The sequence below is a fragment of the Sorex fumeus genome, unplaced genomic scaffold (assembly GCF_029834395.1).
Source record: "Sorex fumeus unplaced genomic scaffold, SorFum_2.1 ptg000101l, whole genome shotgun sequence".
NCBI lineage: Eukaryota > Metazoa > Chordata > Mammalia > Eulipotyphla > Soricidae > Sorex > Sorex fumeus.
Genome location: NW_026606158.1, coordinates 1,304,267 through 1,371,062, shown reverse-complemented (window position 1 = coordinate 1,371,062; position 66,796 = coordinate 1,304,267). Strand labels below are relative to the sequence as shown.

Here is a 66,796-nt window from a genome sequence, read left to right as displayed (position 1 = left end):
TTAATCTCAGGTATGCAGACAAATGTTGTATTAGCAGATGATCATTAAAACAGAAAGTTTCAGAAATTTAAGAATATGAAAGTGCAACAACCAAAATAAACGCCAAACTCTTTCACTAAATTTTAGCCAGGGAACAGCACATTCTTACTCTTAAAAAACATTTTTTTAAAAAACAAAAGGAAAGAATAATACACACACGCACACACACACACACACACCACAAAAAAAACTTCCCCTGTGAAAAATAGTACAGGGATTAAGGTCCTTGCCTTGCATTTACTTAGCTCCATTTGGGTCCCCTGAACACACCTGGGTGCAGTGATGGTGTCCACACAGCTGGCTGTGTCCCTCATTCACTAGCTCAAAGGCATCACTGACTGGAAAGCAGGGAGGTGGGAAAGAGAAGCTTGATACAGTGGAAAGTTACTGGGTGGGAGGAACTCTCAGGTTAGGATGCAATAGGCCGAGACCCAAGCAACCTGCCAAATGGATAACCAATGCTGAATTCCTCCTAGCTCTATTATCGCACCTGTTACCCATAAACAAGCCTCATCAAGCCCTAGTAGTTATATTAATATTTTACACGAAAGGAACACAGGCATGGGCATCCCATGCCATAGAAAAGAAAAGTTAGGAGCCAAAGCGATAGTACAGGGAGTAGGGCACTTGCCTTGCACAAGGCTAACTTGGGTAAGATTCTGGCATCCCATATGGAGCCCCAGCCCACCAGGAATGATTCCTGAGAGCAGAGCCAAGAGTAAGCCCTGAGCACCACTGGGTATGGCCCCAAACCAAAAGAATGTTACTATAAAACACCCTGATGAGCCAGAGCAATAGTACAACTGGTAGGGCACTAGTCTTGCATGTGGCTGATCCAGTTTCAATCCCTAGCATCTCATATGGTCCCAGAGCACTTCCAGAATTCCTGAGTTGCAGAGCCAGGAGTAAGCCCTGACCTCAAGGAGTGTGGCCCAAATAACAAAGAATCAAAAAAAGCTGTGTTCAAAGAACAAACCAACTTTCAAGTCAAGTATTTCTCAAACTAAAGTCCTTGAAACATATTGGGGGGAGGGGTCAACATTTTCCCTTTATAGTTATTACTCAATCTTGGAAAGTTTAAGGACCTATTTCTTCACTAAAATTCATCTTAATCTTAGTACTGAAACTTATCTTAATCTTACTGCTGAAAGGCATTTCATGTTGTCTACAAGAGAAAAACTGGTATATGGAGAAAAGGATTAATTAAAAAGGATGAAAGGAAAAAACAATCTCTGTGGCAGAAAGTGGATTTCCTTTGTAAATATTACTTTCATTTTGGGAAGGTACAGAAAAACAACCAACAAGTATCTTAATCCAGTTTCCTCATAACTTCTTATAGGTAGGTATAAACAGCAGTAAACAATACTAAAGAATGTTCCCTTGAAAAAGGTAAAAAAAGTTACTATACAATTGCACACTTTAACTATGAGGTCACTTGCAACAATTACTTGGGCTACGGAAGTGGTGGTAAACTAGGAGTTTACTATCCTTGAGAAGACTAAGCCCGGAACATAGCTCGGTGCAATCCCTATTTCAAATGTAAATGTCATAGTCCTTGTAATATTAACATAGAGGTATGCTAGAACACTATGTATGGAAGTTGGTAGTATTAAGGCTAGTATTAAACTTGACTTTAGCAAAGCCAGAAAATACGTAAGGGGTGGAGAAGAAAGTAAAGCAAGTAGAGTTCTTGCCCTACATACAGTTGACCCAGGACCAATCCATGACACCCCAGATGGCTCTCCGAGTGCCATCAGGAGTGATGTGTGAGTGCAGTCAGGAGTGAGTTCTTAGCACTGCAGGTGTAGCCCAACACACACACACACACACACACACACACACACACACACACACACACACCATTTAATTTCCCAAAGTTTACAACACACTTTCTGTAGACTCTCTCCTTAGAGCTCTTTACCTTTGACACAGGTTTTTTTTTTTTTGGTAGGAGTACTGCTATTTATTCAGCCACTGATTAGCTGATTGAATTGGGCATGAACTCCACCTTAATTTTTTTAATTTTTTTCTTTTTATATTTATTTATTGAATCACTGTGGGAAAAGTCACTAAGCTTTCAGGTTCAAGTCTCAGTCATACAATGATCAAACACCTTTCCCTTCACCAGTACTCATCTTTCACCACCAAGAAGCCCAGTATACCCCACCTCCCACCCCTCCAAATGCCTTTGAGGCAGATGATTTCCACTTAACTCATTTCTACATTGATTACATTCATTATTTCGACAAAAGATGCACCATTATTGTTTAGAATTTCCCCCCAAACAATCAGAATTGCTGAAAAGGCATTGTGAAATATTTTCTTTTCTATAGCTGGTTATGAGAATCATATAATGTCACGCGGCCACGATTTTGGATTTCTGCAAAGAGCCAGATAATTACAAGATTGGTTTCTGTGTGTCTGGTGTTATGGCTGTGCTGGAGAGCCGCTCCTGGGGGGTAACTTGTGACCTCAGTAGGGCGTGAAGGACATGCCGGTACTGCCCCACTTCCCATGAGACTGCAGTTGCCCCGTCACCCCCAGCTTGTACCTGGCTTTCCAATAAGCTCTGAGGCGGCGGCTACCTTGCTGCCAGGGGGGAAAAAGGTGGAAGGGAGAAACACCCTTTCCCTCCCGGGGAGGCATGGTGCTGTAGTTTAACGCATGGTCCATTCACTTTTCTGCCGCAAGCTGCCGAGTTCTGGATTAAGTCCTTTCGCCTCTGGAGCCATGGCCATGCCAGAGAGCCGCTTGTGGGGGACAACTCGTGGCCTCGGTAGGGCGTGAAGGACGAGTGACACAGGTTTTTAAAATACACAGCTGGGCTGTGTAAAATAATGCTTTGCATACAGGAGCACCAGGTTAAAATTCCAGTGCCACAAAATCCCCTGCACACTAAAGGGCATCCCAACCCTCCAAAAAAAATACATAAATGAAGGGATAAATAAAAGCGAGTGAATAACAATCCACTCCTCAAGGTAAAATATGGTTCAAGATTAAAATATTTAGATATAGATATAGATATACAGAAAACAGAAACTGTAGCACTGTCCTCGCATTGTTCATCTATTTGCTCGAGCAGGCCCAGTAACATCTCCATCGTGAGACTTGCTGTTACTGTGTTTGGCATATCAAATACGTCACAGGTAGCCTCCCAGGCTTTGCTGTGCGGATGAAATACTCTTGGTAGCGTGCCGGGCTCTCCGAGAGGGGCGCAAGAATCAAACTCAGGTCAGCCTCATGCAAGGCCCTACCCACTGTGCTATTGCTCCAGCCCAAAACAGCAACAGTGCAGACAAAGTTGAGGAAATGTCAACAATTAGGAATAGACATGCAAGTGCCTATAAATTCCCTTTCTTCATACAAAGAGACACTAGCAGGACACAGGTAAAACAATACCAACAGATGGGATTACAAACGATCTCTACTTATAGTTTTCAAATCATTTCCCAGATATATTTTCTAATCCAATCTGTATACTATTATACGCAGAAAAACATACACAAATATATACACCCATCCAACTGGGGGTGAGGAAGGCAGTGAGCCATACCCAGCAGTCCTCTGGAATCGTTTCTGGTGATGTCCAGGGTGCCACAGTGGTGTTGGGGATTGTACCCCATAGACTGTGTGTAAAGCTCTCATGCCATAATACTAGCCTTTGTTTTATTTTGAGACCAGACCCAGTGGTGCTCATGGCTTGCTCCTGGAAGGCTCAGGGGGAACTGCATTGGGTGCCACAAACTGAACCCCAATAGGCCTTGTGCAAGGCAAGTATACCACCTGCTGTACTATCACTCCAGCCCAATTTTTAAGAAGATTTTGCAGAAGGTATCACAATGATAGAACTAGAACTAGAATTTCAAGTTTCTGGTTTCTCTACACTCTTTCTACTGTACCTAAGATACCATCATAGATAATCTGAATTAAGAAAATAAATCCACATTTTGAATGACATACAACCCAAAACTATGTGAGGCAGTTTCTTTGTATCTTCTCATCTTCCCACAACCATCTCTCTGTTTTCACTTGGCTGGTAAAGTTGCTCTGGCAGAGGTTACATAGTCAAAATTCACGCTAAGTGACAGATTCCAGTGTGACTTAAATTCTACATATTCCATGGCAAAGACTGTCACCAGTCTCTCAATAATCATTTTCCATTTTATTCATTCAGTAATTAGATATCTGATATTTACCTGAACACAATATCATATAACTAAAAGAGTGCACATGGGCTTTCTTGCAATTAGATTTCATGCCAAAGCTAAATTTTAGCTGCACTTCCCATAAAGTAGACTTAAAATGGAGTGCTCTTCCTTTGCACTTCTTCAATTGTGCAAAGTGAAATATAGAGAATAGCTACAGGTCTAACAACTGTCTGGATTATGAAAATAGCAGTTAATCCTACAAGCAGGGCTATGTGTGAGAAGACCTTATATATTGGTAATTGGGAAATACGCCCCATCTTCAGTTGCCTGTTACCTCTTTTTGATTTTTTTGTTTGTTTTTGGGTCACACCCAGTGATGCTCAGGGCTTACTCCTTGTGTTCAAGCACTTTAGTCTCTGTACTATCTGACCCCATCTCTTTTGTGTTCATGTTCAGATTACTTATCGGTTCTTCGTAATAATGTCAGAGATGTGCCTTAACATATGAAGATGGAGTGATGCAGTGGATGGGGCATTTGCCAAGCCAAGTCACAAGTCCTGAAAATTTTCATGTGGCCCAAAAACAGAGGAAAAGGGGGAAAAAACGTATAAACCCTTTCTTTGCTCAAAGGTTAAAGGCATTTATATCCTGGCAATCAAGATGTGCCTAACTCTGCAGGTAGAAATATCAGTGAGTGCTAGGGTTTACTCCTGGCTCTGTGCTTAGCAATCACTCCCAGCGGAGCAAGGAGACTTTATGAAGTGCTGGGGATCAAATTGGGTCAGTCGCATGAAGGCAAGCACCCCACCTGCTGTACTCTCTCTCTAGCCTCAGTGTGGCTTTCTTTTTAAATAAGATAACTTTATATTTGTAACATTTTACCTTTTTAATTTTGGGGCCACACCTGGCAATGGTCAGGGGTTATTCCTGGTGGTACTCAGGATACCACACCAGGGACAGCTGGGTCTGCTGTGTATAAGGCAAACACCCTAACCCGCTGTACTATCTCTCTAGCCCTGGATCATTTTACCTTTACATTTATTTTTGCTACATCCACGGGAAATTCATTTTATCTTCTCCACCTCCAAAAGAGCAAACTGCCCCCAAATCAAAATTAAGCCACACCCTTTTATATGACGTAAGTAATAAATTCAATATTATGCATTCTACCTAAAGATGCCATAGTAAACAAAACAGTCCCATGCCCTTGTAAAACTAATGTTAAAATATTAAAATGGGGGAGCAGCAAGAGTACAATAGTACAATAGGTAGGGGGCTTGCCTTGCATGCAGTCAAACTGGGTTTAATCCCCAACATCAGAGTCCCTCAAGCCCTGCCAGTAGTGATCCTTGAGTTACCACTAGGGGTGGCCCCAAAATGAAACATGAAAGTACACTTACTAGGATGGCTATCAATAAAATAAAAGTGGGTCGAGGTTAATAGTACAGTGGGTAGGTTGCTTGCCTTGCATGCACCTGACACGGGTTCAATCTTTGGCATTCTAAATAGTTTCCCAAGTCTACCAGGAGTAATTCCTGAGCACAGAACCAGGAGGTGGGACCCTGAGCACCTCCAGGTCCCACCCCACAACGAAAAAATAGTGGTAGAGTCAGAGAGATAGCTCAGTGGGCTAAGACTATGTTTTACATACAGGAGGCCTAGGTTTGATGTCTAAGCATCAAGGCAGAAGCAGTTCCTGAAAGCCAGGTTTGGCTCAAACAAAGCAGACAAAAAAGTTGGGCAGAGAAACCATAACACAAACAAATCAGTGAGAAGGCAAAAAGGCTCGGCTGCTGCTGAAAACAGTATGGTGGTACCTCAAAAAAAAATTAAAAACAGAAGCATCTTATGATTTAACAATTCCACTCAAAGTAGTATTGTACTGTAGTATGTACTATGTACTATGTTCATAATGGTATTATTAGTAATTGTAAGAAAGGTAAGAAAAAGAACAAAACACAGCATATGCACACAATGCCTTAGAAAGGCTTTTAAAACCTAATGCATATATTACTACACCAGAGTTACCTTCAGTACATTCTGTTCCAATATCAAAAGCATTGAATTCACAGACAGAAAAGTGGAATGGTGACTGCCAGGAAGTAAGAGACTGCAAAGAGAATTACTGTTTTCTTTGGGTAAAGATTTTCAGTTGTACATGAGCTCTAAAGATAGATATGGTGACAGACGCATGGCTGTCATATGTGATATGTCATATGTAATATGAAAGCAGTTAATGCCACTCAACTGTATACGAAAAGATGGTCAAGATGACAGCATTTATGTTGTTCATCTTTTTTTTCTATGGTTTTTTATAATTTTGAAGCATTTAATTTTTACTCGTGGGCAGTGCTTGGAGCTATGCCAGAACTGTGCTAAGGGGACCATGCCCTGCCACGGATCAGATCCAGGCCTCCTGCATGCAAAGCCTATAAAGCTTTGCCTGCCCCCCACCAATCACACTCTATGGCCCTATTTTATTGTCTTTGAACAATAAGAAAACTTGAAAAGATAAAATGTCTTGAGCAAATTAGCATGACAATTTCTACACATATTTCAAATAAAAGTCAGAAAGCTATTACTTTAAATAAACCATTATTAAATAAGAATAAGCATTTTATTGTATTGTAAAGGGGTCTTCTTTTCCTTACTGACAGTTTAAAAATCATACAGCAATTACAAGCTGACTCTTATTTTCTGATCATTTTTGCCAGTTCTTAAGATTTGTTGGAACAAGTAATATAAAGTAAATTTGTTATGTGCTTAAGGGGGCAGGTTGGGAATGGGAGGGAAAATGGGGATATAATTATAGTAGAGGGAAGGTCACACATGTGGTATTGGAACACTAAACGCCTGGAATGAGTACATAATGAACAACCCTGTAAATCATGGTGTTTTTAATAAAAACAAATATAAAAAATTAATTAAATACCCACAAACTGTTTTTCATTTATCATACTTTGAAAAAGGAGTTGGTAACTCACTGATATACTCAAGGACCTTGTAGATATGGCTATTGGCAAGTTAAAATGCTAATGAGAACTTGAGTGAAGTATTCCAAGGTTGCTATTTGGGTAAACGTCCATGATTTTTTAAGATGTAGCTTTCTGGAAAAATGTCTGAAATGCTGCCAAATATGGCACAACAGAGCAAAAAAGAGATCTGTTTTTATTTTTTTTGGGGGGGGGGGGTAGGAGGGCCACACTGGTGATATTCAGGGATCACTCCTGACTCTGAATTCATTGAGTTAGTCCTGGCAGTTTGAGGGACCAGAGCTTTTGGTGAGTTTGAATGAATGCAAGAGAAGTTCCCTAGCTTCTGTTTTGTTTGCTTTGGTTTTGTTTTGAAAAGAAGGAGTCCAGGGGCCACAGCACAGTGGGTAGGGGTTTGCCTTTCATGTGGGCAACCTGAGTTCAATCCCTGTCATCCATATGATCCCAAGCACCACCAGGAGTAATTCTTGAGTGCAGAGCCAGGAGTAATCCCTAAGCACTGCTAGAGGACCCAAAAAGGCAAAAATAATAAGATTCAATTGGTAAAAGGTAAAGGTAAAGGCCCTCCCGTTGATCGTCGATTTGCTCAAGCGGGCCCAGTAACGTCTCCATTGGAGACTTTGTTGTTACTGTGTCTGGCATATCGAATACGTCACGGTAGCTTGCCAGGCTCTGCCGTGCGGGCAAGATACTCTCGGTAGCTTGCCGGGCTCTCCGAGAGGGGCGGAGGAATCGAACTCGGGTCGGCCATGTTGGCCACTTGTAAGGCGAACGCCCTACCCGCTGTGCTATCGCTCCAGCCCGAGATTCAATTAAAATAAAAAATAAAAGAGGGATTCCAAAGAGATATCACAGGGGTTACGGTGCTTTCCTTGTATGCTACCATTCCCAGGTTGATCCCTAGCCTCTGAGCACCAACAGAAGTGACCCATGCCCTCCTCCACAAATGTATAGAAAGAAAAATAGAAAAGAAGTAGATTGTGGACTGAACAGATGGTTCAAAGGATTAGCGTGCATGCTTTGCACTGGGACCCAGGTTCAATCTGCAGGATCTGCATCAAAAAATTCTAAGGAGTTGAATGGAAAAAAAAAACCTTGGATTCATCTTTTGGGAGAGATATGCCCAGCAGTGCTCAGGGTTTACTTTTAGCTCTGAGCTCAGGGATCATTCCTGGAGAATTGGGGGACCACACGGGTGTCAAGGATCCTCGATATGCAAAAAACCCTACCAACTGCACCATCTCTACAGCCCCACTGTAAACTTTCTGAAGAATTAATTCACGGGCTGAGAATAATAGCTCAAAGAGTTGCAGAGCATAGAGAAGGATTGGGTAACTCCAAGCACCAACAGGAGTTACCTCTGAGCAACACTTAGGGAGTACCTGAGTACTGCTGGGTGTGACCCAACCCCCCCCCCCCACCATGCCCATTTTATTCTCTGCTGTGAATACTCACTGGCCAACAAAGTACCCCAAAGGACAGGAAGAAAAATTAAGTATTACTTTAAAAATATTTGCGGGGCTGGAGTGATAGCACAGCAGGTAGGGTGTTTGCCTTGCACGTGACTGACCCGGGTTCGATTCCCAGCATCCCATAGGGTCCCCTGAGCACCGCCAGGAATAATTCCTGAGTGCAGAGGCAGGAGTAACCCCTGAGCATTGCTGAGTGTGACCCAAAAAGCAAAAAAAAAAAAAAAAAAAAAAAAAGATTTGCTCTACTGAATCCTAAAGACACATAGCTATTTCAACATTAAAGACCTAGCAAATGTGTTACAAATAGATCTAAATGTGGCTAATTAACAAATTAACATAGTAAATTTTTCCAGTCTCTTTCCTTAAAAAGAAATGAAAAAAAAAACACCCAAGTCGAATGCTACTTTCTATCATTATTATGCAACTGATCTTGAAATAATCAATTTTGTTAACAAATACATTTAGAGGAAAAGAGATATAAGCAGATGGGTTTCATGCAGACCAGGCCCTAAGGAAGTAGGAACTGGCTAGCTCTGCGGCTTTTGTCCTCCAACCAATTTTGAAAGAAAAAAAATAAACTGGAAAGAAAAACATTGAAAATAACACTAACACTACTGCCATTAGTTACACGTACACCGGAAAGTTTACCTACTTTTCTGAAAACCTTAAGAGCTACACAGGAACCAAAAATACATTATACACAGGTATTTTTTGAAGATACTATTTTAATCCCCCCCCCCACACACACACACACAGAAATGAAAGATTATTTCCCCAACATCTGTATCTAATCTCCTGTACTCAAAAGCTCATGTCAGTTCAACCTTTAAAAACACTTCCTCAGGGTCAGCCTTCCGCACCGCTGACCCAGGCTGGAAACCTGGTGCCCCCTACAACCCCTTGGGCACTGCCAGTGCAGTGATTACTTGAGTGCAGGGCTCGGGTGAGCCCTGAGCACTGCCCCAGGGTGTGGCCCACACCTCCACTTTAAAAAAAAAGAAGAAGAAGAAGAAAACAGAATCAGAGGGAGCTGGAGACATAGCACAGCTGGTAGGGCGTTTGCCTTGCACGCGGGTTCGATTCCCAGCATCCCATCCGGTCCCCCGAGCACCGCCAGGAGTAATTCCTGAGTGCATGAACCAGGAGTAAACCCTGTGCATTGCCGGGTGTGACCCAGAAAAAGAAAAAAAAGAAAGCAGAATTCTAGACTGCCCCTCCCTGATAAAGAGACCCTATCCAGCATCTGGTTGGGGCGTGGGGGTGAAGGAAACACAGCCGTGAAAACGGGAGCGGCAGGAAGGCGAGACCATCCGTGGCCCCGCTACCAACCAACCTAGAGCTAGACCCGCGGCCAGGGAGAAGAAAATGGCACTTAACGGGGCGGAAGAAACAAAAGGCCCATCATCATCTGCAACCCAAGCAGACCTACTGTCCCTCGCACGGGACGGACGGGACGGGATGCACGCCCCAAACCCCAGGCAGGCAGGTGGCTGCCGGGAGCAACCGGAGTCCCAACTCCAGTCGGAGCCCCCCCTCCCCCCACGGCCCCCAAAGGTGCGAGAATAAACCCGCGGAGTGGCGGGTGTGTGCGAGTGCGACCCACGGCACGGGGGTGGGGAACGCCTTCCAAACGCTCTCCGCCTTCAAGGGTGTGTGCGAGACACCCGGGGTTCGGGTCTCAGCAACCCACCAGACAAAATCGACCTGCGCGCTGGAGACCGTCAGCGGGGGGGCGTTGGGACGTATAAACGACCAAGGTGAGCTTCGCGCCCCCCCGTACCCCTAACCTAATAAATGACCACGAGGCCCAGGGGTCCAGCCTTGGTGTCCCCCCGGGGGAATGGCCCCTGAGCTCCACCAGCCCTGAGCATCTCGGGCTGTGGACCCCCCTCAACCAAAAAAAAATCAACCCCCAATGAATATATGAATAAATGAATAAATGAATGCATAAATAGATGGATACATGAATATATGAATAAATTAACGGGGCTCGGTGAACTTTCCACGCCGCTTTCTTCCCCACCCAACTCCACAGAGTCCGGGACGGGGCGGTGACCCGGGGGGTGGGGGGAAGGTGGGAAGACGGGGGCGGGGGTCTGGGGGGGGTCGTCGGCGTGCCACTCGCGCCCCGCGCGTCGGGCGGCGTCGTCCACGCGCGGCGGCACCGCGGGCGTCGCCAGAGGAACGGGATTGGGGGGGAGGGGGCGCGACACAGCGCCCTGAGCCCCTCAGCCCCAGGGACTAGGGTGGTCGTCGGAGAGTCGCCGCCGCGGCCCCAGACGCCGGATGGTGGGGACCCTCCCCCCCTCGCCCCCGCCCAGGGGTCGATCCTTCTCCTCCCCCTCCCCCGGCCGAGGCTTTTGAGGGGGCGGCGCCTCGCTGAGAGAAACACGCCCCCCCAAATTAATAAATAAATAAATGAATAAATAAAAGATCAAACAGCGACGCGGCCGACCCGGGTTCGAGCCCCGGTTCCCCCCCCACCCCCCACCCCCAAACACACACAGTGCACGGGAGGGGGGAATTCCCTGAGTGAGGCGCCAGCACCGCCGGGTGTGACCCTCCTCCCCCCCACACCCACACACCCACACACCCACACACCCACACACACACACACACACCCCACATACACACACAAAATGAACCCGAGCCGCAGCCGCAGCTGTCCGGCCGCCCCCCGCCCCTCGCCGCGATCAAAGGAAACGCCTGTCACCTCGCCTCAGGCTCCGGGGGTGGGGGGGGGGGACCCACGGGGGGCGCAGCCCACCCCGCCTCCTCAGGAATGCGCCGGCCGGCAGGGCCACACCCCCTCCCCACACCGCGGGGTCCCCCCAACACCCCACGGCGGCCGCTCGCCCCGCCCCGCCCCGCCCCGCCCGGGGTCGGCCGCGACCCCCCCCCCTCACACACACACACACACACACACACACACACACCCACGGTCCGGTTTGCCCCTCGGCGGCGACCCCGGGGTGGGGCCCCCCTCACCTGGCTCGGGCGAGCGGCTCGTCCTTCCCGGGGGGTCGCCGGGGCGTCCGGGGGTCGCGCGGGCTGCCGGGGAGGGGGGCGGGGGCCGCCGCCTTTCTCCGCCGCCGCCGCTGCGGCTCCTCCGCCAAGGCCGGGCGCCCTCGCCCGCCGCCGCGCTCCCGCCCTCCCTCAGCCGGCTCCGCCTCGCGGGGCGCCCGCCGCCGCCCCCCGCGCACACACACACGCACACACACACACACACACACACACGCTCACACGCACTCACACACTCACACCCTCACTCACACCCGGCCGCTCCGCGCTCCCCCTCCCCGCTCGCTGCTGCTGCTGCTGCTACTGCTGCTGCTGCTGCGCGCGCGCGAGCGAGCCAGCGAGCGACCCCGCGCGCGCGCGCCCGACCGCGCCCCCCCTCTCCCGGCGCGCGCCCCCGCCGCCGCCGCCGCCGCCGCCGCCGCCTCGCGCTCGCCCGGCCCGAGGCGCCGCGCGCGCCCCCCGCCGCCGCGTGCTCAGGCGCGCGCCCGGCCGCGGCGGCGACACCTGCGCGGGGGAGCCGCCCCCGAGCCTTGGCGGGAGCGCGCGCGGGGGCGCGTGCGCGGCGCCGGGAGCCGCGAGGACGCGCCGCACCCACCCGCCCGCCCTCAAACCGTCCTCCCGGGGGCTCCGCGGCGCGAAACGGCCGCGCGGAGGGGTGCAGGCCCGCCGTTGTGCGGCCTCCCGCCCTCGGCGTCTCGCCGGGACGCCTGCCCGCGACCCCCCGCCACCACCCCCACCGTCCCCCACCCCTCGGGCCTGCACGCCCCCGCCTCCCCCCTGCCGCGGCGCCCACCCGGCCCACCCCGGGAGGGTTTGAGGACAAAGGTCAGGGATGTCCCCCGTGGAAGCGCCTTGTGCGCGCCGCCCCCCGAAAGACAAAGGCTCCGGGTGGTCGGGGTTCCGGGCCCCTCCCCCCACGCCCCCCAATTCGGGGAAGGAGACGGGGGCGTGGGGGGGGGCGCGGCCTGCGGGTTGGGGGCTAGGGGACTGGGAAGCGGGGGGGGGGGTCCACTGCCACCCGGGGCGCGCGCTCGGCCTCCCAGCCCTGGACCGCGCCCCCAGAGAGTTTGGGGGCGTCGCCGCTTTCTCCAAAGGGGACACGCGGGGCAGGGAATGTGCATCGCGACTCGGCGTGGCCGTGACCTCTGCTTCCCACTGTTTTGGGGGGAAGGGGCGGGAAGGTTGGGAGGCGGGGTCACACCTAGCGATGTTCAGGGGTTACTCCAGGCTCTGCACTCAGGACTCACTCCCAGCAGTGCTGGGGGGGGGGGGGGGCCCTATGGGATGCTGGGAATTGAACCCGGGTCCACCGCGCGCAAAGGAAACCTTATTTTACCCACCCCAAAGCCCACTTTTCCCCCCTCCCTTATCTCTCCAGCCCCAGTCCACCTTCCCCACCCCGCGCACCCCCCCCCCCAAATAAAACCCAAGCGCAACTCCCTGGTCGCTGTCCCCAAGCAGGCTGGCACCCAGGCCCACGTGGGTCAACTGCGCGTCCTGGGAAATGCACAATGGGCAGGACCTGACCCTCTCCTTAGCGTTGGCGCTTTGGCAGCTCGGACCCCGAGCCGTCTCCTTGGAGCCCCGGCCCCTTTCCTCCCTCTCCCCAAACGTGAGCAGTCTGCTATTCTTTTTTTTTTTTTTTGCTTTTTTTTTGGGGGGGGGTCACACCTGGCAATGCACAGGGGTTACTCCTGGCTCTGCGCTCAGGAATTACCCCTGGCGGTGCTCAGGGGACTATATGGGATGCTGGGAATTGAACCCGGGTCGGCCGCGTGCAAAGCAGATGCCCTACCAGTTGTCCTATTGCTCCAACCCCCAGTCTGCTATTCTTAAGCGGACACCCCCCACCACCATCCCCACCACCACCACCACCCCGAAAATCATTTTCCCTGCACCGTCGTGAGATGTAGCCCTAGGGTAAGCCGATGGTGTGCAGTTCCTCTGGACCCAGCTGAACCTCCCTCTCCCTTCTACTCCTCTCGAGGCCACTAGGAAAATGCCACCGAACAGGTGCCTGTTTTGGGGTGCACATGGAACGGCGGGCACGGGAGACGCTGCCAGAGACGTCTGCTCCGGTCCTGAGCTATGCCACCTCCCTTCACCCCACCTCTGCACAGGCACACAAACGACCCACAAAAATTTTCCAAGAACATTTGGTGCGGTGAGGGTGGTGACTGGAGAGAGAGGACAGCAGCTGGCCCGATTACCTTGCACCCTGGTTCGAATCCCAGCTGCCCCAGAAGGACCCCAGAGTCAGTCAGGACTAATCCCTGAGCCAGGAGAATAAACCCTGAGCCAGCCCTGAACCAGGTGGGGCTCCAAACCACACACACACACACACACACACACACACGTGGGGAGGAGGGGTGTGGGGGGCGGAGGGGGAGTAAGTGTACCGAACCAGAAATGTTGCTTTTCCCACGACTCTTACTTAATGTGTAGCCTCCAGGAACTTAATGGCAGAGAAGAATTTTATGATCAAAGGCAATTTGTCAGAGATCAGATTCTAACACAAAAGCTCTGGCCAAGGCTCTAGACGAAAAAAGATAGTGAAAACTGTGTGATGTTTCCAGATCAGTAATACCTACCTAGCCTCGTCTCCAGTTCCAGGGCTTTGATAGCAGTGTAAGGCCGGGCGGACCAGAAAAGCCACAGTTTTGACTAGCCAAGCTGAGGCCAGACTCCAAAATTTGTAACTTAGTCACGAAAGGGGTCTCTACTCAGGAGTGGCGTCTGGCTGTGTGATCAGGTACCACATGCAGTGCCAGGGATTCTAGCCTAGCTGCAACTGCTAAAGCTGCCTGCGAAGCTAGTGCCCTACCCTCTGTACCATTCCTATATTTAAAAATATTTATTTTAGGTTTTATTTCGAGGCCATGCCTGGTGGTGCTCAGAGATCTGGGAGGTATGTGTTATCAAACCCTCGTTGGTGGCATGCAAGGCAGGAAGGAATCTTGCCCACTATCATACATCTCCAACCTCTATTCCTGCATTTTTTTTGCCACATCCTACAATGCTTAGGGGTTACTCCCATCTCTGCAGCAAGCAGACGCCATTTGGACTACACTAGCACGGGACAGGGACAAATGGGGTGCCCGTCTTAGTAAATCGATGAGTAACGGGATGTCAAGTGATCAAGTGATAAAAATACAATTGTGGTCTGCCCGGCCTTACACAGCTATCAAAGCCCTGGAACTGGAAACGAGGCTAGGTATTGTATTGTGTAATACAATAATTAATTAATACCCAGGGCTGGAGCGATAGCACAGCGGGTAGGGCGTTCGCCTTGCACACAGCCAACATGGCCGATCCGAGTTCGATTCCTCTGCCCCTCTCGGAGAGCCCCGCAAGCTACCGAGAGTATCTCGCCCGCACGGCAAAGCCTGGCAAGCTCCCCGTGACGTATCCGATATGCCAAATACAGTAACAAGTCTCATGATGGAGACGTTACTGGGCCCGCTCAAGCAAATCGATGAATAACGGGAGGACCGTGACCGTGATCGAATTGATACCCAAATTAACACCCAATTATTAATAATAATAAAGACTAATACCCAAATCATTAAACAACAAAGAAAAGTTAGACATTGTTGGCTGAACATATTGGTACAATATGTGCAAATACACATATGTACTGCATGTTTCTGAGTACCAGCCCTATGGATGAGTCAAGTTTTTGAAAAGAAATTGAGGGGACTGGAGAGATAGTACAGCAGGTGGGGCGTTTGCCTTGCATGCAACCTACCCGGGTTCGATCCCCGGCATCCCAGAAAGTCCCCCGAGCACTGCTAAGGGTAATTCCTGAATGCAAAGCCAGGAGTAACCCCTGTGCATTGCCAGTGTGACCCAAAAAGCAAAAAATAATAATAATGAAAAAAAATTGAAACACATCTGGTGCCTAAACACGTACAAGCTTAGTACTGGAAAGCATCAAATCAAGGGAGACCTAAGCACAGATTAAATCAGAATCTGGGCGCTAAGTCTCGGTGAGTTTCATCGTTGTTTTGGATCACCTCCAACAGTGTTCAGGTTTTGCTCCTGGTTCTTCCTGGCAGTGTTCGGGGAACCAGATGGAATGCTGGTATCGAACCCAGATCTGCTGCGTGCAAGTCAAGTGCCCTACCGCTATACTATCAGTCTGCTCCCGCAGGCAATCGTATTTTTCAATGTCCAGAGAATCAAAAGGTACGGCCAAACTGAAAATCAACAGTTAACCAAGACAATAACTAAAATAAAACTATACGTGACCAGGGGCTGGAGAGTGATCGTTCAGGAGGTAAAATGTGGTCAACCATGGTTGTCTTCCCCTGCACCCTGTACCGCCCTCCACACCACCCCCCCACACACCATCCCCCCAACCAGCCTTGCCAGGGTCACTCGGGCAAAGTCAGGAACAGCCTCTCAGCTCCAGCTGGTGTGCCCATCCCCCTCAAAAAAAAAAAAAACCTACATGACCATATTTAAATGTGCACAAGACCTTAATATTTTCTTTCAATCAGATTAGGTGGCTAGCCTACTGGTAACTAGATTGGCATTTTTTGAAGTTCTCATCGACAACTCTGAGGTTCGACTGAACACGTAAAAGAAGCCCATACAATGAACACATCCAAGAAAGAATTTCGAGAAAACAACAAAAAAAAATCTCTCCCCACAGAGTTGCCATGGAGTTGAGTAAGTCCCTCTCCGTTTCTGCTTGCATGCCCTGGTGTTTGTCTACCTCAGCAAGAAATCCCTCATCACCCTTGGAATCGGAGCGACCGTTTCTGGAATGCATGTCCTTTAAAGAGCAAGAAAAAATTATTTCTAAGTGCCCCCCACCCCAGACGAGGAAACAAGCTGGAGTTGGAGTACAATGAAAGGTCAGAAAAGTAGCCAAGGCGAGACGGGGAGGCAGCGATGAATCCCGGGGATTGTAATCGGCACCCACGGAACTGCAACGGAGCATCTGAAGTGCTTACTGTAAAATTCATGTGGCGGGTGAGAAGGTGGTGTGGCTTCTAGCAGAAACGCCACCAGCAAATAAGGAACAGTAGCGGCAGCTGCAGTCAATCTAACTCTCCCCACTGCTTCCTCTCCCGGAGCCAGCCGGCTAGAACCAGCCAGACAACAAAAGTCTTCACAGTTAGAATAGCTAAACACTGATCTAGCCTTTCTCCACCCACATCCCTCCTCCTCTCCCGCCACTCCAAGGCAAGGCGTTGCGTTCAACTATTATACCCGGCGCCCCTCGAACTAGGCTGAGAAAATGCAATGGCAGACACAAAGGAGGATGGGGAGGGGAAGGCGAGGGGAGATGGGACCTTTGCAGAATCCGAGCAGGAGGGACCAAAGGGAAAAAGACTTGGGGCTGGAAAAGAGATGGGGCTGGAGCGATAACACAGACGGTAGGGCGTTTGCTTTGCACGCGGCAGACCCGGGTTCGATTCCCAGCATCCCATACGATCCCCTGAGCACCGTCAGGAGTGATTCCTGAATGCATGAGCCAGGAGTAACCCCTGTGCAACTCCGGGTGGGACCAAAAAAAAAAAAAAAAAGACTTTAGAAGAGAGATGTGAGCTTTCCCCCTCTGGCCTTCATTGGATCGGGTTGTTAATTCTTCCTGACATGGAATTAACTAGGATGCTTATTTGTTTGGGGTTTGGGGACATACCTGGCGGTGTTAAGGGCAGCTGACCCCAGGTTTCATCCCTGGCAGCCCATATGGCCCCCTGAGCCCACCAGAAGTGACCCACTGAGCTCAGAGCCAGGACTAAACACTGAGCACCCACCAGGGGTGACCCCCAAACAGAAAGAAATCCTAACCTCACCTGCAAAGCAGGTGCACTACTAAGTAAGCTCTCCCCCATCCCAAGTGATTTATTTTTTCACAAGCCTCCCCTCAGGTGGGGGTGGGAGGGGTGGTTATTCAAGGCTGCAAAGCCAGGAGTAACCCCTGAGCATCGCTGGGTATGTCTCAAAAAATATACATATATATATATATATTTTTTTAAATGCCTTCTCCAATCTACTATCCCTCCAGTCGCAAATGCTGTTTTTTTTTTAAAGCACTCAACTAAAAGCATTTGATTTGCAAGTCATCTTGAACGGTTGTTAGTTCTTTCTCCAAAGGGGGAGGGGTGGTTGGGGGGGAATGAGAAAATGCGGGGGTTTTTTTTGCCTTTTTGCCTTTTGGGGTCACACCCAGCATTGCTCAGGGGCTACTCCTGGCTCTGCACTCAGGAATTACTCCTGGCGGTGCTTGGGGGACCATATGGGATGCCAGGGATCGAACCCAGGTCAGCGGCCTGCAAGGCAAATGCTCTACCCGCTGTGCTATCACTCTGGGCCCCCAATGCAATTATTTCTTTGTGGCGGGCAGAAGAAAGCATAAAGGAAAGACCAGAGCATACGCTTTAGATGATGGCACCTTGAATTCAACCCCCAGGCACTGCAGGAAGGAGAACCCCCAAGAACAGAGTCAGGGGTTGTTGTTCCTTTCCATTCCCTTGGGTCTGGTCCAACTCCCTGTACAAGCAAAACAGCCTTCCTAATATCCCGATTCCCTACGCATTGATCGTCTTAAAACACATCACTCTGGGAAGAATGGAATAAGAAAATGTGGAGGGGCTAGAGCAATAGTAGAGCGGGTAGGGTGTTTGCCTTGCACACAGCCGACCTAGGTTCGATTCCCAGCATCCTATATGGTCCCCCGAGCACGGCCAGGAGTAATTCCTGAGTGCATGAACCAGGAGTAACTCCTGTGCATCCCCGGGTGTGACCCAAAAAGCAAAGAAAGAAAGAAAGAAAGAAAGAAAATGATGTGGAGAAGGATCATGGGAGAGAGAGCCTAGGGATTAGGGCGCTTGCCTGGCAGACATCTGCTTCCCCCAGCGCCCTGTGGAAAGGTGACCTGCTCTCTTGCAGAGTCAGTACCTCCTACTAAGAGGGAAACCAAGCCAGAATCTTGCCCAGGGGCTATTCAAACCACCTTGGGGTGGATGTACACTTCTATGCCCTCGACAGACCTGAATGATCACAGTTTATAGACTGTGTCACTGCCCTGACACTACCGTGACTAACTTCTCACTTTGGTCCACTACTCTGCCTTTTGCATACTGAAAAAGGAAAATGAGGGGCTGGAGCGATAGTACAGCTGGTAGGGCGTTTGCCTTGCACTCGGTCGACCCAGGTTCGATTCCTAGCATCCCATGTAGTGCCCCAAGCACCACCAGGAGTAATTCCTGAGTGCAGAGCCAGGAGGAACCCCTGTGCAGTTCTGGGTGTGACCCAAAAAGAAAAAAATATCTAATTGGTTTCGCTAACTGAAGGAAAGGGAACCTTGTCCATCAGTCTAAGATGCCCTTAAGATCAGTGTAAAGCATCATTGATCTCTCTTCCTTGACTTGGTGCGGGGCGGGGGGGGGGGGAGGTGGAGGGACCATATAGGGGGTCCAGGGATTGAACCCTGAACGCAGGCCACCCAGGGGCACAGCAAGCATCCTACCCATTGGACTATCTATCCAGCCCCTGTTTGGTTTTTAAGTCATTTGGGCTCTTCTGAATTTTAAATCTGGGTCATTGAGCTTTTTTGATTTATTTGCTCTTTTTCCTGCAAAACCTGCCAGTTCCATCTGAACTCTTTCTTTTTGGTGAGTGGGGGCGGGGGGAGGGGGGGGGGAGTTGGAGGGGGGATGGCCCACCCTGGGCAGTGCTCAGGGTCTACTTTCGACTCTGCAACTCAGGCATCACCCCTGCTCAGGGGACCACATGAGATGCCGAAGATTATAACTGGGTCAGCCGTGTGCAAGGCAAGTGACCTGCGCCCTGTGCTATTGCCCTGGTCCCCACAGTTGGCTTTCTTAGCAAGGGCAAAATGAAGGCATGAGGAAATGACCACAGAACACTGGAAATTTGATATTGTTATCTATTTTGTCCCAGTCTTATGGTACCCTACCCTCTGTACTCTTTCTCAGCCCATATATCTTCTGTTACAGATGAGCACTGAGAAACCAACTGATGCCCTCTTTTTTTGGTTTTGTCTTATTTGGGGCCAGACCCGGCGATGTTCAGGAGTTATTCCTGGCTCTGCACTCAGGAATCACTCCATGCAGCGCACTGTGGACCATTTGGGATGCTGGGTATCGAAACTGGGTCAGTCACATGCAAGACAGATGACCTTCCCTTTGTGCTATTGCTCTGGTCCCCTGACAGATAGATGTCCCCTTAACTACTTCATGTAATCCCATTCAAAGATTATACAACTGACCTTTTTTGATCTGCGGTTTGTTTTTTTCTTCAACATTTTTTGGGGGGTGTGGGGACGGCACCCGACCGTGCTCAGGGGTTACTACTCCTGGCTCTGCACTTTAGGGATCTCTCCTGATGGGTTTGGGGTACCATATGGGATGCTGGGGATCAAACCCAGGTCGGCTGCGTGCAAGGCACCTACCCTGCTGTACTATTGCTCCATTCCCCAACATACATTAACATTGATAAAAGTAATGGCACAGAGCCAGAGAGTTAGTATGGAGGAGAATGCTTGCCTTGCATGCATCTGACCCTAGTACAATCTCTGGCACCCCCTTTGGTGGGCACAGAGCCAGGAATACCCCTTTGCAGCACACTTGTTACAGGTGAGGCAGGCACCTCCGAAATATACCAGAGTCAAAAGAAGGAGTCTTCATTTATTTATTATTATTATTATTATTATTATTATTATTTTGCTTTTTGGGTCACACCTGGTGATGTACAGGGGTGACTCCTGGCTCTGAACTCAGGAGTTACTCCTGGCGGAGCTCAAGGGACCCTATGGGATGCTGGGAATTGAACCCGGGTCGGCCGTGTGCAAAGCAAATGCCCTACCTGCTGTGCTATCTCTCCAGTCCTAAAGGAGTCTTTATTAACTGCTCTCTCAAGCCCAGTCTGGGTGAGAGAGGCAGCCAGCCCTGAGAGCAAAATGCAAGAGATATATTATACACACACATACACACACACACACACACACACACACACACAGGACAACACCACATCTTGGAATTTCACTTAGCAAGCAAACAAGCAGCTTACCAGAAGGAAGAATAGCAGTTAGCGATAGCGAAGCATGCATCCTGACCCCAGCCATAACTCTGGGTGGCGGTGTTACTCCATCACTCGAACCCTACCCTGAAAACAGCCGCTGCAAGTTCCTTTGTCCTGGGAAAGGACACCGTCAATTCCCAGGCCTCTTCGTGTGAATTTCCCCCTTGTGTTTTTGTGTTAATTTCCTAATTTGAAGAAATAGCATGGGGGACAGAGGGCATTGGGGGGGGGGGTGGGGGGTAGGAAATGCAGGGAGGTGGATAACGGTATATATATATCCTTTGCAACAAAGAAACTAAGCATATATTAATGAAATAAACAGTAAAATTTTCTAAATGTGGGGCTGGAGCAATAGCACAGCAGGTAGGCCATTTGCCTTGCATGCGGCCGATCCGGGTTCGATTCCCAGCATCCCATAGGGTCCCCTGAGCACCGCCAGGGGTAATTCCTGAGTGCAGAGCCAGGAGGGACCTTGCCCATCGCCAGGTGTGACCCAGAAAGAAAAAAAAAATTGCTAAATGTGTTTGTTATTTTCAGTTTGTTTTGTGGGACAGCCGGAGCTGCTCAGGGCTTACTCTTCGCCATGTGTTCAAGGATGAATCTCGGGGGAGAGAATAGGGGGAAGAGAGTGGCAGGAGAGAGGAGAAAATCCCTATGGGGTCTCAGGGATCAAACCCAGGTTGGCCTCGAGCAAGCTAAGCGGTTTGGTTTGCCTGCTATACTGTCTCTCCAGCCCCCTATGTTATTCTTTGATTAATAAACTACAAATCCGCATAAATTGTCAACAAATTCGCTTAAATCCTAGAACTGTTCTATCCTGTTTTTTTTCCTCACAACTTTACCTACTAATGATAAAAACACTATTCTGGGGCTGGAGCGATAGCACAGCAGGTAGGGCGTTTGCCTTGCACGCGGCCAACCCGAGTTAGATTCCCAGCATCCCATAGGGTCCCGTGAGCACCGCCAGGGGTGATTCCTGAGTGCAGAGCCAGGAGTAACCTCTGTGCATCGATGGGTATGACCCAAAAAGAAAAAGGGGGGGCTATTCTGTGAGAGGCTGTACACTGCAGATTTGCAAAGAGACATAAGACATATTGACATAGAGGGGGTCAAAGGGAAAGTTAGGAAATTAAGGTTTGGTGGGAAAACCTGGTTGGGGTGCCTGATAGAAGGGGGTAGGTCTGCTGGGGGAAGAGAGGAAGAATTTACAGAAGCTTAGATCAGCTGACTGAAGAAACAGCTGAAGCGCTACTTCTTCCAATCCACTCTCCACCAGTTTCTCTCAAGTGTCGGCCCCCTTCTCCGCCCCGCCCCCACCAGCCCCCATTCCTCACCTCCATCTCACCCACTCAGCAGGAGACGAAGGCAGGAAGGAAAAAAAAAAAAGGGAAGAGAAGAAACAGAAGCCCGAAAAAAATCTGAAAAGAACAATTTTGATAAAGCAGAGTGGTCCGAGGAAACGGTGCAAGATTTTCATCAATTGTAGGTAAACCCAATCGAGAAGGAACAAGGAAAGAGGCAGATGGAAAATAAACAAATAAAAACAAGAAAGGAAAGGATTCCTGGATGGAGGGAAATATTGGGAATTTCCTTATGCTCATTGGTGAGGCTTAAAAAAAAATGAAAAACAGAAAATGAATCAGTGATTGGAAATCATAAAGCATTATATATTGTCTTAAGAACAAAGTGAGGGCCGGAGCGATAGCACAGTGGGTAGGGCGTTTGCCTTGCTCGTGGCCGACCTGGGTTCAATCCCCGGCATCCCATATGGTCCCCCAAGCACCGCCAGGAGTGATTCCTGAGTGCAGAGCCAGGAATGACCCCTGAGCTTCGCTGGGTGTGACCCAAAAAGCAAAAAAAAAAAAAAAAAAAAAAAAACAAAGTGAATATGGGATACACTGGACTATTCAAGTTCTGGGATACACCACTCTGCGTCTAGAAGTTTAAGATAAGTAAAAAATATTCGTTCCAAATCTAGGTGGTCCCTGAAATAACCGGAAGTCATCACCACTGGAATGTGGAGTGTCTTTCCAAACCCTTGTTTTTGAAACGTCACCCATTTCACAGATTTCAATCACACACAAAACGGCTCTAATCCAGCTCAGTTAATCTCTGAGCTGCCTTCTGAGTTTTCTGTTACATTCAACAACAACAAAATCTACATATTTCTCCCCTGAGAAGTGTTGATGCTCCTTTCTAGGTAATTGATACCAAAATGTGCCTAAGATTAATGGCCTGAAAGAAGAAAGCAGAATTAGAAAATCTCTCACCAAAGCACTAGGAAAACTAGGGACCTAAGAGTGCCTACATCCATGAGAATGTTGCTTTTTCTTTACCTCCTCCTCAGTGTTTTCCCCATCCTCATGAAGGAATGTCTATGATTAATTCTGTTTTCTCATTCTGCCTTTCTCCCCATCTTTTTCTTGTTGTGATAACCCTTCTCCCTTCCTTTCATTTTTCCTTCTGTACTTGATCGGCTTGGCTTCATGGCCCCACCTGGAAACAAACAAAACGAAGCCAAACGCACAGGGCATTTGGCAATGAGTCAGTCACGCATACCATCCGACCACAAACAAGAGCTCTGCCTGCAAAAACCCTCTCCACAATACAATCCCGTTTCCTGCCGTCAGCAGTTCGCCCAGAGCAGGGGAGCCTGAAAGAAGGCATGCATGCATCCGCAAACATGTTGCATGCATCTGGCATGATCACAAAGAACGCCAGATCTGCAGAAAGCTTTTGCAGCCGGCAGCCAACAGACTGCATTCCCCACCCCTTTCGTCGGGTCTTCTGACTGGCTCCTTTCCTGATCTTCCTCCTCCCTCCCGCTGGGCACCCCCTCCCTTCCTTTCCTGCAGTTGTCCAAGTACAACTGCAGAGCCATTCATCACCCTCCCGACAGAACCCCAGGCAAACAATGGTTTCACCAAGCCACTTTCTCCCTGACTGTGAACTTGTTTGAGCGAAGACGCATCACCAAAGAGATGAGTCTCTTTCTGGAACACCGAAGTACAGAGACTGGTGGTCCCAGTACCCTAATTTGCTTCTGCTGGCTTTTGTGTTCCATATTCGAGTCTTGGGGAAGAAGACAGGAAGGAACAAAACAGAGCAGGCCAGCAAGAAAGGGAGAAAGGAAGAAGGATGGGAGGGAAGCAAAGTATGCAAGATCAGTTTAGTTGTACCCGGTTCTAGAACTTTCTGTTAACCATTAAGTGACTGAAGCTGTCCCAAGACGGAGACATGATCTCGAGGAAAGGATAACAGAGTGAGTGATAAAGAGAACAAAAAGCCCCTGATGAAACTGTATCTTGAAGACCCGGATAAAGGGGCAGAAGAGATAGTACAGTGGTTAGCGCTCATCTTGCACATGGCCAACCCTGGCTCTTTAGCTCATATACACACATCCTGAGTACTTCAGGAGTGATCCCTGAGCACTGCGAAATGTAACCCCAAACCCACACACCCCAAAAGAGAATAATGTCAGGATGGACTCAGTGGTAGACACTTGCCTAATAGCACCTCAAAAAACAAAACAAGGAACTGGAGTGATAACACAGTGGATAGCTTCTTTGCCTGCACATGACCCACTCGGGTTCGATTTCCAGCATCCCCTACGGTCCCCCGAGCACTGTCAGGAGTGATTCCTGAGTGCAAAGCCAGGAGGAACCCCTGAGCATCACCTGGTGTGACCCAAAAAAGCAAAAAACAAAACAAAAAGAACTTCAAATAGCACTACTGAGATATTTCCAAATTAGTCATTTAAATCTCTCTTGTGGCAAATATTTATCCCCATCAGTTTTTTGTTTTGTTTTGTTCTTTTGCTTTTTGGGTACATACCGGGCGTTTGGGGGAACCATATAGGATGCTGGGAATCGAACCTGGGTCGGCCACTTGCGAGGCAAACACCCACCCTACCCGCTTTTATTTTAACTCCAGCTCACTACTTAAATGCTCTTGGTCCTGCTGCTGGCCTTGTCTGAGATCGTCTAAGCCCTGCCAGAAGTGAGTTCTGAGCACAGAATCAGAAGCAAGTCCAAAGCACCACTGGATATGGCCCTAACCCAAATAAAAAAAAACAAACAGTTGGGCAATGACAGGAGTGATTTCTGAGTGCAGAGTCAGGAGTAACCCCTGAGCATCTTCGGGTGTGATCCAAAAAGAAAAAAAAAAACAGCAAAACAAAATGCGCTCAATTAAAGCACATCTCCAAACTAGTAAGTAAAAGTAAAGGCCCTCCCGTTGATCATCGATTTGCTCGAGCGGGCCCAGTAACGTCTCCATTAGAGACTTTGTTGTTACTGTGTCTGGCATATCGAATACGTCACGGGGAGCTTGCCAGGCTCTGCCATACGGGCGAGATACTCTCTCTCGGTAGCTTGCCGGGCTCTCCGAGAGGGGCAGAGGAATCGAACTCAGGTCGGCCATGTTGGCTGCGTGCAAGGCAAACGCCCTACCGCTGTGCTATCGCTCTAGCCTCCCTCTCCAAACTAAACCAAGAAAAAAACAAAAACAAAAAAAACAGATGTCCTCCCACACCATAGAATTTTGCCATCTTATTAAAAGCTGATGCAGGAGGAAAAGGAGGAGCCTGCAAGATAGATAGTACCTGGATTCAGGCCCTTGCCTTACACGCAACCAACCCTGGTTCCCATCCCTGACACTCCATGGTGTCCTGAGTATGACCGGGCTGGCCACAGAAATCCCCCCTGCACTGCTGGAACCCAAGAGACACTGCATCCTCAGGGCCTCAGAGTGAACTGCTGGCCCGCTTGGCCAAGAAACACTTCGAGAGGCCCTTGGCCTCCTGAACACCACGAGGTGTTCAGACCCACAAAACGGAGGAAACACAAATTAAACAAGTTGCAAAGAAAAATAAAGCTGGTATTTGTTTGGAGAAACATCTATGTAGAAATCTAAAGGAAAGACCTACCCGGGTTCAATGCCTTGCATTCCACAAGGTCCCCTGAGCCCAAGCTAGGAGAGATTCTTGAGTGCAGAGTCAGGAATAAGCCCTGAATACTGCTAGGTGTGGCCCCCAAATTAAAAAAAAAAAAAACAGAACCCCAGAACTGGGGCCAGAGATAGTAGGGAGGATGTTTGCCTTGCGTGCGTGTGGCTGACCTGGTTTCGATTCCCGGCATCCCATTGAGTCCCTCCACGCACAGCCAGTAGTAATTCTTGAGTCAGGAGGAACCCCTGAGCACCGCCAGGTAAAGGTAAAAGGTAAAGGCCCTCCCGTTGATCGTCGATTTGCTCGAGCGGGCCCAGTAACGTCTCCACTGGAGACTTTGTTGTTACTGTGTCTGGCATATCGAATACTCTCGGTAGCTTGCCGGGCTCTCCGAGAGGGGCGGAGGAATCGAACTCGGGTCGGCCATGTTGGCCGCTTGTAAGGCGAACGCCCTACCACTGTGCTATCGCTCCAGCCCAAATGTGTGATCCAAAATGCCAAACAACTACAACAACAAACCTAAAATAGAATCCCACAACTTTTGTGTTTTGGCAACCAATATGATCAATAAATAAATTCTAAAACTCAGCCAGAGAAGTCAAACTACCCATCCCCATGAAGGACGGGGTCTCCTCCTTCTAGATTTACTATGAGCTTCAGTAATCATACTGTGCAGTAATGCTGAAGAATAGCACATGGGGGGAGGGGAGGAGGGGAGAGAGGGCGGCCGAGGGGCACTAACATTGCACGTAGCCAACCTACAGTTGATCCTCAGCATCCCATAAGGTCCCCCAAGCACCACCAGGAGTAATTCCTGAGTGCAGAGCCAGGAGTAACTTCTGAGCATTGCCAGGTATGGCCCTCCTCAAAAACCAAAAAAATTAAAATTCTTAAAAAATTGCGCAGTCGGGGCTGGAGAGATAGCACAGCAGGTAGGGCATTTGCCTTGCACGCAGCCAGCCTGGGTTCGATTCCCAGCATCCCATATGGTCCCCTAAGCACCACCAGGAGTAATTCCTGAGTTCATGAGCCAGGAGTAACCCCTGTGTATCGCCGGGTAGAACTCAAAAAGCAAAAAAAAATTGTGCAGTCATCCTTGACTTACCAGATGATCTGGAGGCTACACCTTGGCGCTTTCCTCAAAGGAATTCACCACACACACAGAACACCTGGATGGGAGAGAGGATGCAGAAGGTAAGGCTGTGTGAGTTGCACATAACTCACCTGGGCGAATACCCTGTACCTTGAGCACTGAGCCAGGAGTAAGCCCTGAGCACTGCCAGGTATGACACAAATATAGCAGTGGGGGGGTGCTGCATGTGGAGGGGTGCTTCAAGCCGTTTTATTCATCGTGGGGTGAATAATGAACCTGAGATTTCCTTCCATGGGTGAATAGATAATGAGCGGGTTTTATATCTAGACAATAGACTTCGTTCAAAACTTCCAGACACGTGGTTTGAAGCCATGAAAAGACATCCACGGGGCCTTAAACAACATCGCTAAGTGATATGTGAATACTTATCTCCAAGGGTAAAGGTAAAGGCCCTCCCGTTGATCGTCGATTTGCTCGAGCGGGCCCAGTAAAAGAAGCTAATCTGAAAAGGTCACTAAGGCACACATTCCAGAGAAAGATGCTAGCAGGAGACTAGACAGGGGAGTGACCCCTGGACACAGAGACATGTGTCTTCAGACACTTTGCAAACAAACAAACAAACAACACTGTCCTCCCGTTGTTCATCGATTTGCTCGAGCGGCCCCAGTAACATCTCCATTTTGAGACTTGTTGTTACTGTGTTTGGCATATTGAATACGTCACGGGGAGCTAGCCAGGCTCTGCCAGACTCTGCCATGCGGGCGGGATACTCTCTGTAGCTTGCCGGGCTCTCCGAGAGGGGCGGAGGAATCGAACCTGGCTTGTCCGGGCTGGCTGCACACAAGGCAAACGCCCTACCACTGTGCTATCGCTCCAGCCCTTCAAACACTTTAAGCTCACGCAATGTCCTAGTCCAGGAGCAAACTCCTATGCCCATCCCAGGATCTGGGTGAAAATGATGTGTTAATTTATCAGCTGGAACAAGTTCCTCTTGGCTTCAGAATACGGATTGCGGGAGAGAACACAGGTGCATGGGTTGAGGTTATAAAGGAATTCTGTGTACATTCCATGTAGCTTTGCTATGACCCTAAAACCACTCCAAAATAAAACCCTACTTTTAAAAAACGTGTAAGGGGAGCCATAGTACAGCCGGTAGAGACCCTGCCTTGCACGCAAGGCCAACCTGGGTTCAATCCCTGGCACCCCATAAAGGTCTTTCCTAAGACCTACCAGGTTTGAACACTGAGTGCAGAGCCAGGAGTAATCCCTGAACACAGGCAGGTGTGGCTCAATTACCGCACCTGCCCGCAAAAAAATAAATAAAATAAATAAATTCCAGGTGATGTAGCTCTTCCTCCGAATAGGGCCTCGATGGCCCAACCCTGACCCCTGGCACCATCTGCTACCTTCAAATTGCTCCACCCTCCAACAAAAATATTACAAACAAAGCTCGCTAGTGATGAGATTTAACCAAATATATGTTTTTGCACGTGTTGGAACAATTTACAAACTCCAGGCATCCTTCTTTCTCCACAGACTGAGAACTATTGTGTGTTCTGGTTTGTTCATTTGCCAGTGCTCGGTCGCAGGGCTGGGCATCCAAAAGGCACCCGGACCCACAGAGATGACTAATGCCCAGTCCTGTCAGGCACAGGATCAACATCTAAAGGTCAGTGGGCACGGCTTGGAAGCTGGCCTCACACACTGGGAGAAAAGGCAGTTGGGATGGAAAAGGGACCACTAAGTCCCTTGGAGGGTTCACTCGGGATGGGAGATGCGTGCTGAAAGTAGACTATGGACCAAACATGATGGCCACTTAGCACCTGTGTTGCAAACCGTGACACCCAAAAGGAGAGAAAGAGTAAAAGGGAATATGCCAGCCACAGAGGTGAGGTGGGGGAATTGGGGGTGGCGGGAACGATACTGGAAACACGGTGATGGAGAATGGGCGCTGGTTGCATGGTGGCAGAGAATCTGGGCTGTCCCTCCCCGAGTCCCCGTCCCCTCCCAGCAGACTGGCTGTCATGCCCACAATTTGCCTCCGAGTACCATCTTAGGGCACCAACAGCCCTGCCCCAGAGACTCCCAAATGAACCCCAAACTGGATTAGTGCCATACAGAGATGTCTCCGGAAGCCAACCGTTTACAATCCAGAAATTTACACTTAGAATCACGGCCACGTGAGCTCTCATGATATTCAAAATGAGCGATGGAAAATAAATTATCTAGCGTCTGCCCCTGGCACTTAGGCTTGAATGGTGGTGGGGAAGTTTGAACAAAACATAATGTCAGAAAAGATGAAGTTATGAAATTTACATACAAGTGGTACTACATGGAAAGTATCATGTTAAGTGAAATGAGTCAGAATGAGCGGGATAGACACAGAAAGATTGCATTCATCTGGGGAACATAAAGCAACAAAATGGGAGACTAACACCCAGGAGTGGCCAAGATTAGTATCAGGAATTTTGCTCCATGACTTGGAGGCCTGCCACACGTGCTAGGTGAAAAGGAAGCTCAGATAGAGAAGAGAGCACCAAATAAAGGGTGTTGTGAGGACCCTCCCAGGGTGGGAGAAGCATACTAAAAGTAGTCGATAGACCAAACATGATTGCCACTCAACGCCTCTCTTGCAAAACACAGTACCCAAAAGAAGAGAGAGAGAACAAGGAGGAATGCCCTGCCACAGAGGCAGGGTAGGACGGGGGGGATGGGTGGTGGGAGGGATGCTGGGACCCGTGGTGGGGGAGGATGGGCACTGGTGGAGGGATGGGAACTTGATCATTGTATAACTGAAACCCAAGCACAAAAATTATATAAGTCTATAACTGTACCTCATGGTGTTTCACTAATAAAAAAAAAAACATAATGTCAGAGAGTATTGGGGAAATTGCCTGCCATAGAGGCAGGGTGAAGACTGGAGTGGGCGGGGGGGGGGGGGGGGGGGGGATACTGGGGACATTGGTGGTGGAGAATGTGCACTGGTGGAGGGATGGGTGTTCCATCATTGTATGGCTGAATCTCAAACATGAAAGCTTTGTAACTCTATCTCACGGTGATACAATAAAATAAAAAAGTAATGTGGAGTTCATGCCCAATTCAATCGACTTAATCAATAACTGAACAAATAGCAGTACTCCTACATTATTTGAGAGAGAGACAGAGACAGAGACACACAGAGAGAGAGAGAGAGAGAGAGAGAGAGAGAGAGAGAGAGAGAGAGAGAGAGAGAGAGAGAGAGAGAGAGAATGGGCACTAGTGAAGGGATGGGGTTTGAATGTGATAGCAACACTGATAGCAACAGCCCTCCCCACACTCAATCATTGTATAACTGAAACGTAATCCCGAAAGTTTGTAAGTCTGTAACGATATCTCACGGAGATTCATTAAAATATATATTAAAGTTATGGTCAGTGGGAATAGTAACTGTGTCGCGGGAAAAGGCGTGGAACCGGCAAGAGCTGGCGGCAGCTCTCTGCTGCCTCCTTGTGTCTAACTTAAGGAACTGCAGCCTCGTCACTGCCCACTGCCCTAACTTCCGTGCCCAGCGTGCAGGCGTACGTAGTGCGCGGCAGGGAACAAAGTCTCTGTCCCCCAGGAGCCACTCCGGACACGAACAAGACAGTCTGGAAGAGACTTAGATTACACAGGAACTCCAGCTCTGGGAGTGATACAAGTTGGTAAATAAATCCAGAGAGCAGGTCCAGTGACACAGTGACACAGAGCACTGTGTCGACTTGGTGGAGCGGGCCCAGTAACATCTCCATTGTGAGACTTGTTACTGTGTTTGGCATATTGAATACGTCACGAGTAGCTTGCCAGGCTTTGTCATGTGGGCGAGATACTCTCGGTAGCTTGCTGGGCTCTCCAAGAGGGGCGGAGGAATCGAACTCGGGTTGGCAAGGTGAACACCGCCCTATCCGCTGTGCTATCTCAGTGGGGGATAAAGAGCATCATTTAAAGTCAACAGGAGGAGATAAGAACTGTCAAGAAGGCCAGGGCTGGGGTCAGACAGACAGTACAGCAGCTAGGGCACTTGCCTTTCATGTGGTCGACCCGGGTTCGATCCCTGGCATTCCATAGGGTCCCCCGAGCACCGCCAGGAATACTGCTGAGTGCTCCCTGCCGTCACATCTCCCAAAAAAAGCAACAGCCTCCCCCCCCCACACACACACAAATTAAGAAATAATAAGAAGGGACTGGCCACAATGCTCAGTGCCAAGTACCCAGCGCCCCAGAAATGAGGAACAAAATCCTTCTCTTTGAGTGAGTACAGAAGTCCTGCGAGACTTGAGAAATTGTGAGAAGTGAACTAGATCTCAGGGACAGGCAAGATTGACTGGCAAAGAGCTGGAGTGAAGGGACATGGGGGAGAGTGTTTCCCTTGCACTGACTGGGCCGACATTGGTTCGATCCCAGGCATCCCATACGGTCCCCTAAAAACTGCCAGGAGGAGCTGGAGTGATAGCACAGCAGGTAGGGCATTTGCCTTGCACGCAGCCGACCCGGGTTCGATTCCCAGCATCCCATATGGTCCCCTGAGCATCGCCAGGAGTAACTCCTGAGTGCAGAGCCAGGAGTAACCCCTGTGCATTGCCAGGTGTGACCCAAAAAGCAAAAAAAAAAAAAAAAGAAAGAAAGAAAGAAAGAAAGAAAAAAACTGCCAGGAGTGATTCCGGTACACTGAGCCAAAAATAACTCCTGAGCATCACTGGGTGTAACCCCAAAAAAGGAGGGAGAGGGGAGGGAGGAAGGGAGAGAGAGAGAGAGAGAGAGAAGGAGGGAGAGGGAGGGGGAGGGAGGAAGGGGGAGAGAGAGAGAGAGAGAGAGAGAGAGAGAGAGAGAGAGAGAGAGACCCAAAGACCATTAGACGCACTGCGGCGAGCTGTCGGGTTTCTGATTCTTCTGAGTCTACTTCCCTCACCTTGAAACTGATGCCCACCCCCCCTTCTCCCACCATTCACACACAATGCCCCCACCCCAATAGACTCGTTTCCAGCAGCAGGGTTGGCGTGATGTTGGGGGCTGCGGCTTGGGGGGTTTAGGGGGATGTGGCTTGGAGGGTTTTGAGACTCATGTGTGGGTCCCGGATTCCATCCCAGAAACTGCAAATGGTGAGAGCCAGTGAGTAAGGGAGCTCTAAGTGCTTCTTCCCTCATTTCTTGGAAGGTTCCCTTTCTCAACTCTGGGCCATGAGGTCAGGCATCCCAGCCAGTCGGGCGTGGACACCACCCCACTCAACCGTTCCAGGAAGATTCTTGGAAATGGCCACTTGCCCCTACATGAACTGGCTACACCAACTGGCACGTTATAAACAGGTTTTTTGTGTGCTTTTGTTTTGGAGACACACTGGTGGTGCTCAGGGGTTACGCCTGGTTCTGCACTCAGGAATTATTTCTGGCTGTGCTTGGGGGACCCTATGGGATGCTGGGAATCGAACCCGGGTTGGCCGTGTGCAAGGCAAATGCCCTCCCTGCAGTGCTATTGCTTCAGCCCCAAGAGACAGGTTTTTGTGTGCTTTTGTTTTGAAGGTGCACCCATAGTGCTCAGGGGTTACTCCTGGATCTGTGCTCGGGAATCACTCCTGAGGGCCTCAAGGGGACCATATGGGATGCCAAGGGTGGAACCCGGGTCGACGGCATGCAGGCAAAGTGCCCCACAAGAAGACAGTACTGTCTCCTCTGGCTAGGGAAACAGGGTTCCTTCTCTTTGTCCCGATATTAGGGACAAAATGAAAATGACACTGAATGGAAACTCGTTGGGAAAGGACATGGGTGATGACGTGGACCGCAGTGCAAGATTCAGCCCTCCAGAGACTCCCGCTGGCATCCATACGCCTATTATCAGCCTAAAATCACAAATCATTTGTTTCTTTCGCCAAACCTGGCAGTGCTGAAGGATTGCTCCTGGCTCTGCACAAAGGAGTCACACCTGGCAGTGCCTGGAGGGCCATATGGGATGCTGGGAATTGAACCCAGGTCGGCCACTTGCAAGGTGCCTGTCCCACTGAACTCTCCCTTTGGCCCTCTCACTAAGGTTTGGTATATTTTATTTAAATTGAGCATCCCCCCCCTCTCGCCATGCTCTTTTTTATTATTTATTATTGTGGTTTTAAAAAATTGAAAAATGGAATCTCAAAAAAAATTGAAAAAATGTATAAAAATTTTATTTTGGTTTTGAGGCCACGCCCAGTGGTGCTCCAGTCTTACTCCTGACTTTGTGCTCAAAGAAGCAACTCTCCACAACACAGTGAGGAAAGACCCTCCCTTCCACACTCCCTTCCTTGACCTAGAAGGTTCCAGGGATGAGACTAAATCAGCCAAATGAAAACTCAGCCTGCTGGATTAGTCTCAGGATGCCTGACAGTACAAGTCTTTCTATGAGTTAGGAGGTCGAACAATGTCACCACACCGTACCCAACACCAAAGAAGCATCTCTCCACATCACAGTGAGGACGGAAAGACTCTCCCTTCCACACCCCCTTCCCTGAGCGTTCCACAAGGAACAAGCCCTGAGCACAGAGATGGGAGTAAACCCTCAGCACTACAGGGTGTGACCCTAACAAACCGAATGGCAATTTCATAGTTTTCTGTTTTATCCCCCCCTTTTTTTTAAAATCTGTCTCTTTAAAAAAATTTTGTATTACGGGGCTGGAATGATAGCACAGCGGGTAGGGCGTTTGCTTTGCACATGGTCAACCTGGGTTCAATTCCTAGCATCCCATGTGGTTTCCTGAGCACTGCCAGAAGTCATTCCTGAGGAGTAACCCCTGTGGATCACAAGGTGTGACCCAAAAAGCAAAATAATAATAATAATAAAATAATAATAATAATGGCAATTTTGTAGTTTTCTGTCTCATCCCCCCCCCCTTTTTTTAAATCTGTTTCTCTTTTTTAAAATTTCCTATTATGAGGCTAAAGTGATAGCACAGTGGGTACAGCATTTGCCTTGCACGTGGTTGACCCGGGTTCGATTCCCAGCATCCCATATGGTCCCCTGAGCACCGCCAGGAGTAATTCCTGAGTGCAAAGCCAGGAGTGCAATCACACAATTGCACCTCTGTGCAATGCCGGGTGTGACCCAAAAAGAAAAAAAAATTTCTGTTACGTTAGAGCCAAGTATTTAGTATATAGCAAATGCTCACCATTTGCTATACTTAGTCTAGATTTTGCTCGAGCGGGCCCAGTAACGTCTCCATTGGAGACTTTGTTGTTACTGTGTCTGGCATATCGAATACTCTCGGTAGCTTGCAGGGCTCTCCGAGAGGGGCGGAGGAATCGAACTCGGGTCGGCCATGTTGGCCGCTTGTAAGGCGAATGCCCTACCGCTCTGCTAGCTAGCGTGCCCTACAGATGATTTGTCCTTCAGAGAAAGGTAATCGCATCAATATTACATTACTACAAACAATGCTAATGTTGTTTGTATTTAAACAATGATAAATATAGCTGCCATATTTATAATAGATCATCACAGACCGTAGTTATACAGCCTATCAATGATGTATTGAGCACCTACACTAGCTCACATCTTTGCTCAGAATTTCTATCGTTTAGGGATCTTAGGGCAGTGGCCCAGCGCCTCTGTGGTTCTCCCAGGCTCTTGCCCACAGTCCTGGCCACAATAACAGTCTCCCCCCTGGTCTGACTAAGACAAGAGTCGTTTTCCAAGTTCATTCGTGTGGCTTTTGGCAGGCACGGGGGAGCTGGTTGTTGGCTAGAGGTGACTTTCCTCGCCTCCTGAGAATCTAGTGGAACAGCTGTCTTTGTTCAGAACAGAGCAGCCCGGCTGATGTCAGAGTCATTTTGTCCTCTAATGTGGGGTGAAACACCCCATCACTTCTGCAGGGTGTTTGTTTTCCCTTTACATGCGGCTGACCGAGATTTGATCCCTGGCACTGCCAGGAGGAGTTCCCGTATGCAGAACCAGAAGTAACCACTGAGCATTGCCGGGTGTAACCCCAAAATGCATCCCTCTCCCCCCCCCAAAAAAAAGTCCCCTGATGCTGATTCCTGAGTGTAGAGTTAGGAGTAAGCCCTGACAGAGCCACAAATGGCCCCCAAAGAGTTCAACTCTATGTGTTTGTTTTGGGCTTTATTTCAACGGAATCCTAAAAGGGATCAAGCATTCCACATTTGCAAAGCTAAGGGTGGGTTCAAGGGTGGAGACCAGCAGCACCAAGTTCACAAAAAGTCAAAGAACAGGAAAGAACCCCTAATTAAATGCACTCATTCCAGAACCTTCCTGACAAAAGTCTTTTGCGTCAAGTATCCTCACCCCAATTTCTCTGCCTTTCTTCAGGTTGACCCCGGGAAAGCTTATGTCTTGACTTCTTTGCATTTAGCTCTGGTTCGGAGAGCAGTTAAATACGAAACAACTGCTTCAAGTTTTCTCAAGTTTTCTCAAGCCAATTCAACTGACCAGACTTTGAACTGTTCTGCTATTATGTCAGCCTAAGACGAATTACACATATTATCTGAGATCAAGGAATTCTGAATCTAACTGAAAATGCAGATGTATGAAAAGGGACCAGAAAAAAAAAAAGTACAGGCCTTGTATCCTGTGAACCCTAATTGGAATCCTAGCATAACTTTTGGTCCCCAACGTGGCCAGGAGTGAGCACAGAGTCAGGAGTATGTTCTGAGCCCTGCTCAGTGTGTCCCAAACATCCTCACAATAACAACAAAAAGAAAGCCTTGCCCTTCAAGCTTGTCTTCCCCCGCTTGTCTTTTTATCTCTTTGCTTGCCTTTTCCCCCCTTGTGTTCTCATGCATTTCATCTCTTCCTCTCCCCTCACATCTTTCTGAATAAGTTTTTTTTTATCTGAATAAGTATTATCCAAGAAAAAAATCTTGGTTAAAGAAGGAGAGGAAGGAAGGAAGGAAGGAAGGAAGGAAGGAAGGAAGGAAGGAAGGAGGGAGCAAGGAAGGAAAGAAGGAAGGAAGGCAGAGAAAGGAGAGGGAAGGAATGAAAGAAAGAGAAAGGAAGAAAGAAAGGAGGGGAAGAAAAGTAAAGAAGGAAAAGAAAGGAAAAAGGGAGGAGAGAAAGACGAGAGGAAGGAAGGAAGGAAGGAAGGAAGGAAGGAAGGAAGGAAGGAGAGGGAAAAAAGAAAAAAAAGAAAGAAAAGAAAGGAGGCAGGAGAAAGGGAGGGATAGAGAAATGAAGACATGAAGGGTACCACAAAGTTCCATCCCTGGCACTGCGTGGTTCCCCCTAATCACACCGGAACAGAAAGGACTAGGATGGTTATTTGGGAAGAAGCTGCATCTACATGGGAGTTGTGTGGGGTAATTTTTGGTGGGGGGTGGAGGGCGAGGACACACCTGGTAACTCACTCAGAGCTTACTCCTGTCTCTCTATTCAGGAACCCCTCCTGGTGGTGTTCCAGGGACCCTATAGAATGCCGGGAATGAACCTGAGTTGGCCGCGTGTAAGGCAAGCATCTCACCCTCTGTATTATCTCTCTGGCCCTTAGATTTTTGTGGAGTTTTGGGCTTATGACGCCATCAAGTCATTACTGGAGTTGGGAAAAGGCCGATGTGATACATTGGTGATGGGCACTGAAGCAGATAAGACCCGACCTTGCAAAGCGGCCCAGAACGGAAGCCTTGCAAGACGGAGTATCTGAGCAAAGTTGGCAAGAACGGGGCTGTGAGCACAGGGTGTCCAACCTTGAACCTCACTCAACCTCTAGTCACATGCGCCCAAGACACAGAAACTGTCAGGTACACTTAGCAGGTCATCCAAGCCACAACATCTAGCCTTGATTGGGATTGGACCAGGGCAAAGCAGAGTCAGAGAGCCGCTAGGCCAATGATGCTAAACATTATGAGATTGGACCTTCATGTAAGCCAAGACCCTCTATTTTATATGTGTGTATTTGGCAAAAAGTGAACAGCCATCAGCTGCTCCCAGAGTGTTTTTCTCTGCACACCTGTCATCCTTCGCCCCAAGTCTGCCCGAACCCGGTGAGCAACGTGTCCAGGCACTGTTGGGGGAAAACTGTTCCCCAACAATATAGTACAGTGAGTGCAGTCCCCCTGGATTTGATCCCCAGAATAGCACAGGGTTGCCTGAGTACCACCAGGTATAACCTTCCCATTTCCCCATGCCCCCCCCCCCATAAAAAACCCTCAAATTCAAAACAACAACAAAGACCGGAAAGGGAAAGAAGCCGGAAATGCAATGCACAGAACCATGATGAAGAGACTGGAGCGATAGCACAGCAGGTAGGGCGTTTGCCTTGCATGCGGCCGACCCGGGTTCGATTCCCAGCATCCCATAGGGTCCCCAGAGCACCGCCAGGAGTAATTCCTGAGTGCATGAGCCAGAAGGAACCCCTGTGCATCACTGGGTATAACCCCAAAAACAAAAATATATAAACAAATAAAAAACAAACATGAAGAAGAGTGGTGAGCGGGTGCCCCCCACCCCTACACACACACACACACACACACACACACACACACACACACACTCACTCACTCAACTTCTCTCAGGACACATATCTGCTGTCTCCCGAGTCCCACCCTGAGCTGTTTTGGCTGTTGCTCCTTGATTGCTTCATTTCTCCCCACACCCGGGCTGCCATTGGACCCTCCTTTCCACCTCATTTCACCCTCCCTCCCTCCCTTTCCTTCCTTATGGGAGTGAGAGGGGGAAGAAGCCCTGGAATTAATTTAGTTGGACTGCCTTGCATTCTTTGTCATAACATAGCTGTACATTTGTCTGGGGGCCCCTGAGTAATGGGTGGGTTCCTGACAAGCCAATAAACAGGAATCCATCCCGCCCCATTCCTCCCTGCAATGCACCCCTCTGTCCCCGGGACAGGAGACATCTTATTCAGGAAGCAGCTCATCCAGGGACCCTCTCTCTTGAGGCTGGGTGCACTCAGGATTTCATGTGTCTGGGAATGTGCTCTTCATCCTCAGGGCGTCAAAAGGACAACGGGAGTATGGAGTAGTCCCAGCGGGGAGGGTGTTTGCCTTGCACATGGCCAGCACAGGTTCGATTCCCGACATCCCGTATGGTCCGAGCTCCGCCAGGAGTGATTCCTGAGACGAGAGCCAGCAGGAAGTCCTGGGCACAGCTGGGTATGCCTCCCACCATAAGACTTTCAGGTAGGGGCAGAGTGATAGTACAGTGGGTAGGGGCGTTTGCCTTGCACGCTGGCTGACCCAGGGGTTCAATCCCTGGCATCCCATATGGTCCCCTGAGCACCTCTAGGACTAATTCCTGAGTGCAGAGCCAGGAGAAACCCCCGAGCATCGCTGGGTCTGACCCAAAAAAGCAATAAAAAAAAAAAAAGAAAAGAAAAAGAACTTCAGGCGTACAATGTGCCAACATCAACCCCACCAGCAGTGGTCTATGAATGTCCCTATGCGACATTTACCCACTACTCACAGGCCCATTGCATTATGGGGTCTGATAGGTACTATCAGATCTATAATAATAAGGGTCTGATATGTACTATCAGATCTATAATAATAACTACCCTCTGTACAATGGCTCCAGTCCCTAGATGGAGTCATTTCTAGAGTGCGGGTAAGGCCAGAGTGCTATAGCACAGTGGGTGAGTGAAGGTGTTTGCCTTGCATACAGTCCACCTGAGTTTATAATTCCTAGTCAGGGTGCCAGTGTTGATGACTCCATGGTCAACATCACTCCACCACAAATGAGCCCAAGACCCAGAACCCTTGTCCCTAGGTGAACTCACCACCCGACTCCCTACTCCGCAGTCATTTCTCTCCACCCAGCACCTTGGCATTCTGTGACCTAGGCGGGGTCAAGAGTGTCCCCACCTCTGACACCTTCCACAGCAGATTATTCCAGATCCCCACAGAGGAGAGAGGGCACCTGCTATTTGACTTGGGGAACCATATGGGATGCCTGGGATTGAACCCAGGTTGGCCCGTGTGCAAGGCAAACACCCTAACCCGCTGTGCTATCTATCACTCTATCCCCTGTTCTTTCCTTCTTTGGGGGCACACCTGGGCAGTGGCTCAGGTCCCCAACCCTGAGATGTGACAAACATCCCACTGCAGCGCTGCGACCCTGGCCCATAGAGCTACTCATTTCTCACCATGATTACCAGGGCCCTTTTTGACAGACCAAAAATGCTCCCAAAAGCAAACACCCTCGAGGGTCTCCCATCCTGGGGAGCCAAGCACTGAGAGTGATGACGCCTATGAGAGCCAAATGCAAGGCCTGCAAGGTCAACACGTTCCTGGGGCTGGGGGCTGGAGCTATAGTACAGCAGGTAGGGCGCTTGGCCTTGCACTAGCCAACCTGGGTTCGATTCCCAGCATCCCATAGGGTCCCCTGAAGCAACCACCAGGGATAATTCCTGAGTGTAGAGCCAGGAGGAACCCCTGTGCATCACCAGGTTTGACTCTTCCCCCCCCCCCACCATATACACACACACAAAAAAGCCTATGGGCTGGGGTCGGAGCTATAGTCCAGAGGGTGGAGTGTTTGCCTTGCATTCGGCGGACCAGGGTTCGATCCCCAGCATCCCATGATCCCCTGAGCACCGCTAGGAGTGCAGAACCAAAAGTAAGCCCTGAGCATCACCGGGTGTGACCCAAAAAGCAACACACACACACACACACACACACACACACACATATGCACACTGTCCTCCCATTGTTCATCGATTTTTCTCGAGCGGGTCCAGTAACATCTCCATTTTGAGACTTGTTGTTACTGTGTTTGGCATATTGAATACGTCACGGGTAGTGAGATACTCTCGGTAGCTTGCCAGCCTCTCCGAGAGGGGAAGAAGAATCGAACCCGGCTCGGCCGGGCTGGCTGTACGCCAGGCAAATGCCTACCACTGTGCTATCGCTCCAAAAAGCAAAAAATTAATAAATAAATAAAAATAAAATGTCTGTGGACATTTCTGCTGATGGTCCTCGGCTCCCCCACCCCGATGGCCTGCCGGCTTCCTCTCCTTGCGTCCCCTCTGCCTTCGTCCTCTCGGAACATGCTGTTCCAATTTCCCTGCCCTGATTCAGACTCCTTCCAAGACCCCTGGAGAGCGCCCCCTCCTCCCTCCCTCGAGGCCTGTGCTGAGGTCATAGCTGGGCCTGCCAGATGACTGGCCCGCGTTCAGTCCCCATCTGTCTGAGCTGCGTGGAAAACATGAGTTTGCTCTGGACTCAGACGTGTCTGGTGCTGCCTGGGGCCTCTGTCCTCCCCCACCGTCAGTTCCCTGCCTTTCCTCTCCCCGAATTAGGAGCACATCTGCTCTGCCTCAAACTCTCCCCTACAGCAGATGGAAGAGCTGGTTGCACGGCAGCCCGGGCCGAGCAGAATACCGGGGCTGAGATGTGAGCACTTAGAGCTCGCCTGGTGCAACTCGAAGTGCTACTGGTTCACTTTTGAGTATGTTCTGAGCTTTTTTTCTTCCCTCTCTTTTATACATGCCTTCCTTTCCTTCCTTCCTTCCTTCCTTCCTTCCTTCCTTCCTTCCTTCCTTCCTTCCTTCCTCCCTCTCTTTTTACATACCTTCCTTTCCTTCCTTTCCTTCATCTTCCCTTCCTTCCATCCTTCCATCCTTCCATCCATTATTCCATCCACCTTTCCTCCTTTCTTTCCTTCCATTTCCCTTATTCCCTTCCCCTTATTCCTTTTTCCTTCCTCTCCCTCCCTCCCTCCCTCTTTCCCTCCCTCCCTTCCTCCCTCCCTCTTTCCCTCCCTCCCTTCCTCCCCTCTCTTCCTTCCTTCCTCCCTCCCTTCCTTCCTTCCTTCCTTCCTTCCTTCCTTCCTTCCTTCCTTCCTTCCTTTGTCCTTCTTCCTCCCATGATTCACTCTCTTTTTTTTTGCTTTTTGGGTCATACCCAGTGATGCTCAGGGGTTCCTCCAGGTTCTGCACTCAAGAATTATTCTTGGCGGTGCTTGGGGGACCATACAGGATATGCCGGGGATTGAACCTGGGTCAGCCACGTACAAGAAAAATACCCTCCCCACTGTACTATGGCTCTGGTCTCAATTCACTTTCTTCTAGTCTGTAATCTATTGATATTATCTACTCTTTCAACCTGTCCTCTACACTCCCAGGAAACGCACTGCATCTAAGGGGCGAGGTTGCAGTGGAGGTCTACCATTTTCACATCTGAGTTTCTTTCTCCCCCCCCCCCCTTTTCTCTGCTCCCTCCCCCCCACCCCCAGTTGGGCCACACCCAGTGGTGCTCAGGGCTTGCTTCTGGCTCTGCATTCAGGGATCTCTCCTGAGAGAATGTGGTGTTGGATACCAAAACCTAGTTATCATGTGCATGGCAAGTGCCTTCCCCACTGTGCTATTATCTCTCTGGCCCCGCAGATGTAGTTTCTGTATTTCAGGCTTACTCCTGACAAAGCGGAGATGCTTACATGATTGACACACGAGGGCTCCTGTGGAGAAGCTCTTTAGAATTCCTGCATCAGAGGAAATGCAGTCTAGGAAGGACAAGCCAAGCAGGATGAACTCAGCTGTGATTACACATTTGGTCCTTAAGATTCTGGAAAGCAGGGACTAGAGTTACTGCAGCAGGTACAGCTGCTTGCTTTGTGTGCGGCCCACCTGAGTTCAATTCCTGGCACCTCATATGGTTCCCCAACCCTCACCCCGAGCAGTGTCAGGAATAACTCCTGAATACAGACCCATGAGTAACCTAGACCCCCCCAGATTTTTTTTTGGGGGGGGCGGGGGTTGTATACCCAGCAATGCTCTTGAGTTTGTCCTGGCTCTGCAATCAGGAATTACTCCTGGTGGTGCTTGAGGGACGCCCGGAATTGAACCCAAGTTAGCCACAAGCAAGGCAAAAGCCTTTCCCGCTGTACTATCACACTGGGCTGGAAACCAATATTCTTTTTTTTTAAGTGTTATTAGTGAAACATCATGAGGTAGTTGTAGACCTACAAATTTTTGTGCTTGGGTTTCCATTATACAATGATCAAATACCCATCCCTCCACCAGTGCCCATTTCCCACCACCACGGATCCCAGTATCCCTCCCACCCCCATCCCCCCCATCCCACCCTACCTCTGTGGCAGGGCATTCCCTTTTGTTCTCTCTCTCTTATTGGGTGTTGTGGTTTGCAAACGGAGGCAATTGGAAACCAATAGTCTTGATGTAAGTTTAAACAAAGTCAATGACAGAAGACAGATGGCATCTCCTCTCAGTATTTTTCACTCTGGGTTTGGGTTTTGTTTTGGTTTGGGGGCCACACATGGCAGTGCTCAGGGCTTACTCCTGGCTCCATGCACAGGGATAAATCCTGATGGGTCTTGGAAGGCTCTATATGGTGCCAGGGGGAGGATTCAGGTAAGTTGTGCGCAAGCCAAACCCCACTGTGCTATCTCCCCTCCAGTCCCAAATTTCTCCACTCTGGAGAAGCATTTCAGAAGGATTGGGGGTTCTGTATGCTTTAACTTTTCCAAACTTAGACAGCTAACCTCCCTTTGGAACAAACTCATGTTTGTCTGTAGAAATATGTAAGATTTGGCTCGCGTGTGCAAGAGAGAGAGAGAGAGAGAGAGAGAGAGTGTGTGTGTGTGTGGCAAGTGGCATGAAGATTGAAAGGGTGGGGGGGAGAAAGTGAGAAAAGGGAGAGGCACAGAGTGTTTTGGGAAGCACGTAGAAACAAAGGAATTGTTGGTATTAAGAGATGAATGCCCCTCCATGGCTTGGAGGCCAGCCACACATGCTAGGGGAAAAGGCAGCTCAGATAGAAAAAGGAGAACCAAATCCTCCCAGGGTGGGAGAAGCATGCTGAAAGTAGACTATAGACCGAACATGATTGCCACTCAAGGCCTCTTGCAAACCACGGCACCCAAAAGGAGACAGAGAACAAAAGGGAATGCCCTGCCACAGAGGCACGATGGGAGGAGGGGATGGAGGGGGGTGGGAGGGATACTGGGACCGTGGTGATGGAGAATGGGCACTGGTGGAGGGATGGGTACTCGATCATTGTATATCTGAAACCCAAGCACAAAAATTTGTAAGTCTACAACTGTACCTCATGGTGTTTCACTAATAAAAATTTAAAAAAAAAAGATGAATGCTGGAAAAAAAATAATAAAAGTGAGAAAAGGGAAGAAAGTATGGAATATAAACAAAGAGGTATAAAATTGATATCGTACATTAAACCTTTAAAGACAGCTGGGCTGGAGCGATAGCACAGTGGGTAAGGCGTTTGCCTTGCACACAGCCAACCAGGATTCGATCCCCAGCATCCCATATGGTCCCCTGAGCACTGCCAGGAGTAATTCCTGAGTGTATATTCAGGAGTAACCCCTGAGCATCACTGGGTGTGAACCAAAAGGCAAAAAAAGAAAAGAAAAAAAAAAACCTTTAAAGACAGGCCCAGAACCACAACAAAGCAGGAAAGGTACTGGTTCTGCACGTGGCCAATGCAGAATTGATCACTGCCTCCAGACAGGGTCCAGGGGCTAGATCCAAGAGTGATCCCTGAGCACAGAAGCAAGAAGAAAAAATACCCCCAAACAATGCAAAATGAACTTAAAGGACAGGATGGAATTACTTAGTTAAGGAGCCGAAGGAAACATGAAAGGCAGGCTTGGGGGCCGAAAACTTAAGAGACTGAAAGAGATTCCTGGTGGGGGGTGGGGGATGCGGGAGAGGCTGGGAGCTTGGGCCAGCCTTCGAGGGAGCTGCCGTTTCTCACCAGTGTGGTCATCAGCTTTGGAATGAGGGTGTGATGATGAGAGTGACCGCAGTTTCTCCATCCCGCTCTCATTGGAACTGCATTGAACTCCTCCAACACACACTCTCTCTCTTCTCTCTCTCTCTCTCTCTCTCTCTCTCTCTCTCTCTCTCTCTCTCCCTCATCTCATTGTTTCAGAGGAGGCCAAATTGGAAGTCCTTTCCAGGGAGTGGCCTGTTCATCTTATTTTCCAGCCAACGAGGGAACGGCGTGAGGAGAAACGACACATTCGGTCGCCAAAGGACTCCGTGGAAGGAGAGGACCATCAGACAGTGAGTGTACAAATGCCTCCAGCGGTCAGGGTGTGCGTGCCTGTGTGTGCGTGCATGCATGCATGCCTGACTCTGTGTGTGTGTGTGTGTCTGTGTGTGTGTGTGTGTGTGTGTGTGTGTGTGTGTGTGTAGTGGGGGCGGGGGCCGGGGTCCATGTCACTGGCCCGAGAATGTAAAATGAAATGTGATGACAGGAAGAGGCAAGAGACATCCAGAAGGGAGATGCAGCCACTGGTGCGAGTGTGGCCATGTAGGGTCACATTCCTGTGACTCGGTAGAAAGGAATTAGGCGCATAAGATTTAAAAAAAATAATAATAATGAATAGCAGGGGGCTGGAGGAGAGATAGGTCAGCGGGAGGACACTTGCGTAGCATGCAGCTGGCCTGGGCTGACTGTGGGCACTACGGAGGGTCTCCTGGGCGCCTCCAGGAGTAGAGCCTTAAGGCCCGCTGGAGGTGGCCCAAGTTGCCACACCACCACCCCTCCCTGTCACTGTCACTGTCACTCTCCTCCCGTTGTTCATCGATTTGCTCGAGCGGACTCAGTAACGTCTCCATTGGAGACTGTTGTTACTGTGTTTGCCATATCGAATACATCATGGGGAGCTTGCCAGGCTCTGCCGTGCGGGCGAGATACTCTCGGTAGCTTGCCGGGCTCTCCGAGAGGGGCGCAGGAATCGAACCCGGCTCTGCCGGGCTGGCTGCATGCAAGGCAAACACCCTACCGCTGTGCTACCGCTCCAGCCCTCCCAGACACCAAAAATGAAATGAACAGCAAGGGAGGCCTGAGTGAAGGAATCACTGGAGAGAGAACGGAGAAAGGACTGTTGGGGGCAGGGAGCCAAAAAATTCCCAGAAGACACCCTCCCCCCAGTCGCTCCCAACCGCCTGCCCCTGGCATCATGCCCCCTGCCCGTGTCTTGCCCCTTAGAAATGCTGCACTCGGGACCCAGGATGTTGCTGTTCATCACTGCCTTCATCATCCCTGCAGGTGAGCACCCTCTATGTCTCTGCCATCCTCTGCAGGGGGGCGGGGGGACGGGGGAGGGAAGCTGTAGGGGAGTGCGGAGAAATGCTGGGCATGGAGGTCTAGGGATACTGTTTCCAAGGCAAGGATACAGGGCTGGAGGCTAGGATGCAGGTAGCATGTTTGGCTTGCTCAGAGCACTGCCAAGAGAGAACCCGAGGGCAGAGGCAGGAGAAACCTGAACATTAGGGTGTGGCCAAAAACCAAAACCAAATCCCGGAAAGACCAAGGAAGAACAGATCTGCCACCCAAAGCAAGGGCAGAGGGTGGCCTGAGATGTCAAATCACCCTAGAAAAGGAATCTAAAGTTTGGGCGGGGGAGGGCTGGTGGTTTTGGGGGGGGTGGAACTTTTTGGGTCACACCCGGCAATGTACAGGGGTTACTTCTGACTCATGCACTCAGGAATTACTCCTGGGGGTGCTTGGGGCACCAAAGATGATGCTGGGAATCGAACCCGGGTGAGCCGTACGCAAGGCAAACGCCCTACCGGTTGTGCTATGGCTCCAGCTCCAGAATCTGAAGTTTTGATGGGGAAGCCCAGAGGCAGGCAAATGCTTAGGATTTGGAGCTGGAAAAAAGTACAGGGGCTAATGCACACGTCTTGTACATGACTGAACCTGGTTTGATCCCCAGCACCAGAAAAGGCTCCCTGAGCACAGAGGCAGGAATAATCCCTGAGCACCACCGGGTGCTCAAATACCTGTATCCAAGACAAATGTGCATTACTACACAGAGCCAGAGTCCACAAGTACCCTGAGGAAATGAGATTAAGCATTGGAGGTCTAGAAACCCAATAAAATTCAACTTCAAATCCCACGGAAAGATCAGAGGGAGGTACGGCTGGTCCCGATTCAAGCCCCGGCCCCTGGATTCATTTCTGAGCATACCACCAGGAGGAGCCACTGAGCACCAAAGCATCTAACCCACCACCGCACATATCCAATGCGTCAGCTTGGCCCCCAAGAAACATCAGCATGGCCCCACATAGCTAGAGAAGGGACCACAGAGAAAGTGAGTCTTGGATTTCAGAGATATCTCAGTTTCCCCTCATCATACCAGAGAGCTTGCAAGACGCTTGCTCTATGTAGCTCCAGGGGGAAGGGAAGTTGAGGAAACCCATTGGTCCTCTTGGGAGAACAAGAACCCAGACCTTCAGAGGAATGAAATCAGGAAAGTATCTTGGAGGTTTGGGTTCAGAAACTTGCCTCTGGGGAAATTCCTCTCTGCACCCCTTTTGCGTGTCGCCCTGCCCAAGTCAATCTGTCCCTGCTCCGCTGAAGGAAAGCAGAGAGGAAAACATCACCCAATGTGACCTCATTGCTTCTGGTTCGTCTTGTGGGACCCTGGAGTCACTCACATTCTTTTTTTTCTCTTTCCTTTGGTACAGAATGGACGCCCCTAGGGGTCAGTGGTCAACGAGGAGGTAGGTGAACCCGTGGATCTGGGCCCTGTTAGGCTTTTGACTGAATACTGTGAGTGAGGGGTCAGGGTTTAGCCATTGATCGTGGGGACAGCAAGAGAGTATAGCAGGATGCAGCCAGCACCCCACTGGGTTCCCGGATTACTGCCAGGAGTGATTCCCTGAGCGCAGAACCAGAAGTGAAGCCTGAATGAATGCTTTCTTACTCCTCCCATTTGAAAAAATGGTTAAGGCACTTGTCTTGTATATGACTAGCGGTGGTCCAAGCCCTCAGCATCACTATGATCTCCAGAGTACAGCCAGGAGTGACTCCTCCTTGCTCACATAGTACGGCAGTTAGCGTGCTTTCCCTGCACAGCATTTTTTTTTTCCTTCTTTTTGGGTCACACCCGATGATGCTGCACAGGGGTTCCTCCTGGCTCATGCACTCAGGAATTACTCCTGGTGGTGCTCAGGGGATCATATGGGATGCCGGGAATCGAACCCGGGTCGGCTGCATGCAAGGCAAACACCCTATCCGCTGTGCTATCTCCCTTGCACAGCATTCTGTATGGCCCCCTCTGCTGGGAGTAATTCCTGAGTACCGATCCGATCCTGGAGTAAACCCTGAGCACCAATGGGTGTGATCACCAAACAAACAAACAAACAAAATGCCTGAGCAAGACCAGGTATGATCCCAATTCTTCTCCCCTAGCAATACCCTCCAGAATCTGAGATCTTGTTCAACAACCTAAACAAGCTTGCTTTGCAGGCAAGAAATCTATCTTTCTTTAATTCTTTTAATTCTTCTTTTTTTCTTTTTCTATTTTTTGCTTTTTGGGTTACACCTGGTGATGCTCAGTGATTACTACTACCCTGCACTCAGGAATCACACCTGGTGACCTCATGGGACCATATGGGATGCCGGGGATGGAACCCAGGTCGGTCGCATGCAAGGCAAATGCCTCACCCCCTGTAATATCACTCCGGGCCCTGGATTTAATTCTTAGCACTACGCAGTCCCCAAGTAGCGGAAAGGAGCATGAAGCTGGGAGTAGCCTCTGAGCACTGCCAGTTTGGAAACTGACCAAGTAAAAGCAAGAAATAAATAACATATTTTCAAAGAAGACTGTCCGTTAATGAGTCAAAAAAAAAAATCAACCAATAGTACAGTGGGTGGGGCATGTGCTATGCAATTAGCTGGCCTGGGCACTTATAGACCTCCCCCAGAGGGAAGCCTCCAAAAAATCAAAAATTCTAGCTTTGGGGGCTGGAGTGATAGCAAAGCGGGTAGGGCGTTTGCCTTGCACATGAATGACCTGGGTTTGATTCCCAGCATCCCATATGGTCCCCCTAGCACCGCCAGGAGTAATTTCTGAATGCATGAGCCAGGAGTAACCCCTGTGCATCACTGAGTGTAACCCAAAAGGCAGAAAGAAAGAAAGAAAAGAAAGAAAGAAAGAAAGAAAGAAAAAAAGAAAGAAAGAAAGAAAAAGATGCCCGAGAAAGGCATGTGCAGAGAATCTGGCCTGGAAATGTAGAGGTGCGGGCAGGCCCCGACCCTCCCGGGCTTTGGCTCTGCATCCTATGCTGTGAGCAGCTGGATTGGAATGTGCTGAGAGCTAGGGCAGGATTGGGCTACACCCTGGAGGGACTCCATTCCCCCTTGCAGAGATTCCAGAATGGTTTGGGTCAGTGATTTTTCAAATTTCCCTTGGGACTGGAGCAAATCCAGATTTAAAAACCAAAAATCAAAAAAAAAAAAAAACTCAAAAACCTAAAAAACCCTTACTTTGTCATATCTGATGATTTGCTTTCTCTCTTTTCTTTCTTTCCTTTTTTTTTTCCTTTGTTTTCTGGGGCCATACCTAGTGATGCTCAGGGCTTCCTCCTGGCTTGTGCGGGGGACCATGTGATGCTTGAAATCAAACTTGGGTCAACCGCATTCAAGGCAAGCACCCTACCTATCTCACTGACCAGATCTGATGACTCCCTATTTAGAATTGTGTCTGTGTGTGTTTGTGCGTTCATTTCTGGGCCATGCCAAGCAGTGAATGTGGACATTCCTGGCTCAGTGTTTGGGGAGTCACTTCTGGAAGTGATCGGGCTACCATATGGTGCTGGGCATTGAACCCTGAGCTTCTGCATACAGAGTCATCATCCAAGACCATCTAGAATTTTTTAAATTTTTGAATCATACCCAGTGATGACCAGGGTTTCTTCCTGGCTCTGCACTCAGGAATTACTCTTGGCAGTGTTTGGGGGATCCTATGGGATGCTGGAGATTAAACCAGGGTCGGCCGCATGCAAGGCAAACACGCTACAAGGCATACTATCCCACAGGCCCCCATCTAGAATTTTAAAAAGATGAAGCAGTAAGCAGAGGAAATGATTTTTAAAAGATTTGTATTAGGGCCAGAGTGATGGATCTCCTTTGAACTCCTGATTTCAATCCAGAGGTGATTGGCTAATTTAGAGTCAGGAGTACGCTTGGGTACTGCTGGGTGTAGCTCAAACTTTTTTTTTGCTGGAACCCACTGGGTTCTTTTTGGTTTTGTTTTTTGCTTTTTGGGTCACACCCAAAAAGGGGTTACTCCTGGCTCTGCACTCAGGAATTACCCCTGGCGGTGCTCAGGTGACCATATCGGATGCTGGGAATTGAACCCGGGTCGGCTGCGTGCAAGGCAAACGCCCTGCCCGCTGTGCTATTTCTCCCGCCCCTCAAACATTTTTAAAGGGGTATTTAATTTCTGCTTTGGAGAGTTGATAATACAGTGGGGAGGGTGATTGATTAGCACACTGCCCACCTAGGTTCGATCCCTGGCACTGTATGTGGTCCCAATGCCCCATCAGGCATCATCCCTGAGCACAAAGCCAGGAGTAAATCCTGCGCACAGCTGAAGGTGGCCCCCAAAGCAAAAGAAATTATCAGCCACTGGAATCCAATTTATACAAATGCTACCCTCAGATTTAAACCTCCTAGACAAGTTTTTCAGAAAAGCAAGGCAGGCAAGCTCTGGAAATTCACCAATCCCTGGTGCTTAAAACAGGTTAATGGCATAACCTGTCCGTGAAGAAATACGGATGAAACAGCAGCTAAGAAATATGTAGGTGTTGATGCTGCCTTATTTATTTATTTATTCTGTTTGTTTTTTTATTTATTCATTGCTTCTGGGCCATACCTGAAGATGCTCAGGGGTCACTCCTGGCTCTGAACTCAGGAATTACTCCTGGCAGTGCTGAAGGGACCTTATGGAATGCTGGGAGTTGAACCCGGGTCAATTGTGTGCAACAGTCCCCTACCCACTGTCCTATTGCCCTGCTCTCATGCCTCTTGGTTTTCAAGTAGAGACTGTCTTAAGAAAGACTTTCTTTTTTTTTTTTTTTACAAATTTTCAGTGTTTTCCTAATAGCTTTCACCTCAAGATCTCTCCTGACTTTTGACTTTCCTGTAATTCCTGTAAAATGTTTTGCACAAAATATTTGCTACTTCCACTGGTGTTCCCCTTCCCCGCTTTCTCACTGAGCATCTGAAAGTCACAGCTCCTTTTGGCAATGCTCAAGTCTAAGCATAACAGCAAATTGACATCCCATGAAATCAATTATATATAGAAGCTCATAATGTTCTGGTATCGTCCAAGAGTCATATGATTATGAATAAGCTCGGTGATTTTGAGTAAATCATTATCATCTTGATACTCATCTTTGATCATCTGTGTAAACAGGGATTTCCACCATGCTCATACATAGTAAGCCCACCTTAGCTGCAGGTACTATTCCCTGTAAGGACAATGAAATCATCGAAGTCCTGCTAGCAAATCAAATTCTAATTCCAAATGGAAAAACTTGGGGCCGGAGCAATAGTACGTAAAGTGGAGAGGGCGTTTGCTTTGCCCATATGGTCCAAGCACTGCCATGAGTAATTCCTGAGTGCAAAGCCAGGAGGAAACCCTGAGCATCACTGGGTGTGACCCAAATAAAACCTTAAAAAAAAAAAAAAAGAACTTGTTGAGGATTGATTCCTCTGGGCTAGAACTGGACTAGGTAAAGTCTTGGAATATTCAAGTGCCAGTGATTGTTTGGGTCACAAGCCAAAAGAATTTGGAAACAAATACAGTGGACCAGGCTAGACAATTCCACTCACTGCAGGCTCTGGATCTGACTGATATTGAGGGACAGCTGTGCAAGCTTGGGAGAGGGTGACCAAAGACTCACAATGTTTTTTTTTTATCCCCCACCTCTAGACAATGATGCAACTACACCAACTCCCGAAGTATTCACAGAAGATCCTAGTAAGTCATTCTTTTTTCAAAATTGTTTTTGGTTTTTGTTTTTATACTGGGGACAGAGGGGTGTAGGACAAAAGCCAAGAAAAGTGAAGACTAGAAGGAAAATCGGTGAGTACTTGCTCTGAATTCCTGCAGGACAGGTGTTGGGTGGATAGGCTATTTTGGTTGTGGATGGTGGTAACCCAAAGAACAAACTAAATTGTTGAAGGACATTTGTCTTCAAGACGACTTTCTGGTGACACAGCAATCTGACATGCACACCCTTAGGTGAACACATACAGTCCTGTGGCCACTCCCGTTTCTTTCTCTATCTGCCCGTGTCCGCAACCGCAGTTTCGTTAGTTTTCCTTTCTTTCTTTCAAAACCCTCATTCCCGTTTCCTTCCTTCTGCTACTTTCCTACTGGCAGTTTTCATTCCTTGCACCTCTTTGCAGATCTGGTGAATGATCCTGCAACCGATGAAACGGGTAAGTTTTCTCTGTGGCCCAAGGCCTTCGCCTCACATGCAGAAGACCCACATTTGGTCTCCGGGCACCGCCAAGGGTCATTCCTGAGCACAGAGCTAGCTAGGAACAGCCTCTGAGCACTGTGGGGTATGGCTCAAGTCCCTCACCCATCTCCAAAAGGCATGATTCTTGGGGATAATCACAGTATTGAGTCTAGATGTTGAGTTGATCCCTGTTTTCTTAATTCTGGGAAAGGGCTAGGGAAATGGTGGGCGTATTGTTTGCTGATAAGGGGGAAAAAAGAGGTCCCTTAGTCCACTAAATAAAAGGTGGGGAGGGGAGAGGGTGCCAAGAGGATACTTAGATGAGGAAGGCTTCAGAGTCTGAAGCAATAGCACGGCAGGTAGGGCGTTTGGGTAGGGCATTTACCCTCAACGCTGGGTTCAATTCCCAGCATCCCATATGGTTCCCTGAGTGGGGAAAGATTTCTGGAGTAAAAAATACATGAATCAAAACTAGAAAAACTTGGGCTGAAGCGAGAGGGCGTTTGCCTTGCACGTGGCCCACCCGGGTTCGATTCCCAGCATCCCTTATGGTCCCCTGAGCACTGCCAGGAGTAATTCCTGAGTGCATGAGCCAGGAGTAACCCCTGTGCATCACCGAGTGTGACCAAAAAAAAGCAAAATAAATAAATAAAGGCTTCCAAATGTAAGTACTATATCTAGTCTTTCCCAGAAAATTCTTACTTAGATTAACTTAGAAAAAAATGACTTAGATTGGACATACACACAAGCCCAGTCCTGGCCTTACTATGCCCTGCTCTATCTCCACTCAATGGTTCTCCTCTGCCTCCCCTTGCCTGTTCAAAGTTCTCCTTACACATGCTGTTTTGTGCCTTTTCAGTTCTGGCTGATATCGAGCCTTCCACAGATGACCTGGGTGAGTTCAGATCTGGGATCCCAGAGCAATGGGGCCCCTCTGGGCTGTGCCCAGAGCCCACGAGGGCAGGACCACTGGAGAAGAACCCCCAGACAGACAGGACATGACGCAAACAGTTCAAACTGAGTTTGTGGTCATAAATAAGATGCTTCCATTCGTGTGACTGATGTTCTTCTTTTCCCTCCCCGGGGCTTTTAATCTATATTTTTATAAAATTATATTTTACAAAAGATTTATGTTTTATAAAATTTTTTTAAATTTTCATAAATATAGGGAGCTTGGGTTATTAGTCAGTGGTGGAGAGCTCCTTTTGCAAGTGTGATGGCCTGGGTTCAATCCCTGACACTACGCACACACATACACTAATAAGGGTATATAAAAATATAAATAGCAAGACCAGGCTAGCAGGACAGGGGTAATGTACTTGTTTTATGTCCAGCACCATATATGGTCCCCTGAGTACAGAGCCTGGAGTAAGCCCTGAGCACAGTTGGGTGTGATCCAAAACCAAGACACGCAAACAACATCTCCCTCTCCCTCCCAATCCCACCTTAGAAAAAATGTTAAACAGTTATTGAAAACCTGCTGTTAGGTTCACCTGAAGGTGAACAAAGGTTATGTTCTTCATCTTTATCTATGAGACAGATCAACAAGGAAATGTTCCAATTCAATTTGTACCAGAATAGGCAAAAGAAGTCATGGGTGAACTCAAAGAATTCTTGACTACGTTCAGTACTGGAGGTACTGGAGGTTAGGGAACGCTCTACTGGGGTATAGCAGATAGGGCATTTGCCTCATGCCTGTGCAGAGCCAGGAGTAGCCTCTGAGCATTCCTGGGTGTGGCCCCAAAACAAACAAATAAAATGGTTTAGTGGAGAGTCAATCAGATAGGACAGTGGAGTAAGATCAACCCATGTTCCATCCCTGGCATCCCATATAGTTCCCACCCACCCACAGCCATGCCAGGCAAGAGTAAGCACTGAATACCTTTAGATGTGATTCAAACACCAAAAGGAAAGAATTATTTCAAGAAACACTTTCCTGAGAAAACAAAATTCTCATTGTGATCCCAAACCAAAAAATTCCAGAGAAACTTAGAAGATAAAAAAAATTAAATTGAGAGAATTGCCAGTGAAAATCATGCAAATGGAAAGGCAGAGTGATATTTGCGGAATTGCTACTGGCATGGTGACGTCAATCGTGCCCATATAAAGAAGTCTCCATAAAAACCCCAAAGTAGGTGGGGAATTAAGAGTGGACTGGGGAACACATGGGGAGCACATGGGGGAACACTTGGAGATTTGAGAGCAGAACAACGCCCCTGGAGAAGGCATGAAAGCTACACACCCATTCCCCATTCTCTCTGCCGCAGTTCCTAGAGTGCGTCCTTAGTTGCGGAGGGCCCCGCCAGACCACTCTCCGGCCCGGGGAGATGGCCCTAGGATTCGTAGGTGCAGGGAAGGACCGACCGAATGAACACAAGACACAAGGGACAGAGTACAGCTTAGAAACAGAGAGAAAAAGGGACAGAACTTTACTGGGGGCTACAGGCTGTTTATATTGGATCAGGGCAGCCCAGTCAGGAGCAGAAGCAATATAACCATACATGGTAAGGTCAGCAACAAGAGCTTTACCTAACATTCAAGGTAAACATTCGTACATCAAAGGGTCTTATGGCGGTAGGTGCATCCTGAGCTTTACATTTGTATATCAAAGGGTCTTAGGGCAGTAGATTCATCCTGGAGGTCACTATAGATAAGGCCAGATAAGTTAACTGTCAGCCTGATGTTATGTGGCTATAGATCAGGCATCCGCTGAGATCAGGAAGTCCTGGGAGACTGTCACCAATGTCTGTCCCAAGCAGTTCCTAACATGGGAACCACGGCCAGGGTCTATGAGAGGGCTCTTGGCTTCCCACACTTAGTACCCTGTTCTGAGGGTTAGGTGTTAAAAACAATGGCAATATTGTGCAAACAGAAACAAGCTGTGAGGGCTGGCGTGATACCACACTGGGTAGGGCGTTTGCTTTGCATGCAGCCAACCCAGGTTCAATTCCTAGCATCCCATAGGGTCCCCCAAGGACCGCCAGGAGTAATTCCTGAGTGCAGAGCCAGGAGTAACCCCTGTGCATTGCCAGGTGTGTCCTAAAAAGCTAAGAAAAAAAAGAAACAAGTTGTCAGAAAGGGCCAGCCACCCAACACACACACACACACACACACAGCTGTGTGACCTGTCAATTGTTGATGTTGAGGGTGTTTGGGGAGATTATTTCTCTACCGTCATAATGTATCTCTTACTGTGTCTTTACAAAATAACTAATATTAAAGTAGAATTAAGATGAATGTTTAAATGGTTGTTGGATTAAGGGAAGGAGAAACGCACTCGGAATTTGGCGGTATAAAGTAGACGGTATAAAGTAGAAACCCTCTATTGAGATGTATTCATGCAGAAAATGCAAACTTCATAGTTTCGTAAAAAAAAAAAAAAACGCTTTTCTGGAGAACACCTAGGCCGAGTTGTTTCCTGGAAGACAAGGAGAAGAGGCTCTAATGAATAGACACAAGGTGCGTGAAAAAAGTGATGAGTTGAGGCTTAGGGTGAAAAATCAAAAATCACCGGGAGTTCTTGATGCAAAAGAAATTTTCTAGAAAGAGACGATGGATGGGAAAAACCAACCCGGTTGCTGATGCCTTCACCACCTGTCCCCCAAATGATAATCTGGGCTATCTCATAGTACCAATTAGAAGTCAAAGGCCTAGGACGGAGGATGTATCTCTGGCTCATTCCCCCCAAACTCCCCCCAAACAAAGTGTAATCCTGACAACACTGGGATTCTGACATGCCCGATGACCACAACAACAGAATGGGGAACCGGGGTGATGATAATAGAGGTAGGGAGAAGGGAATCTGAACTCCAAGGGGGAAGAAAGATCTATTGCGATTCTGTCGGGTCGATGAACTATTGTGTGGATGGTGGTACCAGTCACCAAAGGACAAACTAAATTGGTCAGGGCAAGACAAGTCATTGTGAGATCTGGTGGATTTGAAAACTCCATAAACTCATCCATCCAATAACTATCGAATTAATAAATCTAGAACTGAATGGAAAAATCTGGGCCAGAAGCAGAGGTCATGGAATATTGGAACCATGGGAATGAGAAAACCTAGTCACTATCATGTCCTGTCTACTAGCCACTCTTGCAGTGGTGGTCTGATGGATGTCTCCCGATCATTAGTCTTTCCCTAACACTCATCTTATTCCTCGCCTTATTCTCCTCTCTACAAATTCAGCCCCTGGCTATGTCTCAAGATTTTATTTATTTGTTTATTGGCTTTTTGGGTCACGCTCGGCAATGCTCAGGGGTTCCTCATGGCTCTGCACTCAGGAATTACTCCTGGCGGTGCTCAGGGACTCTATGGAATGCCAGGGATCAAACCTGGGTAAATTGCATGGCAAGGCAAATTCCCTCCCCGCTGGACTATCATTCTGGCCCCACTCTCAAGATTCCTTACGAGAAATACTATCCTAGAATATGATGATAAGGAACTTCTAGTGAAGAAATGTGTGTGGTTTCAAGGAGACACTATGGGGGGTCGGAGTGATAGTACAACAGGTAGGGTGTTGCCTTGCACACAGCTGACCTGGGTTCAGGTCCCGACATCCCACATGATCTCCCAAGCACTGCCAGGAATGATTCCTGAGTGCAGAGCCAGGAGTGATCCCCTGAGCATCGCTGGTGTGACCCAAAAAGCCCCCCTCAAAAGAAGAAGAAGAAGAAGAAGAAGAAGAACAAAACAACAACAACAAGAACAAGAACAAGAAGAACAAGAAAAGGAGGCACTGCTACCTATAATCTGAGGCTCCTGCCTTGTGTCTCCCATTAAATTTGCTCTTTGTCACCCCACAATGAGATATGGTACAATGAAGGTCTCAACTCTCCAGGAAAGTGGAGAAAAAAAAAGCCAAATTCTGATTCCTCATCAATGTTGTGGAGCCAAAAAATAAATAAAGCCCCTTGGGGGCTTCTTTTAAAAACCCATTAAAAATTATGAACTTTTCATAAATAAAAAGAGATAGTACTATGAATAAGCTACTTGCCTCATTGTAGGTTCAACCCCTGGCATCCCGTATTGGCCCTGGTGCTTTGCCAGGAGCAATCCCTGGATGCTGAGCCCAGGGGGAAGCCCTGAGCACTGCCAGGAGTGCCCCCACCCCCACCTCAACAGTTATGAACTCAATCGTTAACTACATAGTGGCCCCCTGCACGGGTCCTGAGTGAGTCAGCATGAGAGACGGAGAAGGGACTCTTGGATCAAGTCATAACTGAGTTTTTCTCTCTTCTAGCAGCACTGGACAGAAATGCCACTGGAGGTAAGTTGTCTCCTGCATCTCTTCCTGCAGATTTAGTTTCCTCTTCCTCGGGAGCCTCTGGAGAGATGGTGCTATCTCTATCTACTATTTGGGGGGAAGCAGGGGACAAAATGAATGCTATTCATCCTGTCCCCAGGACCAGGAATGTGACTCAGTCACTGGCCTGGTATGTGTGAGGCCTGGGGTCCAATTCCACAAAAATAAATCAAAAAAGGGACCTGAGTGATAGCATAGTGGGTAGGGCGTTTGCCTTGAATTCAGCTGACCCAGGTTCAATCCCTGGCATCCCTTATGTTCTCCTGAGCACCGCCAGTTATAATTACTGAGTGCAGAGCCAGGAGGAACTCCAAACATCGCTGGGTGTGACCCAAAAAGCAAAACAAAACAAAACAAATAAAATAGACTCATACTTTTTGCCTTGCATGCAGTCTACCCCCGGCACCCTATATGTTCCCCAGAGCTCTTCCAGGAGTGATCCCTGAGTGCAGGTCTAGGTGGAAGCTTTGAGCACAACCAGGTGTGAAGGAAACAGTCAAAAATCAGAGTGGAGGGACTGGAGCGATAGCACAGTGTGTGCCTTGCACACGGCTGACCTGGGTTCAATTTCCAGCATCCCATATGATCCTCTGAGCACCGCCAGGAGTAATTACTGAGTGCAGAGTCAGGAGTAACCCCTGTGCATCGCTGAGTGTGACCCAAAAAGGAAATAAAAAAATCAGAGGGGAGGTGTCATGTTTTCAATGGGAGGACTCCCCCATCCCCTACCACCACCACATACACACCCCAAGAGTCCTCAGAGGTGGATTCTACTCATCCTTCCAGCAGGGCTGCCCCATCTAGTCGGTTTTCTACTGCTTCTTGGCAAGCAGGAAGGTTGGCTCTGACTCCCATGATGCTCTGGGCACCCCCAGCCCCATCTCTCCTTCCGGTGCCTCACAGCTGCCTTTCTACTTCTCCTGACTGTTTTTGTTTTTGTCCTGGGCTTTGTCAGACTGTCGGGATGAGAAATTCGCTTGCACGCGACTCTACTCTGTGCATCGACCAATCAAGCAATGTATTCACCCACAGTTATGCTTCACCAGGTAAGGATCCCAGAGCAGGGGCTGGAATGATAACACAGCAGGTAAGGTGTTTGCCTTGCACGCGGCTGACCCGGATTCAATTCCCAGCATCCCTTATGGTCCCCCAAGTACCCGCCAGGAGTAACTCCTGAGTGCATGAGTCAGGAATAACCCCTGAATGAGCATCGCCGGGTGTGACACTCCCCCCCGCAAAAAAAAGATTCCAGAGCAGCTGCACACGCCCGCCACTGACATTGTGGAATTCCATTATTTGGGGGAGCAGGGGGCTCAGGGATGTGGCTCAGTGGTTAGAACTTCAGTGGGTTAGAGCGCTGGCCTGGTATGTGTGAGGCCTGGGGTCCAATTCCACCAAAATAAGCCAAAGGAAAAGACTCATGCTTTTGCCTTACATGTAGTCATGAGTGAAAAGACAGCCTGAGGGGACAAAGTGATAGCACCGTGGGGTGGGGGTTTGCCTTGCATGTGGCAGGCAAAGCATCCCATAGGGTCCCCCTCCCCCCCCCCCAGCACTGCCAGGAGAAATTCTAAGTGCAGAGCCAGGAATGACCCTTGAGCATCCTCAAAAAAGAAAATACAGCCTCAGTTCTTCCTCAACACTTTTTCCCCCTCTCTTTCCTGCACGCTTCAATGTTCCCATGACAGTTTGCGCCGGATGTACATCATCAACAAGGAGATCTGTTCCCGGCTGGTGTGCAAAGAACACGAGGAGATGAAAGGTGAGGTGACGTCTGGATGTGGAATGGGTGGCAGAGGAGGCTCACGCTGACAAGCTCTGCCTTTAAGGGTGACCCAAGGCTCCCCCCCTTCACTGCCATCAGCCATCAAGTTCCCCCAGATAACCAACATACTTGGTATATGAAAATAACCAAAGGAAAGTACCCCATTCTTTTCCAACTAGACCATAACCCACAATCTCTTTTACATAACATATAGACAGAACTTTCTAGAGTCCGGCCAGATCTGCGGGTCCTTTGTCCAAGTACTAGACAGTCGCAAGTAAGTCATAACATAGCCGAGACACGCACATACTCACATACGCACAAACACACACATGTGCATATGATTACACCCTCACGAATAGCTCATGTCTCTAGAGACACACACATACATACGCACAAACACACACATGCCCATACAATTACACACTCACGCATAGCTCACGTCTCTAAAGAGACACAAACTCACATATGCACACACATGTGCATATGATTACACACTCACGCATAGCTCATGTCTCTACAGAGACACACATACATACGCTCAAACACACACATGCCCATACAATTACACACTCACATAGCTCATGTCTCTACAGAGACACACACATACTTACATAGGCAAACACACACATGCACATACGATTACACACTCACGTATAGCTCAGGTCTCTACAGAGACGCACACATACTCACATACGCACAAACACACTCATATGCACATAAGATTACACACTCACATACACACATAAGCATTTGCACAGAAGTTAAGCCACAGGTTTGAGTGCATACATACAGATCTACACACACTACTCCTCCTTATTCAGAGACAGTAAGGCTTGGATAGGACCTAAAAAAATCATGCACTGAAATGTCACCAGTTCTGCAAGGTTCCAACAGGTTCTCCAAAGTCCCCATTCCCCCCACCCCCGCCCCAATTCCAGGAACCCAACATTTACATGGCTAATTGAGAAACTGCAGCCCTAGAGGAAGGTAGAAAAACAAGGTCTTCGGTCTGTGGTCATATATCCTGTGAGCGGTGGGAACAAACCCACCTTGCACCTTCCCCGGGGCCGGCCCCGAGTGCTCCCTGTGGCTGCTCGTGGCCCCACAGGCTCGGCCATTTCTGACTCAGCAGCCCGCCTGAGCGGGGTCCTGAGTCAGAGCAGTACTGAACTTTGCAGAAGGAAACCCGGGCTTGGACTCTTGAGCAACAAGCCACCTGCAAGGGAAACACCTTGAGAGTCAGGAGGAATATTTGGACTTGCAACTGTCTCGCGGGAAATAGCTCTTTGCACGGCACGAACCCTGAATGATAGTTTGAAGGATGGGGCCCTTTTTTGGCGGGGGGGGGGGGGGGGGACTATTGACTATGTCGCACTGTCCTCCCATTGTTCATCGATTTGCAAGAGCGGGCACCATTGTGAGACTTGTTGTTACTGTGTTTGGCATATCGAATACGCCACGAGGAGCTTGTCAGGCTCTGCCAAGCAGACCGGATACTCTTGAGAGCGTACTGGGCTCTCCAAGAAGGATGGAGGAATCGAACCCAGGTCGGCCATATGTAAGGCAAACGCCCTACCCACTGAGCTATCACTTCACCAGCAATCTATAAAAGAAGTTTTCATTTATTGCTGACCTGTGCTAGGCAATTTGGGGGGGCGGGGGTTGGTGAAGGGAAGCAACTTTGGCTGTACTCAGGACTGGATCTGCACTCAGGGATCACTCCTGGTGGGGTTTGGGGAATCAGGTCGGATGCAGCAGACTGAACCCAGGCAAACACTCTCCTCACTATTCTGTCTCTCCAGTTCTCTGCGAGCCACTTTGCATACATTATTTTATGGGTTTCGCTCCCCTGTTGAGGCAGGGATTTTAATAGCATTTACAGTAGGCTCAGAAAAGCTAAGAAACTTTCTAGTAAATGATCAATGGCGAGTAAGTAGCACAACAAAGGTTCTGAGCAGACCTCTCTCCTCAACCTCGGTCTCCTGTGTCCCTTAAATCTTTGACCTGCAGGAAGATTGCTCCAGGGTTGGAAGCCTGCCCCATGAGCTGGGGGAGAAGGCAGCTGGGATAGAGAAGGGATCACTAAGTCAATGATGGTGGGAGGGATCGCTCGGGATTGGAGATGTGTGCTGAAAGTAGAGAAAGGACCAAACAGGATGGCCCTCTCAGTATTTGTATTGCAAAACATATTGCCCAACAGAGAGAGAGAAAGAGGGAAATTGTCTGCCATAGAGGCAGCGGGAAAAGTGGGATGGGGTCATGGTGGGGGGAGGCTGGAAGAATACTGGGGACATTGGTGATAGAAAACGTACACTGGTGGAGGGATGGGTGTTCGATCATTATATGGCTGAAACTCAACGGCAGGTAGGCGCTTGCCTTGCAAGTAGCTGTTCCCATGTTCAGTCCCTGATACCACGTATATCTCCTTGATCTCATTGAGAGGGACGCTCAACTGAGCAAGGATCATGTAGCTCACAGTGATTCAAAAAAAAAAAATTTAAAGGGGTTGGAGCATAGCACAGCAGGTAGAGCGTTTGCCTTGCATGCAGCCGACCCGGTTCGATTCCCAGCATCCCATATGGTCCCCCTAAAGATAAAAGATAAAGGCCCTCCCGTTGATCGTCGATTTGCTCGAGCGGGCCCAGTAACGTCTCCATTGGAGACTTTGTTGTTACTGTGTCTGGCATATCGAATACTCTCGGTAGCTTGCCCCTAGCACTCAAAAAGCAAAAATAAATAAAATTTAAAAATAAATCCTTGACCTGGTGGTGCCAGCGTGATAGCACAGCAGGGAGGACGCTGGCCTTGCACGTGACCAACCCATGTTTGATCCCCAGCATCCCATATAATCCCCAAACCACCACCAGGAGTGATTCCTGAGCACAGAGTCTAGTGTAAGCCCTGACTACTTATGGCCCCCAAACATCAAATAATTTTTTTTTAATTTTTGGGTCACACCCAGCGGTGCACAGAGGTCACTCCTGGCTCTGCACTCAGGAATCACCCCTGGCGGTGCTCAGGAGACCATATGGGATGCTGGGAATCGAACCCGGGTTGGCCGCATGCAAGGCAAACGCCCTACCCTCTGTGCTATTGCTCCAGCCCCCAGAAAAATATTTTTTTTAAAAAGTCTTGGCCTGGAATATGATCAAAGGACCGGAGCGCATGCTTTGCATGTGGGTGGCCTGGGTTCTATCCCCAGCACCGCAGGGTCCCCCAAACACCACCATGCATGGCCTGAAAAACAGAAAACAAATTGAAAACAAAAAACCCAAAACCACCACTAAGTCCCGGCTATTTCCCTGCGCTTCCTCCCGCATGGTCGGCCTCCAGATGAGTTGTGCCGCCAGATGGCTGGTCTCCCACCCCGAAGACTCCGGCGCTCCAACTACTTCCGACTTCCGCCCTGCGAAGATGTGGATTTGCAGAGACCCGGGAGTCTGTGATCAAAGAAGAATCAAGGAAAGCTGTATGGGTGGGAGGAAGAGAAGGTTCTGGGCCTGTCTCTTCCTGTAGGCATGAATAGTTTCTTCACCCTGTCTCGCTTTGGCCTCTACTCCCAATCTTTTGACCCAGAGTCTATCTTAGCGTTGGGTTTTGGTGCTTCCCAGGATCCTAGATTGATTAGACTCAGGGCTTCTTAGCAAACACTCCCCTTGCCATTTCAATAGAATACATTTTTAGATAGCATTTACTCGTTCTTATTTTTCTTTTTTGGCTTTTGAGGTCACACCCAGCGATACTCGGGGGTCCCTCCAAGCTCTGCACTCAGGAATTACTCCTGGCAGTGCTCAGGAACCCTATGGGATGCTGGGGATCGAACCCGGGTTGGCTGCATGCAAGGCAAAATGCCTTACCTGCGGTACTATTATCACACCCGGCATTATTTACTCTTAAATCTGTTGATACCGATTCTTACGCCTCTTTTGACTCATCCCCTTTCATCTTCACGGGCCTCTTGACTCAGAATTGTTTTTGTTGGATTTTCTGAACATCTGCCTGGCTGCTCTATTCCTCTTTCTCTCCCCCCCCCCCCCCCCAGTGAGAACCGTCATTCTTTTTTGTAGTCCTAGAAAATCCAATCTATTGTGTGTGGGGGAGGGGGGCAGTATTCGACCTCCAACTGGCAAAATCTTTTAAAGCCAAGTACAAGTTAAGACAGTCCTCTTGGCAAGCCAAAATATTTTCTGCTAAACCCAGAATCTGTAGTTAACCAGAGAGGAAAAGGCCAAATAAAGAACTTATAAGGCTCATGAGTCCCTGTTCAATTTTCCAAAGAGTATCAAAAACCAGGTCTTGGGCTTAGCCTAGGGCTTTGGGTTTCATCCTTGCCACCACAAATGATCTCCTGCCACTTGAGCCATGAACATGGCCAGGTGAGACCCAGGTGAGTCCCTCTCCACTCAGAATAGTAACTGACACCTATTCATGGTGCAATGCAGATTAAACTGCTACCACGAGGTCATAATGAGAGATAATACAGGGGTGGTGGGGATTTCCTTGTACACAGCTGGCAGCGGCCCCCTGAAAACCTCCAGAAGCTACCCCTATACCAAGCGCCAAGTGCCTCTCCCACACCAAATAGGCAATTATTATTTATTGTGGTTGACGTTCCTTGAGTTGATGGTATTCCTTTCATACTAACCACAGAAAAGCCTGATTGGGGAGCTCAGAAGGGTCTCCAGAACTGACCTCTGGCAGGCGGGTGGGATGGTTCATAGGAGAGTCAAAGAAACAGTCTTTACACAGCCCAGTCTCAGCTGAATTTGTTGTCTCATTCAGCCTAGGTTTAACCTTACCATTGACTAACATTTCAGGGATAGTACAGAAGAGAAGGCTTTGGCCTGGCATGCGGCCTACCCTGGTTTGTTCCTGAGCACTGCTAGGAGTGATCCCTGGACACAGAGCCAGAAATAAAACCCTGAACACCATTGGGTGGGCGTACAGCATACAGCGGGGAGAGCATTTGCCTTGCATGTGACTGACCCGGGCTGGAGTGATATAGCACAGTGGTAGGGCGTTTGCCTTGCACGCAGCCAGCCTGGCCGAGACAAGTTCAATTCCTCCGCCCCTCTCGGAGAGCCTGGCAAGCTACCAAGAATATTCAACATGCCAAACACAGTAACAAGAAGTCTCACAATGGAGATGTTACTGGGCCCGCTCGAGCAAATCGATGAACAACGGGAGGACAGTGACAGGACAGTGACAGTGGCTGACCCGGGTTCAGTCCTCAGCATCCCATATTGTCCCACACACAGCACCAGGAGGAACCCCTGAGCATCTCTGGGTGTGACCCAAAAGCAAAAAAAAAGAGAGGGGGGAGGAGGGAAAGATGTTTTGGTGGTAGTGGCAGAGGGGCGGGGGTGTGGGGTGGGGGTGGGGGGCGGCCCTTTCTGGTGATTCTTGGCTAATTGGGCCTCCAATCAATGCCAGGATTGAAGGATGTGTACTGCTGTTTTGGGCCTGTGGTGCCAGTTATTACCATGGGCCCTCCTGGAGACCTGCTGGTGCTTCCAGGGACGCGCCCAGCAAGGAACCATATGGAGTGATAAACCTCATTCCCTGTACAACCTTCAGCAGGATACTAACATGAGACTATGAGACTATGGAAGAGCATTCTTTGTCCCAATATTCCTTTTCAGGTGGCTGGAGCAATAGCACAGTGGGTAGGGCGTTTCCCAGCATCCCATATGGTCCCCTGACCACTGCCAGGAGTGGTTCCTGTGTGCAGAGCCAGGAGTAACCCCTGTGCACCACCGGGTTTGACCCAAAAAGCAAAAGGAAAGAAAAAAAAAATAAAGCAATCTACAGGTAAATTGAACAAAATTCTATTGTAACAAGTCAACAAGTCTGTGGGCCTCTGGACCTTATCCTTCGGAATAACCCCCATGATTTTATTAAAACGCCCATGAAATTCAAACAGGAATCCGGGGACTTTGAGACCAGTTCCATATTTTGGAGAACGCTGCAGGGCTTGGATTCCTTTCATATTGCTGGGAGAATAAAAAAAAAACTACCTAAATGAGAATCAGACTCTTGCTGTTCAGAAGCAATTTCATGTAATGGGATTTGCACAATTGATTAAATAGAGATGCAAGAAGAGTCCCCCCCCCCCCCGCCCCAAAGCATGGAAATCTCTGCTCCAAACCCAGAGAGGAAAAGGCCAAGGTTTCTAGAAAGTACTACGCGCACGAAGCACATTAAGCACACATGCCAGTGTGGCGACATTCGATAAACAAGGAGAATTCTCATTCATTTAAGAATCTGTGCTTCAAGTCACCCTTCCTACTGCAGATTAATTAAATTCGCACCCAAAGTCGCCTCTCTTCTCGTGACTGTATACATTGTAAATGAGACATTTTCAAATAAACTTCCCACGCACACAAATTTCCTTCCCAGAGTGCGGTCTTGCTTTTTCTTTCTCTTTTGAATGCATGCTTTCCTCTCACTTCGCAAAGGAGTAACTTGAATTTCTTTGTTCCATCAAATTCAATCCCACCCCTCGTCAGAATTTTACCCCTCCCCCCACCCCTCCTCCCCATTCTCCAGTGGTTCCAGTGGCCCCCAGGTATGGTTTCACCTCCGTGAAAATTATTTTTCCCTTCTGTGCCTTTCAGGCCCAGCTCTCTTTCTAAGTGATATTTCAGGCTTGAGTTTCACTTTCACCATGGTCAAATGCCTGTGTTTTACCATTCAGCATTATCCTTTAAACATAAAGAATTTGGAACTGGAGCGATAGCACAGCGGGTAAGGCGTTTGCCTTGCACGCAGCCGACCCGGGTTTGGTTCCCAGCATCCCATATGGTCCCCTGAGCACCACCAGGCGTAATTCCTGAGTGAAGAACCAGGAGAAACCCCTGTGCATCACTGGGTGTGACCCAAAAAGCAAAAAAATAAATAAATGAATAAACATAAAGAATTTTCCTGGGAGATTCACTCCATGGCTTGAAGGCCAGCTGCATATGCTAGGGGAAAAGGCAGCTCAGATAGAGAAGGGAGCACCAAACAAAGGGTGTTGGGAGGATCCTCCCAGGATGGGAGATGCATGCTGAGAGTAGACTCTAGACCGAACATGATTGCCACTCAATGCCTCTTTCGCAAACCACAGAACCCAAAAGGAGGGAGAGAACAAATCGGAATGCCCTGCCACAGAGGCGGGGTGGGATGGGAGGTGGGAGGGATACTGGGATCATTGGTGGTGGAGGATGGGCGCTGGTGGAGGGATGGGTACTCGATCATTGTATAACTGAAACCCAAGTGCAACAATTTGTAAGTCTACAACTGTACCTCATAGTGTTTCACTAATAAAAATTTTTTTAAAAAAAAATCACACACATACACACACACACAAGAATTTTCCTGGGGGGCAAGAGATTGTACAGCTTGTAGGGCACTTGCTTTGCACATGGCCAACCCGGATTCAATCCCTAGGATCCCATATGATCCCCCCGAGCCCTGCCAGGAGGATCCCTGCATGCAGAGCAGGAATAAGTCCTGAGCATGGCCCCAGTGGCCCAGAACTCCCCCTCCGCAACACACACATAAAGAAAACAAAATGTTCTTTACATTAAGAATGTTCCCTAGATGCCAGAGAACTATTATAAGAGCTGAGGAATTTTTTCTCTCATGGGCTCAACCCGATTTTATGCCTGTCACTTCATATGGTCCCAAAAGCACTCCCCGGAGTGACCCCTGAACACAGAGCCGTCTGGGGGCCAAATACCCCCAAAACAAATTATTCCCTTCCCTTCAGTATGTCATAACCAGGGGTTGCACACTTGATTATGTGAGGTGTTTCTGGGGTCCAACTCAGCCTCACGGGCAAGGTCGAAGGCCAAGTGCATCGCCAGGTGTGACCCAAAAAGAAAAACAAAAAAAAAAAGGTGTGGGGAAGATAATCCAGGGAGGCCAAAGCACTGGCCTTGCACACAGCCACTGTTGGTTAGATCCTGGCACTGCATCTGCTCCCCCAAATACACTGCCGTGGAATCACTCCTGGACACAGAGGCCAGAATAGCCCCCTGAGAACTGCTGGGTATGGTCCAAAGGGGTGGGAGAAGGAAAAGAGAATTGTGGGAGCCCGGAGTGCTTCTTGAGAGCATGGCCGGCTGTGGCCGAAACCACTGGGCTAGCTAATGGTCTCCTATTTTCGTGCTTTGCATATGGGAGGTCTGTGCTCCATCCCAGGCAGCCACAGGCGTGATTCTGAGCACTGAACCTGGAGCAGCCTTGGAGCACTGTGGGGCATTCAGGGAGACACACAGACACACAGGCTCACAAAAGCCAAACAAAGTCCCAAGTCTATTTATTTCTTTCTTTTCTTTTTGGATCACACCCGGCAATGCTCAGGGGGTTACTGCTGGCTCTGCATTCAGGTATTACTCCTGGCGGTGCTCAGGGAACCATATGGGATGCCGGGAATTGAACCCTGATTGGCTGCGTGCAAGGCAAACTCCCTACCTGCTGTGCTATCACTCCGGCCCCCCAAGTCTATTTTCAAGGGGGATGTTCCGGTCCAGCTTCTTTCCCTGTGGTCCCCCCCTACCCTTACCCCTCCACCCCCACTGGCCGAATCCCTTTCCCTTCTGCTTGCACTTCTCCTTTCAGGTCCTCCCTAAGGGTTTCCCTTTCACGCTTCTCTCCCTGAATCAACCAAATCTGGAAAGTGTGCGCGGTGTTCTCAGAGCTCTGCAAACACTTTCTCGAGGTGGTGTTTGACTCACAGGCAGCGGGTGCGAACCCCAGCTGGCCGCTGTTCTTGGAACTG

At 49.0% G+C, this 66,796-nt stretch overlaps 1 protein-coding gene across 4 annotated transcripts; it reads left to right on the top strand.

Annotated features, from left to right (window-relative positions):
* The first annotated feature begins 43,484 nt into the window (after window positions 1-43,484).
* MFAP5 (microfibril associated protein 5) lies at window positions 43,485-62,274 on the top strand. Of its 4 annotated transcripts, none has more exons than XM_056134694.1 (10): window positions 43,485-43,752; window positions 44,684-44,743; window positions 46,168-46,203; window positions 50,424-50,471; window positions 50,903-50,935; window positions 51,818-51,853; window positions 56,202-56,225; window positions 57,217-57,307; window positions 57,950-58,023; window positions 61,363-62,274. In XM_056134694.1, the coding sequence occupies exons 2-10, from the start codon at window positions 44,686-44,688 to the stop codon at window positions 61,473-61,475; spliced, it is 513 nt and encodes a 170-aa protein (XP_055990669.1). In that variant the 5' UTR covers window positions 43,485-43,752; window positions 44,684-44,685; the 3' UTR covers window positions 61,476-62,274. The 4 variants fall into 4 exon arrangements, with proteins under 4 accessions (XP_055990669.1, XP_055990668.1, XP_055990671.1 ...); XM_056134693.1 differs by having other exon boundaries at window positions 56,199-56,225; XM_056134696.1 differs by lacking the exons at window positions 50,903-50,935; window positions 51,818-51,853.
* The last annotated feature ends 4,522 nt before the right edge of the window (window positions 62,275-66,796 follow it).

Excerpts from the sequence above, each read along its gene's own strand:
- MFAP5 (XM_056134693.1), top strand. The coding sequence starts at position 44,686 with ATGCTGCACTCGGGACCCAGGATGTTGCTGTTCATCACTGCCTTCATC. Across the intron at positions 46,204-50,423 it reads GGTCAGTGGTCAACGAGGAG|ACAATGATGCAACTACACCA; the intron begins GTAGGTGAACCC and ends CCCCACCTCTAG. Across the intron at positions 50,472-50,902 it reads AGTATTCACAGAAGATCCTA|ATCTGGTGAATGATCCTGCA; the intron begins GTAAGTCATTCT and ends ACCTCTTTGCAG.